Raw genomic sequence first — 66,041 nt, 5'->3', positions numbered from 1 at the left:
ACGGAAAACATGCGTATAAACGGGCGGCTAACGGCAGATGTCCGCTCTCTTCTTTGCCGGACGCTCCCGAGCTCCCCGGGTCGGATGTTGGTGGAGCCGGCACAGAGGCAGGAGTGCGCTGTCCTGAGGAGAGCGTCGTTTGCCCGCTCACCTGTTTACTAAGGCTGTTAAATAGTAAGACGTGGGATCTGAGACTCTACAGGTAGTGATTTTTGAGGGGAATCGTAGGGTGGGTGCTGAAACTTTGGCGGGGATGGTGAGGTGTGTACTGGCCCTGTGCCTCCGCATCTTCACCGGGGCTTCCTGGCACAGCCGCCCCTCCAGGGAGTTCAGGCCGGTGTAAAGGCTCTGGAAATGGGAAAAGGGGACCTGTCTAGGGGAGAGAAGTGCCCTGGAGACGGACGTCTGGTGTGAGTAATCTGGCTTCCTCTATGTGCTAATATCTTGTGCCTGTAATTGCCCCTGCTCCACTTTACGGTAAAATTGACTTCTGAAAGTTTGTATTTCTTATCGAGGAGTTCATAATCCTAGTTCTGATTTCAGTTTACTGGGTTGATGATCTCAGATGCTCTTATAGCTCTGCCGTGGACTGCTGACTGTTGGTGGAGGGGATAAGTTTTGTCACTAACATTTCTACCTTTGTAACACATCCCCCCTCCCTGTTCCCCGGCTAGCTGTGGACACGGGATGCCTCTAGTATGACAGGTGAAGAGATCCTCCCTGCTTTGTAACCATGAAGGAGACTGACCGGGAGGCTGTCGCAACAGCGGTCCAGAGGGTTGCTGGAATGCTGCAGCGCCCTGACCAGCTGGACAAAGTGGAGCAGTATCGCAGAAGAGAGGCCCGGAAGAAGGCTTCTGTGGAGGCCAGATTAAAGGTACGAGGTCACAGTAGCCACCAGCGCCTGCTGCACTCCCCAGCAGGACAAGGCCTTTTATCTTGAGGTTCAGGTTCATTTAACAAAGTTACAGTTTTGCCAAATTGGACATTATGAGGATGTGGAAGAAGGCAGACATGGACATTACCTTGATTTAGCACATTTTTTCCAATAATATATTGCCAGTTAGTAGATTGACAAACTAGACGGGGATATTGAAAACACCAAAGGAACAACCCCTTTAAGCATCCCGAAGTGTCCATTTACCTTTTTAAAAAACACTAGCAGAATAACGGTTTTTCTTCTTTAGCAAATGCTCTTCCACCGAGTGTGTCCAGAGAGCATTTTGTTTGGGTTCTTTTAGCACACACTGTAGTACGCTGACTGTGTACCAGGCATTTTGTTGGACTTGTGGGCAGGAAGGAAGAGAGCGCTACACATTTATTAGTGTGTGTGAAAGTGAGGCAAGAAAGAAAGTCAGTCTTTTATGATTTGGATTGGCTTTCAACTTAATTCTCATGGAGAAATTGGATTTTATTAAAACAATGCATGCCTGGTATAGTTATAAAAATGTTAAGACCACGGCCTGCTGACTGGCAGCACAACAGTCTTGAGGATTTAAGAGAGTGCGTTTGAGGAAGATTAATTCTCGCATGGACATGGAACAGCAGACTGGTTCCAAATAGGAAAAGGAGTACATCAAGGCTGTATAGTGTTACCCTGCTTATTTAACTTATATGCAGAGTACATCATGAGAAACACTGGGCTGGATGAAGCACAAGCTGGAATCAAGATTTCCGGGAGAAATATCAATAACCTCGGATATGCAGATGACACCACCCTTATGGCAGAAAGTGAAGAACTAAAGAGCTTCTTGATGAAAATGAAAAAGGAGAGTGAAAAAGTTGGCTTAAAGCTCAACATTCAGAAAACTAAGATCATGGCGTCCAGTCCCATCACTTCATGGGAAATAGATGGGGAAACAGTGGCTGACTTTATTTTTCTGGGCTCCACAATCACTGCAAATGGTGACTGCAGCCATGAAATTAAAAGACTCTTACTCCTTGGAAGAAAAATTATGACCAACCTAGATAGCATGTTAAAAAGCAGAGATATTACTTTGTCAACAAAGGTCTCTCTAGTCAAGGCTGTGGTTTTTCCAGTAGTCATGTATGGATGTGAGAGTTGGACTGTGAAGAAAGCTGAGCACTGATGAATTGATGCTTTTGAACTGAGGTGTTGGAGAAGACTCTTGAGAGTCCCTTGGACTGCAAGGAGGTCCAACCAGTCCATTCTAAAGGAGATCAGTCCTGGGTGTTCATTGGAAGGACTGTTGTTGAAGCTGAAACTCCAATCCTTTGGCCACCTGATGCGAAGAACTGACTCATTGGAAAAGACTCTAATGCTGGGAAAGATTGAGGGCAGGAGGAGAAGGGGACGACAGAGGATAAGGTGGTTGGATGGCGTCACCGACTCGATGGACATGGGTTTGGGTGAACTCCGGGGGTTGGTGATGGTCAGGGAGGCCTGGCGTGCTGCGATTCATGGGGTCGCAGAGTCGGACACGACTGAGCGACTGAACTGAACTGAACTGAATTCTTGCACTGATACGGTAGTGAAGTTGTCTGTCCAGTTGAAAACATTGGTGCCCAGGTTATGGCAGGTTTGACGAGACAGGATGTGGGTCATTCATTTGCAACAGCAAAGCAGCCAAAGACCTGTTGGACTAACTTGAAACAGTTTCATATCAATTTAAAAAATAGTTTAGACCTGCTGCATTTTTATCCAGAATTTTAATCTCTTTTGGAAACTCATGGATTAACTAACAGTTGTGTGGTCTTTTGAAATCATTAGTTATTTTTAAGTGCTACTTAGGATTTATGGGTGAAAGGTGTTCCTGACTTCCATTGTGCTGGCCTGTCGTTCCCTTCCTATTCCCATGCACCTGCTGCTGCTCCTTCATGCTCTCTCCGTTCTGACTGACTGTGCGGCTCCCTGGGCGGCACTTCCATGGGCTCTCAGAGTGAGTCTGAACGTCAGATGGGCCAGCTCTGTGTCTGGGGCCCGCCATCCTAGGGCGGAGTCTGGTTCTGGCTGAGTGGCAGGAACGCCCTCTCCACTTAAGTTAATGACAAGTCCTGACTGTTTCTCCATTGAGATCAGGCCTGTTAGGAAGCTGAGGATGCCTGCGAGATGGTGTGCAGAGTCCTAGGAGACCATTTAAGGGGGGCCATGGGACCCAGGGCATTCCCACAGTGGAGTCTAGCATTTTCAGGCCAAGGGCTGCATGAAGAATGTTGGGAGGTTTTCTCAACAAAGCTTGAAAGCATTACTGTTCTGCTTATTGACTGTCTCTGTTACCGAAGCGCCTCTCTTCTACTCTCTGAGCCTCCAGGTCCGGCCTGGCTCTGCTCACCCCTGGTGTCTTCCCTAGGCTGCAATCCAGTCACAGTTGGACGGCGTGCGCACGGGCCTGAGCCAGCTCCATAACGCGCTAAATGACGTCAAGGACATCCAGCAGTCCCTGGCGGATGTCAGCAAGGACTGGAGGCAGAGCATCAACACCATCGAGAGCCTCAAGGATGTGAAGGACGCGGTCGTGCGACACAGCCAGCTCGCTGCCGCCGTGGAGAACCTGAAGAACATCTTCTCAGGTAGCTGCCGGCGGACGTGTGTCCTCGGCCTGCTTGTGTTGCGGGGGGTTTCAGCTTTCCGGGGGCGACATGTTTTGTGGGCCCCCTAGAGTGGGTAAGAGGTGTGGTTCGGCCTGCACGGTTAGGGTCTTGTTTGAACGTGGATGGGTGGTCTGCTGAGTAGATGAGGGCTGGTAGAGTGTGGTTCTGAGTCTGTGGGGACCGAGGGACAGATGGAGAGCTGAACACGTGTGCATGGGGAGAGATGCGCGCTCTCCCTCTGCCGCCGTGTGGCACGCAGGACCCTGCCAGGCGCGGGAGAGATCCCTGAGCAGCAGCTCCCAGACAGGAGGCCTGTGCACAAGCCGGAGGCTGAGGGTGGGCACGCCCTAGACCCAGCCCCGATGGAGGTCGGGCCTGCAGGAATCCTTGGGGCCGATCAGGGTGGCAAGGACAGAAGTAACCCTTTCAGAATCCTGTCCCAGTACCTGTTGGCATGAAGAAGAGCGCTCCGTAGCCCGGTTGGGCCCCGTGTCAGCCGTCACCAGGGCAGGGGCTCTGTTGTGTCCAGCCAGCTTCCTCGTGCTCTGCCCCCGGGAGCTCGTCCCTCCCCGAGTCCCTCCGTCCGAGTCCCCTCCCCCCGCATCTTTGTCACAGCTATCAGCATCCCAGCCAGAAGCCTCAGGGTGGTCTGGCCCCTTCCCGTCCCTCCTGTGGTGTCTGGTCTCCGAGTGTTCATGCTGCTTGGCGCCTGCGTGTAACCTGGTGTGGTTCTTCCCCTCCGCCCACCGCTGTGAACCACGGCACGAGTGGCCCTGTTCCTCTGGGTGCGTATGTCTGGTGGCAGTGTTGTTGAGTACTCAGCCGTCCCTCTGTGCGTTCTCGTCACCCTGGGCCTGACAACTGGGGCCCTGCTCTGCCCCCGTGAGTGGCCCAGCACCGCCTGCTGTGCTGGCCTCTGGCAGCAGTCCCTCCTGGTGACCTTTGGCAGCCTGGAATCTGACCAGGATCTCCTTCATGACGTTTAGAGCCTTCTTAGTTGATTTCCATCTTATAATTTCTTGTTGACTGTCATTTTCTTCTGGTTTTGTAAAATGAACACCAGAAGACTAAAAAGTTAGCTTTTCATCCACATGGCATTTGGATCCACATAACCCAAGTGATCAAAAAACTACCAGTTCATCCATAGAGGTTGAAAATAATGTTCTTTTGATGAAAAGCGAGGCTGTGATGTAGACGTCGTTTTTGTTAGGAGCGTGTTTTTACCGAGAAAATGTTGTGCTTGTTTGTCTCCCTTCAGATTTTGATCATTGCCTGTAATTCTGTAGTATTATGAACAAAGCCTGTTTGTTCTTCTTTTCCACTCTTAAAAACTATAAAATATGCACAGTATAAAGTCTATCGTCTTGATCACGTTTAAGTGAACAGTTGTAGATGAGGTACTTTCATATCATTGTGAAGGCATCATCACAGTCCATCTCAGGGACTGTCTTCACCTTGAAAACTGGAACTCTGCACAGAGTTGTGTGTGAATTATGTCTCAGTAAAACTGAAAGAAGAACTTGAAAGTCTGCAGCTGTTAATGATACTCCCCATGGCCCCTCCTCCAAGCCGCTTACTGGTTATTTAGACTTTCTGTTTCTTGCTGGTTTAGGTTTTGTGTTTCTTGGGACGTGCACTTCATCTGGTTACCCCGCTGGGTTGCGTTTGCTCACAGTGCTCTCTCTAACTCTTTTCCTGCAGAGTTGGCAGTAGTGTCCTCGCTTTAACTGTTTAGTACCTGAGTCTTCTTTTTCCCTTAGTTCATCTGGGTAGGGTTTGTCAGTTGTTAATCTTTTCAAAGAACTACCTTTGGTTTTCTTGATTTTTCTGTTTTGTGTTTCAATTTTCTGTTTATCTCTGCTCTAGTCTTATTTCATTTATTTTGATAGCTTTAGGTTTAGCTTTCTTTCCTTTCGGTTCACTTCAGTCGCGTCTGACTCTTTGAGACCCCATGAATTGCAGCACTCCAGGCCTCCCTGTCCATCACCAATTCCCGGAGTTTACTCAAACTCATGTCCATCCGGTCAATGATGCCATCCAACCATCTCATCCTCTGTCATTCTCATCTCCTCCTGCCTTCACTCTTTTCCAGCATCAAGGTCTTTTCCAGTGAGTTAGTTCTTTGCATCAGGTGGCCAAAGTATTGGAGTTTCAGCTTTAGCATCAGTCCTTCCAATGAATACTCAGGACTGATTTCCTTTTGGTTTGACTGCTTTGATCTCCTTGCATTCTAAGGGATTCTTGAGAGTCTTCTCCAAAACCACAGTTCAAAAGCATCAATTCATTGATGCCCAGGAAAAAAAGCTTTGTTTATGGTCCAACTGTCACATCCATACATGACCACTGGAAAAACCATAGCCTTGACTAGACGGACCTTTGTTGGCAAAGTAACATCTCTGCTTTTTAATATGTTGTCTAGGTTGGTCATAGCTTTTCTTCCAAGGAGCAAGTGTCTTTTAATTTCATGGCTACAGTCACCATCTGCAGTGATTTTGGAGCCCAAGAAAATAAAGTCTGTCACTATTTTCATTGTTTCCCCATTTGCCATGAAGTTGATGGGACCAGATGCCAAGATCTCTGTTTTTTGAATGTTGAGTTTTAAGCCAACTTTTTCTACTCTCCTCTTTAACTTTCATCAAGAGGGTCTTTAGTTCTTTTTTGCTTTCTGCCATAAGTGTGGTGTCATCTGCGCATCTGAGGTTATTGATATTTCTCTCGGCAATCTTGATTCCAGCTTGCGCTTCATCCAGTCTGACATTTTGCATGATGTACTCTGCATATAAGTTAAATAAGCAGGGTGACAATATACAGCCTTGACATACTCCTTTCCCAATTTGGAACCAGTCTGTTGTTCCACGTCCAGTTCTAACTGTTGCTTCCTGACCTGCATACAGATTTCTCAGGAGGCAGGTCAGGTGATCTGGTATTCCTGTCTCTTTCAGAATTTTCTACCGTTTGTTGTGATCCACACAGTCAAAGGCTTTGGCGTAGTCAATAAAGCAGAAGTAGATGTTTTTCTGGAACTATCTTGAATTTTCAGTGATCCAACAGATGTTGGCAATTTGATCTCTGGTTCCTCTGCCTTTTCTAAATCCAGCTTGAACATCTGGAAGTTCTTGGTTTACTTACTACTGAAGCCTAGCTTGAAGGATTTTGAGCATTATTTTACTAGCATGTGAAATGAGTGCAATTATTTGGTATTTTGAACATTCTTTGGCATTGCCCTTTAGAATTGGAATGAAAACTGACCTTTTCCAGTCCTGTGGCCACTGCTGAGTTTTCCAAATTTGTTGGCATATGGAGGGCAGCACTTTAACAGCATCATCTTTTAGGATTTGCAGTAGCTCAGCTGGAATTCCATCACCTCCACTAGCATTGTTTGTAGCGATGCTTCCTAAGGCCCATTTGACTTCGCATTCCAGGATGTCTGGGCTCTAGGTGAGTGACCACACCATCATTGTTATCAGGTCATTAAGATCTTTTTTGTACAGTTCTTTGTATTCTTGCCACATCTTAATCCTGTTTGCTTCTGTAGGTGCTTACTGTTTCTCTCCTTTATAGTGCCCATCTTTGCATGAAGTGTTCCCTTGGTATCTCGTTTTCTTGAAGAGATCACTAAATCCCATTCTGTTGTTTTCTTCTATTTTTTTTTTGCATTGTTCACTTAAGGCTTTCTTCTGTCTCCTGGTTCTTCTTTGGAACTCTGCATTCCATTGGGTGTATCTTTCCTTTTCTCCTTTGCCTTTTACTTCTCTTAGTATCTCAGCTATTTGTAAGGCCTCCTCAGACAGCCACTTTGCCTTGTTGCATTTCTTTTTTTTGTCTCGTTGGATTGATTTATTCGTGTGTATTTTGTTCTTTGGATAAAATGAAAAATGGGATTGTTTCCTTAATAATTCAAGAGATTTCTGTTTATTTCTTTTGTATACTGCAACTTTACCAAATTCATTGATTAGTTCTAACTGATGGCATCTTTAGGATTTAGGATACTGTGAATATAGTAGTATTATGTCATCTGCAGACAGTGATGGTTTTACATCTTATTTTCCAATTTGGATTCTTTTTATTTCTTTTTCTTCTCTGGTTGCCCTGGCTAGGACTTCAAAAATTGTGTTGAATAATAGTGGTGAGAGTGGGCACCCTTGTCTTGTTCCTAGAGGAGATGCTTCCAGTTTTTCCACCTTTGAGAACGATGGTTGCTGTGGGCTTGTTGGATGTGCGTTTACTGTGTTGAGGTAGGTTCCCTCTTTGCCCGCCTTCTGGAGAGTTTTTATCTTAAATGGGTTTTGAATTTTGTCAGAACCTTCTTCTGCATCTATTGAGAGGATCATACGAATTTTGTTCTTTAATTTGTTAATATGGCACATGACATTAATTGATTTGCATATATTGAAGAATCTTTGCATCCCGGAGATAACTCCAACTTGGTCATGGTGTATGATGCTTCTAGTGCATTGTGGGATTCTGATAGCTAGTATTTTGTTGAGGATTTTTGCATCTATGTTTATCAGTGATATTGGTCTGTAATTTTTTTTGTTAAACTTTGGTTTTGGTATCAGGGTGATGATGGCTTCATAGAATGAATTTGAAAGTGTTCCTCCCTCTGCAATTTTTTGGAAGGGTTTGAGAAGGATGAGTGTTAGCTCTTCTCTAAATGTTTGGTAGAATTTGCCTGAGAGGCTATCTGGTTCTGGAGTTCTGTTTGTTGAAAGATTTTTACTTATAGTTTCAATTTCATCGCTTGTGACAGGTCTGTTTATATTATCTACTTCTTCTTGGCTCAGTCTTAGAAGGTTACACTTTCTAAGAGTTTGTTCATTTCTAGATTGTGCGTTTTATTGACATATAGTTGGTGAGAGTAGTCTCTCATGATCTTTGTATTTCTGCAGCGTCAGTTGTATTAATAATTTCTCCATTTTCATTTCTAATTCTTTTATTTGAATCCTTTCCCTTTTTTCCTTGATGAGCCTGGCTAAAGGTTTATCAATTTTGTCTTCTCAAAGAACTAGCTTTTAGTTTCATTGCGTTTTGCTATTATTTTCTTCATTTACTATTTTGATTTTTATAATTTCTTTTCTCTGGTAACTTTGGGTTTTGTTTATTCTTTCTCCAGTTGCTTTAGGTGTGAGGTTAGGTTGTTTGTTTAAGCCTTCTCTTGATTCTCGAGGTGGGGTTGAATCACTGCAGGCTTCCCTCTTAGAACTGCTTTTGCTGCGTCCCTCTGGTTTGGGCTGTTGAGTCTTTATCATTATTTGTTTCTGTGTACTTTTCAGTTTCCTCAGTGATTCTTAGTTATTTAGAAACATGGTGTTTAGCCACCACGTGTTTATGTTTTTTGCGTTTTTTTCTGTAATTTATTTCTAATCCTTAACCTTCTGGTCAGGAAAGATACTTGGTACTATTTCGTTTTCTCAGGTTTACCAGGGCTTGACTCGCGTAGGTGGCACGGGTGGTGAAGAGCCCGCCTACCAGTGCAGAAGACTTCAGAGGCGTGGGTTGGACCCTGGGTCGGGAAGATGCCCTGGAGGAGGGCATGGCAACCCACTCCAGTGTTCTTGCCTGGAGAATACCATGGACGGAGGACCCTGGTGGGCTACGGGCCATAGGGTCACAGAGAGTGGGCGTGAATGCAGGGGCTTCGCCAGCACACGTGACCTATCTCAGAGAGCGTTCTGTGTGCTGTGAGAGGAGAGTGTGTTCTGCTCTCAGATGGAATGTCCTGTAAATGTGAGATGTTTTAAGGTAATAAAAGAATAAAATGTGACACAGAGACATGAAGTGAGCAAGTGATGTTGGGAAAGTGGTGCCAATATGCTTGCCTGATGCAGGGTCACTGCAGACCTTCAGCTGGTGGGCGCTCGCGGCCCCTGGGAGGCAGGTGTGCCCGCCCTTGCCGCCGCCTCGGCTCCCACATGTGCCCTCGGTCAGCCCAGTGGAGAAACACAAGCCCTTGAGGCTCTGTCCTCTCTTCTCTAGTTTTTTTTCCTTTTTAGCCTCATGATTGATAATTTTCTTTGTCCTGTCTTCAAGTTTGCTGATTCATTCTTCTGCTCACTCAAATCTGTTTTGAGAATCTGAAGTAAATTTTCCATTCAGTTACACTTTTGTCCATGTTTGCCTGTGGTTCTTTGAGCATGTTGAAGCGCTCATCTTAGAGTCCTTGTCTTGTCCACTGTCTAGTCCTTCTCAGGGATGGTTTCTGTTTTTTTTTTTCTTTGAATCTCTCTTCTCTCCTCCCATCCTTGTTTGCCTTGTGCTGCTGTTGAGTAGTGGACATTTGAATCTAATTAACACGTAGCTCTGGAGTCAGATGTTCCTCTTTGCCAGGGTATGCTGATTTTATTATCATTTTTGCTGTTTCCACGTCTTAGGCTGCGTCTCTTTTGAGGACCAGGCTGGCATGTAAACTTAAAGTCTTCTCAGGTCTTTCTGAGCCTGTGCCTCTCCTGGTCATTTGCAGTCAGTTTCTACGTGTGTACTGTGCTGAGAGCTGAAATACCGTTCATGCCTTTCCCTGGAAGGTGTGAGCCTTCAGTGGCCTCCACAGCCCCGCAGTGTGTGGCCCCTCACCCAAGTCCTGTGCATGTGCTGGTTGTCCAGTGGGGGCGGGTTCCTGGCTGCCCTTGCCTGCCGCCATCCTGGCACCCCAAGCTGCTCCACCTTGGTGTTTCACGGTGCCGTCTTTGCCTTCCCCCCAGTGCCCGAGATTGTGAGGGAGACGCAGGACCTCATAGAGCACGGGGAGCTGCTGCAGGCCCACCGGAAGCTGATGGACCTGGAGTGCTCCCGGGACGGGCTGATGTACGAGCAGTACCGCATGGACAGCGGGAACACGCGTGACATGACGCTCATCCACAGCTACTTCGGGAGCACGCAGGGGCTGTCCGACGAGTTGGCCAAGCAGCTGTGGATGGTGCTGCAGAGGTCACTGGTCACCGTGCGCCGCGACCCCACCTTGCTCGTCTCCGTCGTCAGGATCATCGAAAGGGAAGAGAAGATTGACCGGCGCATACTTGACCGGAAAAAGCAAACTGGTTTCGTGCCTCCCGGGAGACCCAAGAACTGGAAGGAGAAGATGTTCACCATCCTGGACAGAACAGTGACCACCAGGATCGAGGGCACGCAGGCAGACACCAGGGAGTCGGACAGGATGTGGCTCGTGCGCCACCTGGAGATCATACGGAAGTACGTGCTGGATGACCTCATCGTGGCCAAGAACCTGCTGGCGCAGTGCTTCCCTCCGCACTACGAGATCTTCCGGAGCCTGCTGCGCACCTACCACCAGGCCCTGAGCGCGCGCATGCAGGACCTCGCAGCGGAGGACCTGGAAGCAAACGAGATCGTCAGCCTGCTGACCTGGGTTTTGAACACTTACACCAGGTAATGCCCCCTTCACACCTGACATCTCCTGTTCCGTAGGCTGCTGGCAGTCTGCACAGCTGCTAGGTCCTCGACCCAGGGCGGGCACCTGGCACCCGCAGGCATTGCCTCTGGTGGACGCGTCTCCTTCCTGGGCTGCCTGTGACCCGGGATTGGGTCGTGCAAAGGCTCCTGTGCTTGAGGGGCTCCTGCGCCTGGACAGTGGGGAACAGCTCAACATTGTTTGTGTCCCACAGTGACCCCAGGAGCAGGAGGTGTTGGCCGTCTAACCCAGAGGCTCCATGACCTGCACAGTCGCATGGCTGCTGAAGGGGCCCCAATTGCTCTCGCGGGCTTCCGACAACCCGAGTCTGGTTTCTTCTCCCCTGCGTTCGCAGAGAATCAGCCACCCTTTTGATCTTCAGCCTTGAGGTTTTGTCACTCTGTGAAGGGGCCGTGAGCCACTGTGTGCCAGCATCATTTTGAGATTGGACTTGAAGAACAAGGCGGTGGTAGGGTGTTCTCAAAGTCTTTAAGGTTAGCTAGTGAGAGGGACAGAGAAGGCCATGGCACCCCACTCCAGTACTCTTGCCTGGAAAATCCCATGGATGCAGGAGCCTGGTGGGCCACGGTCCGTGGGGTTGCTAAGAGTCGGACACGATTGAACGCCTTCACTTTCACTTTTCACTTTCATGCATTGGAGGAGGAAACGGCAACCCACTCCAGTGTTCTTGCCTGGAGAATCCCAGGGACGGGGGAGCCTGGTGGGCTGCCGTCTATGGGGTCGCACAGAGTCGGACACGACTGAAGTGACTTAGCAGCAGCAGCAGCAGCAGCAGCAGCAGCAGTGAGAGGGAAGCACAGTTTATCCTAGCCTGTCTTGTTGCTAATGTGTAGAAATTGAACCTCTTGTTTTAGTAGTAAGGTTTGAGGATTTTTTTAAGTATTTTTTTAATTGATAAATTTTAATTTTATTAAAGTTTAGTGACTTTTAAATTACATTTTAATTGCTTTTGTTTATTTGCTTATTTGACTGTGCTGGGTCTTTGTTGTGTATGCGCTTTCTGCAGGTGCAGCGGGTGGGGCTCCTCTTGAGTCTGGTGCGCAGGCTTCTCACCGTGGGGGCTCCTGCTCTTGTGGAGCACGCAGTCTAGGGGTGCGGGCTTCAGCAGCTGTGGCGTGCAGACTTAGTTGTTCCACGGCATGTGGCATCTTCCCAGATCAGGGGTTGAACCAGTGTCCCCTACATTGCGAGGGAGATTCTTAACCACCATGGAAGCCTGGTTTGGGGATTTCTTTGGTTTGTGTTTTGTTTGTTGTTTGGTAACCACTTAGAGTAAAGAACGTGTACGTGTGTACGTTTCAGTACAGGAAAACGTGAAGAGAAAGAAAACGTCTGTTGGTTGTGGCCGACGTACTTGCAGCGGCTGGGCGGGGCTGGGGCCTCCGAGCTTCCTGTGTGCCGGCCGCCTACCACAGCCATCCCCAGTGCACAGGCCCCGTGGGTCACCCCCGCGGAAGGCCTCTCACCGTCCCCTTCACCCTGAGGCCTGGGGGAACTGTGCCCAGGGTCAGTCGGCCGGCCGGTGGGGAGCCGGACTTGAGTCTGGGGTCTGGGCCCCCGCCGTGCTCGAGCCCCCAGACTGTGGAGCGTGCACTTGCGTGGCTGCGTGGTTTAGGCTTCATCTGTCTCTCGCGCACCACGTGGTCAGCACTGTCTTGTCAGTGGCGGTTTCTTGACAGCCTCCTGGCTCATCATGTTCTGCTGTGTTGGACTTTCTCAAGGGAAACATTGGGCTGTTTCCACACTAGAAACATGTTCGTGCAGGATTAAGGTTCTTGGGGCAGAAATAGTCTAGACTGTAAATGGTCTTTGGGTGTTTGCAGAGTGTCATGATGCACTTTTTCACGTAGGAAGACCTGGGGTTCCTTACAGGTGTTGGATGCTGTTAATACCTAGGGTTGTCACTCTGGACCCGTGTTTAAGGAGTCATCGGAGCAGTCAGCCCAGGCCTTCTGGGAACCCAGCCTCGTACCTCGCTTTCATGTTTTTTTGTGAAAGCTCTTTCCCAGACTCAGTCCGCCGCTCCGCATTCTGGCCTCCTGGGCCCCGCGGGCCGGGTGCACACGTCAGGTGGTGCCCACTCTGGGCCCCGTCCTCTCGCAGGAGCGTCAGGGCTAGTACCCGCGCCTCGCGTCTAGACCCAGGGCTTGTTCCCCGGCTCCTGGGGCCTCCTGCCTGCTTGGCCCTCCGCGTCCCCAGGGTGCCATGAGGGGCAGATGGACCTCCCCTCCAGCCTCTGGGCAGATGGGGCGGCAGGAGGGGGCTGCCTCACTCCAGTCCTGTAGCTGAGCGAGCCCCGGCCCAGGAGCAGCCCTGCCGAGGGGTTCACGCCTCCCTGGTGATCAGTCTGTCTCATCCTCCTGCCTCCCTGGTACTCAGTCAGTCTGTCTGTCTGGTCGTTCCGCCTCCCTGGTAGTCAGTCTGCAGTCTGTCTATCTGGTCCTCCCGCCTTCCTGGTGGTCAGTTCGTCTGTCTGTCTCTCCCGCCTTTCTGGTAGTCAGTCTGTCTGTCTCTCTGTCTCTCCCGCCTCCCTGGTAGTCCATCTGTATGTCTGTCTCTCCTGCCTTCGTGGTAGTCAGTCTGTCTATCTCATCCTCCTGCCTCCCTGGTGGTCAGTCTGTCTGTCTGTCTCTCCTGCCTCCCTGGTAGTCCGTCTGTCTGTCTGTCTCTCCTGCCTCCCTGGTGGTCAGTCTGTCTGTTTGCCCCCCTTTGCTGCAGCGTGGAAATGATGGGGAACGCAGAGCTGGCCCCCGAGGTGGATGTGGCCCTCCTGGAGCCTTTGCTCTCTGCAGACGTGGTCTCTGCGCTGCTGGACACCTACATGTCCACTCTGACCGTGAGTCATGGTTGGTCCCACACGGAGCCGGGGTGGAGGGAAGGCGGCCCCTTCTGGACTGGTCGGAACCTGCTCCACTGGAGGATGGACCTGCCTGTTCCCTGGGCTGAGACCAGCCGCCTGGATGTGCAGGGGGCCTGCCCGCCTCCAGCACTGAGCCGGGAGCTGGAGGGGCAGGCAGGCGGGCGGGTCGCGGCGCCTCCCAAGCCCTCGGGGCCCAGGGAGAGGGGCCGCGGGCAGGCTGACTCCATGGCTGGCTCTGTCCTCCCTGCGGCTCAGTCCAACATCATCGCCTGGTTGCGGAAGGCCCTGGAGACGGACAAGAAGGACTGGATGAAGGAGACGGAGCCCGAGGCCGACCAGGACGGCTACTATCAGACGACGTTGCCCGCCATCGTGTTCCAGGTGCGTGGCCGCAGGGCCTCTCACACGCACATACACACCCTCCACCTCCACCCACCATGGGGCTTCTAGGGGCCTCACACACACACACACACACACACACCCCTCCAACCCCCCGTGGGGCCTCTAGGGGCCTCTCACACACACACACACACACACACAGCACACACACACACACAAACAGCCCCCACCCTTCGTGGGGCCTTGAGGGGCTTCACACATACATAGTTGCACGCTGACCTCAGGGAGAGCCTTTTTCTCTCCAGAGCTGGAGAGCCAGGGGTCAGGCTTGCCAAGTAGTTTTGCCCATGGTCGCAAAACCTTACATCTTCTGTGTTCCTAGGGGTTTTTTATTTCAAACCAGAATCTATTGGGTTGGCCAAAAAGTGCTTCAACTTTTAAATAAAAGACACATTTTTCATTTTCACCAAGAACTTTATTAATCAACAAATTCACTGTTCTACTGCCTTCTGCCGTGTATCCAGGCAACTTCATAATCCCATCTTCCCAAAAGTTTTTGTCTTTTTGAGCAAAGAGCTGTTCCAGTTCCTTTTATAGTCTTCCAGAGAACTGAAATTGTTTCCACTAAAAGAATTTTATACATACTGAGATAAATGGCAGTCTGAAGGTGCGTTGTCTGGTGAACACAGCAGATGAATCAGAACTTCCCATCTAGGCTGTAACGCTTTTTCCTGGTCATCAGAGAAACATGCGGGTTTATGTTGTGCTGATGGAAGATTATGCATTTTCTGTTGACTAATTCCAGACGCTTTTCATCGAGTGCTGCTTTCAGTTGGTCTAATTGGGAGCAGTACTTGCTGGAATTGTTTGGTTTCCAGAAGGAGCTCATAATAGAAGACTCCCTTTCAGTCCCACCATATACACAACATTGCCTTCTTTGGATGAAGACTGGCCTTTGGTATGGTTGGTGGTGGTTCATTTCGCTTGCCACAGGATCTCATCTGTTGCATATTATTGTATAGGATCCACTTTTCACCATCTGTCACAATTTGTTTTAACAGTGAAACATTTTTGTTAATTAGTATGTGGATATATAGTTATGAAGGTTTTTTTTTCATTTAAATTACATGGCACCCAAACATCAAAGAGATGAGCATAACCAGTCTGGTGCAAATGATTTTCAGCACTTGATTTGGATATTTTGAGTATGTTGGTTGTCTCCCATGTGGTAGAACATTGACTGTTCACAATTAATGTCTCGATACGATTGCTGTTAACTTCAGCTGGTCTGGCCCACTGTGGAGCGAGACATCTCCAGCACGAAGCTTTGCAAACCGCTTCCCGTTTGGTCAGTCACAGCACCTTTGCCATACATCTGCGTTAATCTTTCTGCCTTTCAGTTGCGTTTTTACTTCTTTTGAAGTAGTAAAACATAATATGCCAAAAAATTACTTTTTTCTTCCATTTTCAATGTTAAAATGGCTTCACAAAAATTCGCCAATTTTTGAAAAACGCATGCTGATATGAAGCTGTCTGGATACAGTCTAACAGAATTGTTTGAATGAAACTAAAGACAACTAAGTGCTACTAGAACTGTCTTACGGAAAAAACAATGAATGTTGTGGCCAACCCAGTAATTACTTTATGTGTCTGGCGCTTACTTCCTGAGGTAGCTGGCCAAGGCTCGTCTTCATAAACACTGCCTAGGCGAGTCTAATGCGATGTACTTTGGGGGAGTCCTGTGGGTTTTCAGGGTAATCATGCGCTCTTATGGGCAGTCTGGTTTTTGACGCCTGCTGTGTCCTCGAGTGTGCTTGCCTGCCTCCTCCTGGCCTGTCCAGTCTCCTTTCAGAAGTTGCTGGCCATGTTCACACACTCTCCTGCTGAAACACGGAGCTGGTCCCGGGCGTGTTGGGCCCACCCTCTCCTTATTTGGAGACTGATGTCCTGTGATGACGGGGGCAGGCTCTGCCTTCTGGTCCTTCCCCACCTGTCCTCATCTGGCACCCCCGCTCCAGGGTGTATTCTCCCAGCTTCAGGGTGTATTCTCCCAGTTCTTCTAAGGAACCCGCATGCCGGGACCGGTCCCCATGTGACTACCCCAGCCCCCATCTCCCGTGAGAACGTGTGTTTCCCCTGGGGGAGGCCAGCCTGTCTGTAGGTGATGAGGAAATGGTTCACTGGGGTTTTTTTTTTTTCAGCCTGCTGAGAAAGTTTTGTGTGTTTGTTGAATTAACTTTGTTATTTTTCAAGTGGCTTCATTTTTTTCTCTGAATTTCAATTGTCCTAACTACCAATTAACTTCTGGGGGACTGATATGGGAAACTTGTATCTTCGTGACTTTATATCAAAGTTCATAAGTTCTTCGATTTTTAGATGTTCGAGCAGAACCTTCAAGTTGCTGCTCAGATAAGTGAAGATTTGAAAACAAAGGTACTAGTTTTGTGTCTTCAGCAAATGAATTCTTTCTTAAGTAGGTATGTATTCTTACCAGTGTGCTAATTATAAAGTGTATTTTCTTTTTTTTAATGAAAAGCTAAACTGTGTTGATCTTAGTCTGGCTAGTATTAAAAAGAATTTAAGGCTGGACTCATCATAGTCAGCTGCTTCTGCTGTTTAGAACTCACACCCTGTCTTACTATCTGCCTTTTGTGCGGGTGCACCCCTGGGGTCCCAGGTGCGAGGGGGGCCTGAGTGGGGGGAGGGGGGCTGGAGCTCCTGCCAGGGTGGAGTGGGGGCCTCCTCCAGACTGCCTTCCTGGTGTCCGATTTCCTGGGGGGCTGGGGAGGCCACCTTCCCTCAGAAGGAAGGAAGGTACTCAAAGACCAGTACCTCACCTCTGAACTGTTCGTGACGGAGGCTTTCAGACACAGACAGAAGCAGAGCGACACGAGAGCCTCTTTGCCCATCGTCCAGCGGCAGAGCTCCATTTAAAGCCACCCTCTCCCCCGGTTGTGCTGAAGTACGGTTGACTCGGAGCAAGATCCGGGCCCTGGAGGGCAGCTGCAGCTGCAGGTCCACAGAGCACCTCCCAAGCGGCTGTCCTGCCTGTTGTCCCGAGTCCGCAGCTTCAGCCAGCCTCGGCTCCCATTGGGCAGCGGGCATGGTGACTGAAAAAATGCACGTGGCCATGAACCTGTGAGGTTCAAACCCACATTGTTCAGGGGTCAGCCGTGCTTGACTGTGGACGCCAGACCCTGTAGCATGGCTCACATGCTTGCCTGCCCTGACCTCAGTGCCGTTGACGTGCACACGACAGCCACGAGTGGCTGCTGGCCCCCGCGGCACCGCGCTGCGTTCCGGGTCCCCACTGGTGTTGGACGTCCCTGCTCACACAGTTGTATATCCAGGCCGGGTCCGTGGACGGCCTGCCCCCAGGCCCCTGGCCCTCCTGTCCAGCGCCCAGGGCTCTCCCACCGGGCCTCAGCCTGCCGTCTGCCCTGGACCAGACACTGACTAAAGGCTGAGGCCCTTCTGTGTCTCCTCACTGCTGGGCTGGAACGCAGCAGGCGTTCTCCACACTCCTGCCCCGGTGGCTCAGGTGCCGACGGCCCAGCCCTGCACAGAGTCCCCGTCGGCCTCCACCCGTGAGAGTCGTGCCTTGAGCAGGGCGTCTTGTTGGGATTCTTCTGTGAAGCTGACATTCTCCTCGTCAGCCTCAGCTGTATGGTTAACTGAGCCATGCTTTGGGCAGAACAGTGGAGTTAATGCTTAATTACTCCCCTTTAGTCACCAGTTCTGAGTTTGCTCCTTCCTAAAGATCCTCTGAAAACATACACAGATACGCAGGTGTGCTGTGTTCTTCTGCTACTGTGTCTGTCTGAGAATCTCCAGAAAACGTTCAGAAGTGAAGTGTGCGGCCATTTCAGTTTCTGCTCCTGACATCTTAAAGTCTTATGTATTTTTACTTTGACTTCTTCGGGGAAAGTTTCAGAAAAGGATGTTTTATCTAACATTTGATCATATTCCCAACACTACTGTATGAGTTTCTACACGAGTTACATGTCAGATAAAATAATACTTTCCCAGTTACAAATGTTTCAGAATATTTGTATAATCAGAATATGGAGTCATATTTCAAGGCCCGATATGAAATTTATAATACTGTTTTAATTGATGAGCTGCTCTTGGCATAGGTCACCCCCCCGCCTCGCAATCTTTCAGTCTGAGTCCCCGCTGAGGTGCCAGTGGTGGGCCCGTCTGTTGGGCATGGTGCCGGCCGGGCCGTGCTGACCACCCGGTTCCGCAGGTACAAGGAGGAGGCGCAGCTGTACAGGGACGAGCATCTCCGGGACCGGCAGCACCCGCACTGCTACGTGCAGTACATGGTCGCTGTAGTCAACAACTGCCAGACCTTCAAGTGAGCCGCGGGGCAGGCCGGCGGGCGGGCAGGCGGGCGGTAGTGGGCAGGCGGGCGCCTCACGGCACCCTGTCTGTCTGCTGCAGAGAGTCCATAGTCAGTTTAAAAAGGAAGTATCTGAAGCACGAGGCGGAAGAAGGCGTGTCTCTGAGCCAGCCGAGCATGGATGGGGTTTTGGATGCCATTGCTAAAGAGGGCTGCGGCAGCCTGCTGGAGGAAGTCTTCCTGGACCTGGAGGTGGGCGCCCTCTCCCCCACCCTGCGCTGGGCCCTCCCGACATGGTTTCGCATAGACACGCTTCCAGGAAGTGTCCCGTCAGTTTTGGGGTGGGAGCTGGTGGTGTTCACTGGCAAGTTCTGGACTGAGTCGAGCACAGCACACAGTCAGGAGTGAGGCCCAGGCAGGTCACCTCAGAGGCATGGAGTGTGACGAGCACGTGAGTTTCCTTGAAACAGGGAAATGGCTCACGTTATTCAGGGATGGCAGGAACGAGGATATGCTGAAAAGCAGAGGCATGATGTTTTGGGTCCTGCAGGGAGGAGCTCCTGGGGTTATGGGCGGGATATTTCATGTCTGTCTCAAAAATGGTTAGAAAACAAACGAACTGTTTAAAAAGACAGTAGAGAAACAGACAAAGGACATGAGTAATATTTCACAGGAAAGGGAGTAATCTTATGTCCTGAGTAGGAGACAGAATGCCCAGTCTTACCAATCTTCTAAGAAAAGTAGATTAAAGCGGTGTTTGTGTTGCTTACGGGATGGCATGGATTAAGAACATTTCTACCACACAGTGATAGGGCTTGAGGAAAAAAAGAGACTCTTGTATTCTTTGCAGCACTGTGAATTGGTGCGGTTTGGGGGCCAGTTGGTATGTGTTGGAGGCAGCAGTCATGAGGGTTGTAGTTTGCTACCTTTTGAGCAGTTCTGGTTTTGGGAATTTCACCTGCAGAAACGTACAGATTCACTGCAGCCTTCTTTGTAATTGAAAAATGAGACATTTTAAATGTTCATCAGAATTGAGTGCATAAGTTACAGAGCATGCATACGATAAATAGATGTAGTCAGTTCAGGTGAAACATTCATGCACAGATACCTCCATCAGGTGTAGTGTCAGTCTCGTGTGGGTAGTGTGTGTGTGCAGTTTCTGCACGAGTGTGGCGGTCATGATCACAGCCTCAGGCAGGCGTGCAAAGGTGGACCCCTGGCTCCCCCCTCCCCGCTCCCCATGACGGGCCGGCACGAGGATGTTTTCTGTGGTTTCTGCTTCCAGCAACATCTCAATGAACTGATGACAAAGAAGTGGCTGTTAGGGTCAAACGCTGTAGACATCATCTGTGTCACTGTGGAAGACTATTTCAATGATTTTGCCAAAATTAAGAAGCCATATAGAAAGGTAAGAGCATGGGGCCCCATGTGGTCTCAGACCCCAGGCATCTCCTGTAGAATCTGGTGTCATTAGTTCTCAGGGTGAGAATTCAGGGGTGGTTTTGTGCCCCAAGCAGGTTGGAGACACTGGTGTCTGAAGGTGGAGGGCGTGAAGGCGATGGGGCGTCCACCATGCTGCCCGCGGCCACACCGCACAGCTGCAGGCCTAGAGCCCCGTGGTGGCGGGGCCGAGCGAGGGCGGGGCACCGGCCACGGCTCTGACGAGAGGCCGGGGAGTGGCAGTGCCCGCTGCATGTCTGTGCTCTGGGCCAGGCGGGCAGCACTCAGCACAGGGCTCACCGGTCCCTCCGGGACCCATGAGATGCCCCCATCCCCATTCAGGTGTCAGGCAGCCGCTGGGGAAGCTCAGGGATAATCGTCAGGGCGTGGGGTGGTTTTTGCCATTGTTGCTTTAAAATCAGGGTTTCTGTTTCTGCTTTACGGAAGCATGAGTGCTTCGATACAGGGAACTCAGGCCCAGACACTCAGAGGTGGGTCTCCAGGTCCCCTCAGGGCTCCTTGGAAACGCTTGTTGCATTTGTGAGCAGCGTCACCCTGCAGATTCCTGTCTGGTCCTCGTGTCTTTGTGTCTTCTTGTCTTGCTGCCCTGGCTGGGACCCCTAGGAAGGGGCATCTTTGCTCCTTGAAAGTTTAAATTCTAACTCTGCCATCAGAGTAATGCAGGGAGAACCTGGTGTTTTGGGTTTTTATTTTTTTGTTTGTTTAGGCTGCCCTGGGCCTTCACCGCGGCTCGAGGGCTCTCGAGTGTGCGGACTCGGTAGTCGCCTGTGTTTAGCTGCAGCATGTGGGATCTTAGTTCCCCTACCAGGAATCTAACCCAGGGCCCTGTGCTGGGTGCGAGGAGTCGTAACCACCGGACCTCGAGGGGAGTCCCTAATGGTCCAGTGTCGGGAGCTTCTGGTGGTTAGAGGTGGGACCATTTCTTTCAGTTTTGAATTTCTTGTTGCTTGTAGAGTTTTTGGTTCAACCTTTTGTTTTTTTGAACCTTCCGTGCTTTGATCTGACGGTGATGTATAACGTGCTCAGCCTGGGCTTGTGGCTCACCCTCTTCTGTGGGATTGTCTGCTCTGCTGAGAGCCTGGCCTCACCCGGGTCCCTGAGTGGCTGGGCGCCGTCTCACTTTGTCTTGTTTGGGGCCCTTGGGGTCCCCCTCGGTTCAGTGCGGGGAAGGAGCTTCATGGCTTCCCTGCTAGAAGGGGCTTCTCGTGTCTCGGGGCCCTGATGATGAGTGTCGTGTCAGCACTTTTGTGCTCACATGTTCACAGGTGACTGCCTGGGGTCTGTCTGTCACTGAGGGTGGGCTCTGGAGAGAACCACGGCCTTCTCCAAAATGGTCCGGAGACGTGCTGTCTGCAGAGACCAGTGTTGAGGAGCCCTCTGAGCACGGGTGTGATGTGGGAGGGGCCGAGCAGGGGCCTGGCCGGATCCCAGTCCTCCCATCAGCTCCACACTCCCCGTGAGCTGAGACGCTCAGAGGTGTGTGCAAGCCCGGCAGGGCGAGGAGACCAGCCCCAGTGCCCCCCGGGTGGCCCGCGAGCCCCTGAAGGGGTGTCAGTCAGGCAGGCCCAGCTGCCGCCCACCACCTTGCCCCCACAGGAAGCACTCAGCAGCGGGTTTGTGCCCAGAACATGTCGGGCGAGGCTGCAGGCAGGCGCCCCTGCGGGCTCTTTATTCTAGGACAGGCCTGAACCACAGGGCGCCGGGCGGCGCCAGCTTCTGGCTGCGGCCACCTGGCTGCTGCGCCTGCCCTTTTCCCAGACGCGAAACATGGTGAACTTGCTGCCCTGCTAAATTAGAGTTTGTAGGAAAGCCTCAGAAGAGCTCAGTTTGTAGACACTGAAATCGTGTCACTGAGACGGGAAGGCTGACCGCGCCCCGTCCGCAGCGGATGATCGCCGAGGCGCACCGGCGTGCGGTGCAGGAGTACCTGCGGGCCGTCATGCAGAAGCGCATCTCCTTCCGCAGCGCTGAGGAGCGCAAGGACGGCGCGGAGCGCATGGTGCGGGAGGCCGAGCAGCTGCGCTTCCTCTTCCGCAAGCTGGCTTCCGTGAGTGCGCTGCCTCTTCCTGCTGGGACCTGCCTAGCCTGGGGGCGGGGGCTGGGCACTTAGTGTCCCCATCCGTCAGAGGGCTCGGGCTGCCCCCCTACCCCTTCTTGAGCCCTCTCTGGGGAGCAAGTCCTGAGGGGTTGCTGTGAAAGAGGTGGGCGCGGGGGTGCGCCCCGGGTACATGTGCAGCTCAGCGCCCTGCTATCCCGCAGGGCTTTGGAGAGGAGATGGACAGCTACTGTGACACCATCGTCGCTGTCGCAGAGGTCATTAAGCTCACGGACCCTTCTCTGCTCTACCTGGAGGTCTCGACTCTGGTCAGCAAGTACCCAGACATCAGGTACCAGCAGAGTCTCCCCTGAAGTCGCTGGGGAGGGGGAGGGTCCCAGGTGTTAGGTGGGAGCCCCCGCGGTGGGGGGAGTGTGGCAGCTCTGGGCTTCTGTGAGGACCCTGAGGCCTGCAGATGGCGACGTGGGCAGAGCATGCTTCAGAGTCCATTGTGAGGCTCTCGAGTCACGGTGCTGGGCGTCCCTGGACATGGTGTACCAGGGAGAAGGTAGCCAAACAAACAGGTTTCTGAATTCTCATCCTGTGCTGTCTCTGGGCCCTCCTCCGGGCTAGTGGGGGAGGGAGGGAGGGGCTCCCCTGCAGCTGCACCCCGATGCCCCCTCGCCCCCAGGGACGACCACATCGGGGCACTGCTGGCCATGCGGGGGGACGCCAGCCGGGACATGAAGCAGACCATCATCGAGACACTGGAGCAGGGCCCGGCCCAGGCCAGCCCCGACTATGTGCCCATTTTCAAGGATATCGTGGTTCCCAGCCTCAACGTGGCCAAGCTCCTCAAGTAACTGGTGTGACCCCAGCCTCAGACGGCCTCGAGTCAGAAAGCACTCCCCTCCCCACCCCCCGCCCTGTGTGCACACTTCCAAACTGTTGCTCCATAAAAACGCTGAACTGCTGTCAGGGACTGACAGCTTCCTGCCACCACCTCACCAGTCATGACCTTGCAGACCTGCCCAGAAGCCGCTTTCAGGTTTCAGATGCCTGAGCTCAAGGTCAGGCCTCCCCGGGAGCAGACCTGCCAGCAGGCGATGCGGTGGGTGTGGTGGGTGAACCCACAGGCAGGTGGATGATGCCAGGAGCGCCTGCAAGTTACTCTTTACACCACGCGAATTACAGACCTGCACCTGAGGAGCAGGGAGCCCTGGGCGAAGTCTCGACCCGGCGCCGCCCGGCTGGACGCGGCTCCTGGCGGCCGCACTCCGAGGTGGCTGCAGGGTGGCTCCGGCGTTCGCCCCTTCTCCTCCTAGCGGACAGTGTGTGGGTGCTGGGCTGCTCTGAGGGCCCCGTCCTTCCTCACACATCTAGAACCAGAGTGCATGCCGTGTTGTTTCCTCACGAGAGGCAGAAAATTCACGTGGAGGGCTCTCTTGGAGGAGTTACATACAACCTTGGAGACGTGAGAGGCGGTTCTCACAGCCAGTCCTGGCACAGGAGAGGCGTGGCTGTCTCCCAGGCTTCCTGCCGGCTGCTGTCTGCTAGCACGTCAGTCCAGACCAGCTCCTGCTTGACCAGCCTGAGAGTCTAGGATTCAGTCGTGCATGGTTTGTGAATTAGTGAAGTTGAGTGTTACCAGTTATTAGTTATTGCGCCTCGTGATAATGAAAATACATTTGTTTTTCCACTTAATGAGAGAATTTTCACTCTGAGTTACTTCTTGAGTAAATACCCACAGCGACTGCAGATTGTGGCGGCTGACCCAAGTGACCGGCCCTGTGGTGGCCACCACACGCCTGCACCATGGTGGTCCCTGAGCTGAATGCTGGACATGACCACATTCTGAGGGCGAGGATGCGCTGGGTGGCGTAGTGGGGGCCACGGCAGAGGGCCACTCCCAGTGGCCAGGTATGGTGTCCACACTGACGCCCAGGGAAGGGGCATCTCCAGGTCGCTCAGTGCAAGGCCCACAGGCACCTGTGCTGAAGGCCAGCGTCTGCCCCTTGCTCAGGCCCCACGTGTCCATTGGAGGAAGTGGGTTCAATGGTGGGCAGCCTGGTCTGATGCTGGGAGCTGATTTCACAGACACATCGAGTCTTGGCATTGTTTGTAGAAACACTGCTGTTCAGTGGAAGCACACCTTTCAAGTCAGAAACTTTCTGACACGGGTTTGTTTAGCGGGTTTCCAAAACGCCAGGAGAAGGGACTCTTGACCCCACGTGCTCGTCACACTGCCTGCGTGCTGCCCCTGCACCTGCCTCATGCAATCCATGCTCCCCTAGTGAGGACACGGAGGCAGGGCCTGGAAGTGAGGGTGGGTTTCTTCCTCTACTGAGGACCTCAGTCAGGGCTGGTGGGCAGCACGGGTATCCAGCTGCCCTGAGGCCCTCCTGCGTGGGAAGAGGCCGTGGGTCCCTAAGCAGACATGACTGTCCTGACAAGGTGATGCCCGGTGAAGACAGAGTCGTGGTGAGGCTTCTGCCAGCCCAGGACCATCAGAGGCTGCAGAGGCCGGAGGACTTGCCTACAGGGCTCAGGGGGCACAGCCCTGGCCCCGCCCCCCCCCCCCCGCCCTGATTGCCAACTCCAGCAATAAGTGTTATGTTTTAGGGCGGGGGGCAGCTGCAGGAAAAAGCCTCCTCCTTGCTGGAGACTATGCTTTCCATCAACATGGAAAGGGCTGTAATTACTGAGTCCTCTTAGAACGTCTATGGCCTAGATTTTGACTTGCTAGTTTTTTTTTTTTTAATTTCTTTTTTATTGAAGGATAATTGCTTTACAGAATTTTGCTGTTTTCTGTCAAATCTCAACATGAATCAGCCTTAGGTACATGTATATCCCCTCCCTTTTGAAACTCCCTCCCATCTCCTTCCCCAACCCACCCCTCTAGGTTGATACAGAGCCCCTGTTTGAGTTCCCCGAGCCATGCAGCAAATTGCTAGCTTCTTTATACAGTAAAATTTCAGTGGACTTCCCTGGTGGTCCAGTGGTTAGGAATCCACCTTCCAATGCAGGGGATGTGGGTTCAGTCCCTGGTCAGGGAAGTAAGCAATAGAGCAGCTAAGCCCTCACAGCAGCGAAAGATCCTGTGTGCCACAACTGGGACTCAATGCAGGTGAAAATAAACAATTACAATAAAGTTAGAAAATTCAACTATTAAAAGGTGTGTCTCTGACAGGGAGGCCTGGAGGGTGACCCACTAGAGAGGACTGCCAGCCCCGGGCGGCTCTACCTGGGGGCTGGGATACACTGGGACATTTAACGCCAGGTCTACCCACAGTGGCCACAAGACTGGAAAAGGTCAGTTTTCACTCCAGTCCCAAAGAGGCAATGCCAAAGAATTCTCAAACTACCATACAGTTGCACTCATCTCACACACTAGTAAAGTAATGCTCAAATTTCAACAGTACATGAACCATGAACTCCCAGATGTTCAAGCTGGATTTAGACAAGGCAGAGGAACCAGAGATCAGATTTGCACTATCTGCTGAATCATCGAAAAACCAAGAGAGTTCCAAAAAAACATCTGCTTTATTGATTGTGCCAAAGCCTTTGACTGTGTGGATCACAACAAACTGGAAATTCTTCAAGAGATGGGAATAACAGACCACCTTACTTGTCTCCTGAGAAATCCATATGTAGGTCAAGAAACAACAAAAGATCTTCACGACCCAGATAATCACGATGGTGTGATCACTCACCTAGAGCCAGACATCCTGGAATGTGAAGTCAAGTGGGCCTTAGAGAGCATCATTACGAACAAAGCTAGTAGAGGTGATGGAATTACAGTTGAGCTACTTCAAATCCTGAAAGATTCTGTGAAAGTGCTGCGCTCAATATGCCAATAAATTTGGAAAACTCAGCAGTGGCCACAGGACTGGAAAAGGTCAGTCTTCATTCCAATCCCAAAGAAAGGCAATGGCAAAGAATGCTCAAACTACCACACAATTGCACTCATCTCACACGCTAGTAATGCTCAAAATTCTCCAAGCCAGGCTTCAGCAGTACGTGAACCGTGAACTTCCAGATGTTCAAGCTGGTTTTAGAAAAGGCAGAGGAACTAGAGATCAAATTGCCAACATCTGCTGGATTATGGAAAAAGCTAGAGAGTTCCAGAAAAACATCTACTACTGCTTTATTGATTATGCCCAAGCCTTTGACTGTGTGGATCACAATAAACTGGAAAATTCTGAAAGAGATGGGAATACCAGACCACCTGACCTGCCTCTTGGGAAACCTATATGCAGGTCAGGAAGCAACAGTTAGAACTGGACATGGAACAGCAGACAGGTTCCAAATAGGAAAAGGAGTACGTCAAGGCTGTATATTGTCACCCTGCTTATTTAACTCACACGCAGAGTACATCATGAGAAACGCTGGGCTGGAAGAAGCACAAGCTGGAATCAAGATTGCCGGGAGAAATATCAATAACCTCAGATATGCAGATGGCACCACCCTTATGGCAGAAAGTGAAGAACTAAAAAGCCTCTTGAAAGTGAAAGTGGAGAGAGAAAAAGTTGGCTTAAAGCTCAACATTCAGAAAACGAAGATCATGGCATCTGGTCCCATCACTTCATGGGAAATAGATGGGGAAACTGTCAGACTTTGTTTTTTTTGGGCTCCAAAATCACTGCAGATGGTGACTGCAGCCATGAAATTAAAAGACGCCTACTCCTTGGAAGGAAAGTTATGACCAACCTAGATAGCATATTCAAAAGCAGAGACATTACTTTGCCAACAAAGGTCCATCTAGTCAAGGCTATGGTTTTTCCAGTGGTCGTGTATGGATGAGAGAGAGTTAGACTGTGAAGAAAGCTGAGTGCCAAAGAATTAATTCTTTCGAACTGTGGTGTTAGAGAAGACTCTTGAGAGTCCCTTGGATTCCAAGGATATCCAACCAGTCCATTCTAAAGGAAATCATTCCTGAATATTCATTGGAAGGACTGATGCTGAAGCTGAAACTCCAATACTTCTCCAATAATTTGGCTACCTGATGCAAAGAGCTGACTCATTTGAAAAGACCCTGATGCTGGGAAAGAGGCACATCCACATGACTACCGCCCACACACACCCATCCAGACTCAGGCTCTGCCTGCAGGCTTTGCACCAGACCTGAGCCTCACACATACACACACACACACACACACACACACACACACACACACACATATCTGGTGCTCAGCCTGTGTTCTCAGCCTCTGCACTAACCCTAAGCCTCACGCACACGCACACAGATGCCTCCACATGACCCTCACTCATACACACAGCCTGTGCTCTCAGCCTCTGCACTAACCCTGAGCCTTACGCGCACACACACAGATGCATCCACATGACCCTCACTCACACACACACACACACACACACACGAGGCGCATGCATGTTAATTTTAGTGCCAGAATACTATGCCTGCAGGAGAGGCGGCCCCTCAAGACCTTCTTGATACGATCTCACTTGTAAACAAAGTTTTCACCCAAAGTATCTTGTAATATTTTTAATAGACTTGATCAGGCTGCTGCAGGATCTGGGTGGGCTCTGCCCAGACACTTTTGACAGCACACGGGCAGTGCTTTAAGGCACGTGGTCGTGATGAGGGTCACACAGCTTGACAGGGTTAAATTCACAAAACCAGCATTCACAATTTTCACCACTCATGATGTAAAATACATTCCCATTCCAGCTTCAATGAAATTTCTCCATTAAATCTCCTCTGACAATAGAAATCAATAGTTCATTGAGCACTGCACTAAAATTATTTTCAAGAAAATGTAGAAGTGAGAGAATGACTCCTAAATTTGTGTACTTTGTATCACAAAGTCGGCCAAAGTTCAGTATTAAATAAATAATCTTCCTAATAAAAAATTTTACAACAGTTTTCCTAAGGAAATACATTCATAAGACTGTTTACATTCTGTTTTACAATGACAAGAACAGCTCAGATTCTCATTTATGAAATGTGTCCACAGTACTACGGTTTATAACGCTGTGTCACAGACCAAACACAGTCTCTCGGGCTGGATGTGTCGCTGGAACCTCGGACACTGCTCAGCCTGTGCATGTTGACAACAGGCAGTGCCTGCTGCCCACGGCACAGCTGGCCCAGGGGAGGTCGGCCAGGCAGAAGTTTAGTGTCTACAGTGTCAAGTGGTTGTCTCAGCCTCTGGCCCTGCAGTGAGGAACCAGATCTGGGTCCAGCGGTCCAAGAGAGTTGTTAAGGCAGCTGGAGATGCTGGACGGCTGGGCTGTGGCGCCTGGACCAGCCCGCCTGCTCCGGACGAACCACCCTTGCAGAAGTGGATGGAGAATGTGCCTTCCGCCAGGTTTGTGGGACAGATGAAGGCTGGCTCTTGTACTCAAGAGAGTGGGTCAAAGTGGCTGTGAATGTGAGAACAAGCATTGCAAACCACGTCACTCCTGTCCCGGTGACAGCTGAGCAAGCAACTTGGGTGGTGAGCAGACCTGCACATCAGCCTACAGACCGTCTCTGGGTTACATGGGCCACAGCCACCCTCCCTGCTGCTCCCGGTTTCCCTCAACAGCTCAGTGTAGACTTTACACCAGGGCCACTGGGGCCCTGCGAACTGCCATGGTCGGAGTGGCGGGGGGGGGGGTGGGGCGCTGCAAGGACCCACAGAGGACGTGGTCACAGCACAGTGAACAATTCCCTGAGCAGGGCTGAGCTGCTGCACAGAAGCTTCCGGGAGCCCCAACCCTCTGCTCCTTGACTGCCTCCAAACCCTCCTGAGAAGCGGGTGAGGACCAAGGCCTCTGTTCAAGGCCACGCACCTGAGCCCCTGAGGGTGGGGTGGGTGTGGTGCAGGGGGTCCAATCCCCCTCATTCCCTCTCTGTGGTGAGCAGACTCAGGGCCTCCAAGGGCCAGCTGTGACTCTAAAGAGGACTGCTTGCTGACAGGCCCACATGTCTGCTGGGGCTGTGTGGGCCTGCCCACTGGGTCACTGCAACCCCTAACCCAGCCTGGGTCATCGTCCAGCATCAGGTGAGGCAGCTCAGGCCACAGACCAGGGGCTTGGGGAAGTTTGGGGCCTGGTGCCCAGAGGCCCCCATTCTGAGGCTGGGTCTGTGCTGGGTGAGCAAGCATCACGCTCTGGGAATCTCAACATGAAAAGGACGAGCAAACAAAAGATGCTTCTGCAGCCGTGCCTACGGTCCCTAAGGTGACAGGTAGTTCAAAGACCTGGTCAGTAGTCACATCCCACCCTGGGGTCAGGGCTCCCCCCACCCTGGGGCTGACAGTCCAGGGGGGCTTTGGGAGAGGCCAGCCTGGGTGGGTATCACGGTGGGCAAGTCTCATCTGGGTCGTTTCCCCAGCAGAGCTGATGAGAATGGACACAGGTGGCAGGAACTGAAGCAGAAACTGTCCCTGAGTCAGGGGTGACCATGGAAACAGCAATACACAAACACCGGCTCAGCTCAAATCCAGGACAGGTGGACAGAGGGCCCACAAGGGAGCCTCCCAGACGGTGGGGAAGGCTCACGCCCACTTCCCACCCGCAGCAGGCCTCTCCACAGGAACCCCAGGGAATGCCTCGGCTCAGATCTTGCAGCTCATTTGGTCCCGAGTTCAGCTCCTGTACATCCCAGCACCTAACCGGATCAGTGATTGTCCATGGCTACTCCAGGTCACCAGAAGACCCCTTGGGAGTGAGGCTACGGAGGGCACAACCCCAAGAAAATATGGCCATGCGAGCAGACCCCCAGATGGGCAGCTGTGGCAGGAGTGGAGACCATGCGTGGGGGCAGGCAGTGACGGTGGCTCGGCTGGGAGGAGCAGGTGGAAACCCCTAAGAGGCGAGGTCGTGAGGGTCAAGGTCATCCCCTGGGGCGAGGTAATGGGTGCAGATCCTAGGAGGGTGGCCGTGATTGGGGCAGAGCCCCCCGGGGAGCGCGGCCGTGGCGGAGTGGAGCCCCCCGGGGGCGCGGCCGTGGCGGAGTGGGGGCCCCCGGGGGCGCGGCCGTGGCGGAGTGGAGCCCTCCGAAGGCGCGGCCGTGGCGGAGTGGAGCCCTCCGAAGGCGCGGCCGTGGCGGAGTGGAGGCCCCTAGGGGCGCGGCCGTGGGGGTCACCCCCGGGGGCGACGTCAAGCCTGCAGACCTCGGAGGGGGAGGCGGGCCAGCAGTCATAGCGGCGTCTCCTCCTGCTCCAGCGCGTGCGGCGGCGCGTGGCATGACGGCGGCAGCGACGCCAGCTTGAGCAGCGCGGGGCGGCGGCGCGCGCGGGGCCGCTGGAACGAGCGCCGGCTGTGTACGCGGCGTGCCGCCGCCGACCGCGCGTGTGCGCCCAGCAGCCCGCGGCGCTCCGGCCCCGCCCCCTGCGCGGGCCCCGCCGCGGGATCGGGCTCGGGCGGTGCCGCGGGCGCTGAGCTTCGCGGCGTGGGCGGGGCCTGAACGGGGCTGGGCGGGGCTGGGCTGGACGGGGCCGGGCTGGAGGCGCGCGCGCGAGAGGGCTTCTCGACGGCGGGCGGGGACGAGCGTCCGGTCAGCGGCGCGTCGGAGCCGGTGTCACCTGCGGGAGGAGCCGGCGTGAGCGCAGGGCGGCGCGACGCCCCCCGCCTAGTCAGGAAACGGGGGTCACGCCCCAGGCCCAAGTCGGGTGCGAGGCCCGGAGGCGAAGCTGCGGGAAGAAGACGGGCGCCTGCCTGAGGCGGCGAGCCGGGCCTCGGGGACCCCTCCCTGCTCCGCCTGCTGCACTGCCCTCCGAGTGAGGGTGTCTGCCGAGCCCGCTTCCTCCGGGCTTTCCGGGGCCGCGGGCCTTGAGGGAGAAAAGCTCGTGCCCTTCGGTGCCAGGGTCCCCGAGCCAGCGCTCTCCTAACCGACAGCCCGGAACAGGCGACCCTCACACAGCGGAACAGGCGGGACCCTCACACAGCGGCACCCCCCTCACACAGTGGGACCCTCACTCAGCGCGCCCTCCTCACACCCTCACATCCTCACAGTGCGGGACCTCACACCCACCCCTCACACCCCTCACATAGTGGGACCCACACCCTCACACAGCGGGACCACCCTCACATCCTCACATAGTGCGGACCTCACACCCTCACACAGCGGGACCCTCACACAGCGGGACCCTCACATCCTCACATAGCGGACCTCACACCCCCTCACACAGCACCCTCACACCCTCACATAGTGCGGACCTCACACCCTCACACAGCGGGACCTTCACACAGCGGCACCCTCACACCCTCACATAGTGCGGACCTCACACCCTCACACAGCGGGACCCTCACTCAGCGGGACCCTCACACCCTCACATAGTGCGGACCTCACACCCTCACACAGCGGGACCTTCACACAGCGGCACCCTCACACCCTCACATAGTGCGGACCTCACACCCTCACACAGCGGGACCCTCACAGCGGGACCCTCACATCCTCACACCTCACACACCCTCACAGTGCCTTCACACCTCACACCCTCACATAGTGCGGACCTCACACCCTCACACAGCGGGACCCTCACACCCTCACTCAGCGGGGACGCCCCGCCCCCCGCTCGCGGGAGAAGCAGGAAGTCAGATGCGCCTGAAGAAAGAAGCGCGGCTGGAAGAGAGGCTGAGGCTGGTGAGAGCAGAGTGAAGCGGAGGCGGCGGTTGAGAGAGCGACGCGCGGGGCTGAGGCGGCGCTGAGAGGAGCGGGGGACAGAGCGGGGGCCGGCGGGCCAGTTACATGTGTGTGGACTCGGGCGGGGCGGCGTGCGGCTGCTCCTCGGGGCCGTCGGCCAGCAGGAACGAGTCCACGGACTTGCCGCTGAGGCGGAAGGGCGCCAGGCGGTGGAAGTTGCCGGGGGAGTGGGGGATCTGCAGGCGGGCCCTCTGGGAGGGCACCACTGCCTCCCCGGGACACAGCCAGGGCGGCACCCCAGAGAGGATGCCCGGGCTCTCCTCCGGGGAAAACGCAGGGTTGTCAATTCCTAGGAGAGAGGGCGGCGGTCGTCAGCTTCCCTCGCTCACCGGAAGGGCAGAGAGGGAGGCAGCGGCCCTGGGTCAGACAGCAGCTCGTCCTCGGCCACACGGAAGGTCACCTGGAAGGTCTCGGGCCTCTGGGGTTCAGGCCCTGCGCCGGCTCTCGCTCTCCTCTCTCAGAGCGGAGGCCTCTGCCTGTGCCCGCACACCGCCTGGGCCTCCCGCCAGGGATCACCTGTGGGTAGCGGAGGGCCGTGCCCCCTCACCTGAGGGGGAGTCTGTCGCTGTGTCCTGCGCGATGTTTGCCAGGAACTCGATCCCGCCACTCATCTCATCATCATAGTTGGGGGCTTCCTCAGTGTCTGAGAGTTCCAAATCTGGTGACAGGGAAGGGACAGCGTAAGGGCACAGGCTGGAAGCGCAGATGACCTCGTCCGAGCCCTTGACCAGCTGCCCCGGACCCGTTCACTGCCACCCGCCCCCACCTCTGGGCAGCTCAGTGGACCGTGGTGCCCACCTGGCCACACCACGATGGAGCTGGGCAGAGAGGACCACGCTCGGTCTTCTCGAGGAGGGGCAGGAGCAACTGGAGAAGGGGGCGGGCCACAGAGGAAGGGGATGGGAAGCCCAGGTCGCGGCCCTGCCCCCAGAGTGGCTGCAGCCTGTGGGGACAGCCCTGGTGCTGAGGGGGCGGGCTTCCTGGAAGTACAGCTGTCGGCACCCGGCTGCCCTCAGGTGCCCCTCAGCTCCTGCTGACCAGCGTCCAGCCATGGCCCAGCCTACCTTTCTCCTTAATGGTGAAGTCCTGCAGGGAGCTCACTATCGGCAGTTTCCCATTGGGAATGCTGCTGTTTCTCTGAGGAGCAGAAGGAAACCGCTCACAGCTCTGGGTCCTGTCTGATCTGCCTGTCCACCCCAGGGAGGCCTCTGCCCTGCCGCCAGGGTGCCCCCTCGGTAGTGCCTGCCCAAGTGTGCCCTCTCACCCGCTTCTGGGCACGCTCCCTCTTGAGCAGCTTAGCGGCCTTCTTGTGGGGGTTGATCCCCAGCTTGGCCGACTTGAAGGACTCCAGGCGCTTCCGCATGGTCCTGTGGAAGATCTCGGTGTCCTGCTTCTCGTCCTCATCTGCGGTCAGCCCGTGCCGGCTGTAGAGATGTTTGTACTGTGCAGGGGGGGTGGGGGAGGCAGGGTGGTTAGGGTGAGCTGGTCGTGTCCGCAGGGCCTGGGCTGCCCCCGGATGCAGGCCTGAACCCCTAGTCTCCCAGGAGCAACCTGCACTAAGTAGGGACGTGCTTTGCCCTGGGGCAGGACGGGTGGGGTGCCGGCTCTGGCGAGGGCACACCCACCTCCTGCCGGGGCTTGTACAGGTACTGCTGCAGCGTGTGGTGGGTGATCATGTCCTCCGCGTCCCGGATGCTCTGCCGCCGCTGCTCCAGGGACTGCATGTCCAGGCGCACAGCGCTGACGTTCTCCCTCCTGTGGGGGCCTTGGTGAGCAAGTGGGCACAACCACCTGCCCTCCCGCCTGCACCTCTGGGGCCTGGGGTCATCCCGGTGAGACCTTCTCCGCCTCCGGTTTAAGACTGACCCCACAGCGTGCCTGCCCCTCCAAAGCACCAGCAGTGATGCCCAGAACTGCCCTGCACTGGCAGGACAGAGGCTGGAGGCCTGGAATCTGGGACCAGCACCCCTGTCTTTGGTGGTGGGGGAGGGGGCGCTCCTTAAGTAGGCTGCTGGACCCTGGCTTACTGCCTCACTCCAGCCAGCCAACTGACACGACAGGTGACAGACGCCACCGGCTCTGGCCCTGTTTCCCACGTGGGCAGCCCTAAGAGGCCCACTGGCCATGCCTGTGGCTTGGTCGGGGAGCCTGGAAAGAGCTTGGCCCACAGCGGCTCTGGGGACCTACAGGAGGTAGGAGACAGAGGCCTCCACAGTGGAGGGGCGTGGGGTGCTGAAGTCCACGTTGACCATGTTGTCTGTGCTGGGGGAACGGATGAAAGCCAGGGACCCACGGCGCTCTCCCTGCAAGAGGAGGTGGCCTTGTCAGTCACTGGCCTGGCCCCAGGGAGCCCCACCCTGGGGTGCTGTTCACTGACCCCGAGGCACCTGGGAGAGCCAAGACCCCAGAAACCACGGTGGAGGCCTCGCTGGAGCTGGGAGGCTCACAGAGGCTTGTGCAAAGGACTTGGTGCTTTGGGAAGCGTGGGGAATCCCCACAGGATGGGAGAAGAGGCCCTGTCCCCATGGAGGCTCCAAACCAGCTGCCCTAGTTTTCCCCAGAAGAAAAACCCCAGCCTCCAGAGACAGACGAAAACCAGGCAGAGCAGAGTCCACAGGCGTGGAGGTCACACTGCCGAGTGAGGTGCCCTAGGAGAGCAGCTGGCCCTCCAGGGAGACGGTGGAGCTGGGGAGGGCAGCCAGGTGAGGGCCAACCTGCTATGGCAAAGCTGGTGCTGTGGGGATTGCTCACGGGCACAACCACGGTGCAGAGGAGCCCACAGGCTGCATCATAGGCACCAAGGTGGCAGGCGGCAGGGGGGGAAGGGAGGCTGGTGCCCTGCTGGGAGCCTGTCACCAGTGGGGACTGGGAGCCATAGAGGGTCCCCAGGAGAGGATGCAGCCAGCAGGGGTCACCACCCACCTTCCCAGCCCCAGGGAGGCAGCGAGGCCTCAAAGGCTTGTGGTCAGAGGGGCTGGGATTCCTGCTCTGAACTTCCTCAGCTGGTCGGAGGTGCAGAAGACAGGCCTTCCACCCATGGCCTTGCCCCGGCTGGAGCCTGGAGCTTGTGCTCACTGGGGTCTGTGACCTCCGACCCAGCACCGCAGAGCGGGAGCTGTGGTGAACCCCACTTTCAGGGTGCCTGAGGGCCCTTGAGCTCAGGTGAACTGCAGCTGGGGCAACAAGAAGACCGTGTGTCGCCCACCAGCTGCCCCCACCCCTGCCCGGGCCTCAGGGTGCAGACCCCAGCACTGTCCACACACGGGTCTGTCTCGCCTCTTCCCGCCCTCCCCCCACACTCCTACAAAAGAGCAGACGAGACGGCCAATACCTCGGCCACGTAGCTGATGGCATCCTTCAAGTTGAGCTCGTGGAAAACGTTCAGAATCCGATCTCGAGACTTCTGAGCCGACCTTCTCATGAGGATTTTGCTGAGGAATTTCCTATCAAAATTGGACCACCTGCGAGGACGAGTGGGTCAAACCAATAGTGGTCAGCACTTGGACGGGTCCGGGTGAAGCCCTGGGATGGAACCCTAGCAACATCCAGACTCGTGGTGGACACAGCATTGTAGCTGCTGGGTGGGATACTCAGTTTCTATTTACTGTGACAGCCACACAGGCAAGCTTTGAAGTGAAAGAGATGACCCTCCATGTGCCGCTGAACGCTGCCTCACGGCCCTGTGGCCGCTCTACCTTCCTGTCCGACGGCAGGGTCATGGTGTGTGCATGAAAGTGGGATTAACCTTCTTCTGTAATGCGGTCATGCAGATTTCCTCTGACTGCATAACCCTGTAGGAAGATGGGAGGAGGGGGGGATTTAAAGGGGGGAATGGGGTCCCAGGAGGAGAAGTAGGATTCTAGGAGGAGAAGGGGTTTAAGGGGCTCCAGGGGCAGGAAGGCGGAAGGGGAGTCCCAGGAGGAGAAGCAGAAGTATTTAGGAGAAGGGGCTTGGGGGGACTCCGGGGGCAGGAGGGGAGAAGCGGGGACCTGAACAAGGTGGTGAGTGGCTCTGGGTCCTCCGAGGGCAGTATTCTGAGGTCACTGGGGCTCAGTGGGGTTAGGGTCATGGTGATGCCAGAGATTCGCTCTATAGCCTGTGGGTCCTACAGTCGCTGGTTAAAGAAGAAGGGGACTAACAACTGAGATGAACGTGCCTCTGAATTTTCCTGTTTCAGTTTGTCAGGGGCCACTGCAGCCACTCACTTATCTCTCAGATAATTGTGTCCAATTTGCCCTGATATGTCCTCGATGGCCGAGAGGATGTGGTCGAAAGCCTTTGGAAGGAGAGGCAAGTGGGTCAGCGTCACCTGGACAGCCCCTTCCTTCTCCTCCCTCCTGCCTCGGCCCTTCTCCCTACCCGGCCGTGCAGCTTCTCGTTGAGCTTGGGGTCTCGCTGTTCACTTCTCTTCACCTTCAGCCACTGCACCAGGGGCTTGATGGTCAGGCCCTGGAAGATAGGCACCCTGACCCTGAGGCTGGGCCAGGCCTCACCCCAGACCCACACCCCACTGTGGCCCACTGATCCTGAGCCCACCTACCCCAAAGGGGCAGAAGGGGCCACCCCTTGGCCAGGACCCAGGTGATCTGGGCCCACCTCCTGGCAGAGGAGGCCCTGCCACCTGCGGGTCACTGGACGTCCTTGGACGCCCCTGGCCAGCTCCTTAGAGTAGCCAAGAGCCAGGCAAAGCGGGGCCCTTTCCTTCCTGGTCAATGAAACATTAACTGGGGCTCTGTTAACCAGCAACGGCCAAGGAAGGAGGTTTTGAGGCCAAATCGTGCTGTACCTCCTGTGGGGCCACATGAAAACCTACAAAACTGCACCTAGTTACTAAAATTATCAACCCAGTTAGGCCTGGCACCTGGGAGGGTGAGGCCTCTCCACCACCTGTACCTGGAAGATGACGGTGAAGAAGATGACAATGATGGTGGTGCTGACAAACAGGTTCTTCTCCTTGACCTTGTTCTCGTCCAGGAGGACCACCAGGGCATAGGCCACAGCTCCTCGGAGGCCGCCATAGGACATGACCACCTGGTCTATGATCTCCAGCTGCACCATCCGGTACCGATTCAGAATCCAGGTCTGCAGGATGACCCCTGTGGGTGCAGCGTGCACTCAGCACTTGGGGGAGATGCAGCACCTCTGTCCCCGCCATCACCCCCTGCAGCCGCAGTGGGGGAGGAGTCACACTGGGAAGCTGCCTCCTCCCACGAGCGAGCAAGCAAGAGAGCTGGACCAGCAGGCACCACCGTAGCCCCGCCCACAGGTCCCTTGTCCTCTTTGGAGCTCTCTGGGCCCCCACCTGCCTCTGCACCCCAAGCTGTGCTCCAGCTGCTCTGGAAATTCCTAGGTCTCAGTGTGACCATGTATGTGACTGCCCAGCAGCTCCAGGACAAGAGGCCACCCAACCACAGGGCCTCTGTTTCCCTGAGCCCTCAGTCCAGCGACTGCAGCCAGAGTAGGTGGGGGTCACCCAACTGCCTTCTCCCCTCCCCAGCCCTGGGTCAGCACTACACACCAGGGACCAGGGACCAGGGCTGGGTGGGGCCGCAGGGGCTCCTGCCTCTCATGTGCCATGGTGACTGACACTGTCCCCAAGTGACCACATCCAGAATAAGTCAGTGGGAAGCCACGTGGGTTCCCCTGGCTTCTGGAATCTTCCACTTGTACCTCAAGATGGTCTTATTTCAGTGATGAGGCTATAAGACTGAGAAGGCCTGTCCATTCACTGAGGGTGACCAATGTCCTGGCCAGCCTTAGGTTCCCCAAGGTCTCCTGAACCTGTCATTCACTGTGCTATAGGGCTGGAGGCTGGGGGCCAATGTGTGTCCCTGGTTCTGCAGACTCCCCGTGGCCAATCCCTGCTGTTGGCTGACTATGTCCCTTCACCCCTCTGTCACCCTCCATCGTCCCCCCATCCCATCACCCTCCATCATCCCCTCATCCCCATCACCCTCCATCATCCTCATCATCCCCCTCATTGTCCCCACTATGCTCATCACCCTCCTTTCGTCCCCTCATCCGCCCATCATCATCATCCCCCCATCATTCCCCATTGTCCTTCCGTCACCCCATGCTCTGCACACCCTCACCTATGGCCCTGTACACGGAGATGAAGAGCAGTGTCAGGAGCACGAAGGCTGTGTTCCACTTCCAGATAAGAGGGTCCACAGCCGAGATGCCCAGGAACATGAAGATGATGGTCTCGGCCCCACTGGCCAGCATCTTCATGGTGTAGCGCACGGTGGTGGCTGACTGCTCTGAGATGTTGGCCTTCACGTACTTCTGACAGCAGATGCCACAGAAGGTGATGCTGCACATAGGACAGCCTGCCATGAGCGCTCAGGCCAGGGCTAAGCTCCCACCAGACCCCGTGGGGCTCAAGCCCGTCTCCCGGAAGGCAGCACCCTGGGGCCCCTGCATCCGGGGCAAGCATCCCCTGCTACTCATCAGCACTCCTCTTTGTGAGCACAGGGCTCCTCCTAGGGCCTTGGTGCCCTGGACTGGCTACCCTGACACTGTTTGTGGGCCTCTGGGGGCCTGGGTCCCACACTGGAGGGAAGGGGGGCAGCTCTGAGGGTTAGAGCCCTGGGAAGGGCTGTGTGGGGGCAGAGCAGGCGCTGCAGCCCCTGGACCGCTCTATGAAGACGCCAACTCCTTAATTAAAAGACTAAATAGATCAAATTCTTCTCCCCCATAGGGAGTTCCCGCCCGCCCGGGGAAGTGGCCAGGCCTCCCCTGGGCAGGTCCGCCGGGCACGCAGCGGCTGGTGGGTGGCGGGCCAGTGAGGGGGCACTCACGCCAGGATGGCCGACAGGGACAGCATCTCAGACGTGAGGTAGGACAGGTAGGAGAGGACAAACACAAAGCCAGGCTCGATGATGCGCACGTGCTTGGTGAAGCGTGTCACCAGGGAGAGCAGGAAGGCGAACACGATGCCCACCAGCGTGCCCCCCAGGCTCACCACGAAGAAGGACACTGCAAGGACAAGGAGTGCCGCTGGCCTCTGAGCGGCCCTCTGTGGCTGCGGCGTGGGCGAGCTGGCCTGACTGACTGACCGTTCCCCATTGAGGTCCCGGGTGACCCCAGAGGCACCAGCAGCTCAGCAAACAAGAGGCTGATTCTTTCAGCGGACAGAGGCTCTGGCTCCACGGGGAGGGGAGAGCACTGCACCAAACGAGGCCCAGCTGCCCCACCGACGGGGGCAGTGCTGAGACCAGGAGCATTGGTGGGGGGTTGACAGCAAGGACCAGGCCCTGGGCTCCCAGGAATGCCATCTGTAACTGTCCCTGCCCAGAGGGATTCCCAGGACCCCGGAAACAGGATCCACGTCCTCCCGTGGGTCTGTGGGGGCAATGATCCTCGCCGCCCAGGGTGGCTGGGGCCTAGGAAACCAGATTAGTGGAACCTGCCGGGGAGGGAGGGGGCCTGTCACCGAGACTTTGAAATGGAAGCATGTTTCCCTGCACAGGCTGTGGGTTCCAGCCTGGCACAGATGCTGCCCCATGGGGTCCATGTTCCGGAGAAGACACTGGCCCTGGCTCCCCGCTGGAACACAACCCGCCAGCCACACACCTATTCCTTTCACGCAATCCACGCCGGTCACCTTGTCACCACCCAGCGTCACAAAAGATTCAAACACGTTGTACAGGACCTGCGGGGACAGAGACAGACAGGACCCCGTCAGCCTGCGGTCAGCACTGACTCCTCCCCGTCTTGGGCCCCAGGCCTAGTGAGACTTGGGCCGAGTGAGGAGACCATGGCAGCAATCTGAAGGGAAACTGAAAACCGCTGGGGGAAACTCATCTGGGGCAGTAGTGTGGGGTCTGGGGCGGGAGGACAGTCTGGGAGGAACAAGAACTCTCAGAGAAAACCTGGCCTTTCCCGCCCTCAGTGAAGCAGGGCGGCCACAAAGCCAGCCTGCTGTGATGATCTTTAGTTTGCTTCCCAAGACACACCCAGAGTTTCATTTGCAGTGACTTTGCCGTTATGTGGCCCCCGTCAGTGGGGAGGCACCCCTGGCATCTTTGCCTATTGACATTCAAACCTCATCCTGCTATGACGTGGCGATAAATGCCAAACACCTCATCCAAGGCTGCGGGGCTGTGTGTGTGGGAGGTGCCCGCTGTGCTCTGAGCAAAGCTCCTGAAGGATGCACTGGCTCCATGTCCAGGGGAGGGGCCTGGGGGCGACCCAGGTCGGGGGGCTGTGGGGCCCTTGGGAAGAAATGTTTCTGTGTCTCCAGGTCTGTGCTCTCCAGGGGGGAGAAGGCCCTCACGGGACAGATCGCAAAGCTGTGTTTATGGAAGGAAATCTGGTGGTGCTGCATGGGGACTGTGTGGGAGGGATGCCACAGCTGTGAAGATTGGGGGAGCAGAGCACAGCGCCCTGCTTCTCCCGCTTCCTCCTTCGTAAGGAAGACGAGCCTCATAGGAGCCAGGGAGGAGCTTCCTGGCTTGAGCAGAAGTTCACGCGTTTATGGGACGTGGAGGCTGAAGGGCTTTTAGAGCAAAGAGGAGACTGGACGCCCACTAAGTCTGCGAACCGGCAGGGCTGAGGAGACCCCAGGCAGGTGCTCAGCCACACCGCTGACCGGCCCTCTGTGCTGCCCCTGGGACCGCACTGCTCCAAAGCCCATGGCCAGCGTGGGGAGGATGGCCTCTGATATCCGGACAGGCTGCCCTTTTCTCTGGGCTACCCAGAGCCGACATGGACCGCCAACCTTCAGGCCGCGGGCACACTGGGCCTGGCTGAGTTCCCCTCCTTGATCTCCATGACACCGTGATCACCCACAACTCCACAGTCAAGGGCAGACACCCGGTCTGCAGCTGAAGCTGGGATGCCAGCAGTGAGACCCTGAAGCAGGACCGGGAGGTGCATCCTGCTGGGCACTCACCACGGTGACAGCGTCGTTGAGCAGGGACTCCCCAAAGACGATGATGAACAGCACCTCGTTGACGTGCACCTCCTCAAACACGGCCAGCACAGCCACCGGGTCCACAGCGGCGATCAGGCTGCCGAACAGGAGGAAGTCCAATAGCCCGATGTTCAGGTCTCCTGCAAGACGAGTGGACCGTCAGGGGGAGCCCTCCTCCCTGGAGGGCCAGTCCTCCCTGCACCGGCCCTGCCAGGAAGGTCCCAGGGACGGGACTGTGGGCTCAACGGCTGCTGGACTGCGTGTTCCAGGACCCTCCCCCACTTCAGCCTTGCCCACCCGTGGGGCCTCTTGGTGGCCCGGGGTTTCTGGGTGCTGGGCTGCTGTGCCCAGATGCCCCTAGGACGTCTGCTGCCTGGCCCACCTGTGGCCACCCAGGCTGACCCTTCCTTGGTGGTGTGCCCCAGCCTTGGGGCAGACCTCAGAGCCGGGAGCGGGCTGACAGCAGAGACCAATCCCTGTCCACCGGCTGCAGGGCCGGGCTCCGGGTGTCCCCTGGGTGCTGCCCTGCTCCATGACGTTGGCTGACACCCAGCCGTGACCACTCCATCCCAAGGACGGAGCACAGGCCTCAGACGGCTGTGGCCCCTCAGGGAGCCAAACCCCAGAACGTTCCCTTGGGCCTGGGGGCCAGAAGTGGCCTTAGGTTGTCCCAACTACCTGAGGGCTCCACCAGGGATGGCAGTCTAATGTCACCTGCGTGGCCCCTGTGGCCCGGGCGTTGGGGAGAACTGGCCAGGTGTGTTTGGCATTACGCCAGCCTTGCAGGGCTTCCATGGCTGGGCTTGGGGGTGGTGCTGGATGGCTGTGGGGACTTGAGGAAGCCCGCACTGTCCAGAGGTGAGGACAAAGTCCTAGGTGACTCCTGCAGATGGGGTGCCTTAGCCCTCAATGTGTTTCTCAATGTGTCTTCTTTGTCACTGTGATTTCAAGGGAGGTCGTGAGCCCCACTGGGAGTGCTGGGAGTGCATGCTCTTCTGTCAGAGGGCCTGTCCCTTGTCTGGTTCAGCTGGTGGAAGTGTTTGAGGCCAAAGCTGAGCCAAGACTGCTGCCCAGGGAGGTGCCAGCACCCCCACCTCCCTTGTCACCCCCAACACCAGGAGCTCAGCCCGTGGAGCCCAGAGGCACATGGGAACCAGGCTGAGTTCAGGGCCGTGCCATTCGGCACGTATCCTCGGCCTTAGTGAGCAGGGCCCCACCTGCTCATTTCCCGGGTGGATAATGACCGACTCCCAGGTGGGTGGGGTGCACCTCAGAGGTACGCCAGGGCTGAGGTTAGTAACCAACTGGCAGGAAACACAGGCAGGGGAAGAGCCGCAGACACAGATCCCACATGATGGAGGAGAGGCTTGCCCGCCTTCTCCCCGCCGGATTGAGTAGAAACGATACCCAACCTTCTGCGCAGGGGCAGGTTTACCTGGGCTCCATGGGCGTGGGGCTCAGGTGTTGCCCTCTGCCAGAGGTCGCCTCCTCCTTCCCTGGGGTCTGAGGCTGGACCCGACCTCCCTGTCAAGGGGGAGGGACAGCAGCCGGCTCGTTCCCAACACCCCACCCACCAGCCAACCTGGTCGGACCAGACTTCATTCCCAAGCAGGACACATGCCTCGGCCTGAGGATGGGCGTGGACTGGCTGTTGATGAATTAAAACCCAGGAGGGTTAAGTGGCCACTGGTGACATCTCTGAATGACCCCTACACTCACTCTCCTTTTAAGTCTGTGTTCTTTGTCTTGTGCTTTATTAGACGCAGCTTCTGGGAGCCTACCCCGAGGACCCCCAGGACCCTCCAAGAGCACCCCACCCCTGGGCGGGTGGTGGTACCCACTCACCCATCAGGCCACTGAGGAAGACACCGTAGAGGGACAGCCCAGTGGTGGCCGCGTTCCACACGGTGCCGATGACCGCGTACAGCAAGATGGTGCCCAGGTTGCCAAAGAAGAGCCGGTTGGGCATGAAGTAGCCAGCGTCCAGCACGATGGGTGGCAACAGGTAGAAGAAGAACACCGTTGGCGTGAGTGAGAAGGAGGCGATGTGGTCGGCTGCCAGGACAATGCCGCCCAGCAGCAGGCCCAGCACGATGAGCAGGGCACTCTCAGGGACCACACTGGTGACCTTGTGGGACAGGTGGAAGCCTGTGGGGGGAGCGAAAGTCAGGGGGCCAGCCTGGCTCCACGGAGAGGACTTGAGCTCAGGAAACAAGGCCCCAACCTGGGGCTGTGGCCACCTCCCTCCCGCCCGCGCTCATGCAGCTGAGAGGCCCTGCTGGTCCACCCAGCCCTGGGACACTGTCCTCAGAGGTCTCCTGCCTCCTGCTCAGAAAATGGCCCCCTTTCACAGGGAGTCCCCCTGGTAGAGTCAGGCTGGAGGGGCTGCGTGGCTGCTTTGACAGAGGCCAGGTGAGCAGAGCCCCCACGCCCCAGGCCCCACGGACCCCCTCTGACCTCACCCCCCATGCTGTATCTGGTGCCCTGGACCCCCACCCTGCCTGAAGCCCCACCGTATCTGCATGGGAGTACCCCCATGCAGGATGTCCCCCTGCCCTCCAGGAAGACAGCCTATAAGGCCAGGCACTCCAGGGCACCCCAGCTGCAGTCACCCCCACCACAACAGTCATGTGCTTGGGGACAGCAGGACTCAAAGGTCTGCCCACGAACAGTCAGACCCCTCGGCCCCCTTGCCCATCAGCCCTGCCAGGACCTCAAGGAAGGTCCCACTATTGGGGCCACTTCTCCTTTGTTTTAAGACTCCAAGGAAAAAGTGGTAAGAATCTTGTGTTAAGTCTGATTTCAAAATAATTGGAATATTGACAGAAGAGATGGGTGTTTGAGATAGTTCTCTTTTTCACTCATGCTCAGATCAAAACTCCTTCAAAATTCGACTTTAATTGAAAAAAGAAGGGAAAACCACTAGACCATTCAGGTATGACCTAAATCAAATCCCTTACGATTATACAGTGGAAGTGAGAAGTAGATTCAAGGGATTGGATCTGATAGACAGAGTGCCTAAAGAACTATGGATGGAGGTTTGTAACATTATACAGGAGACAGTGATCAAAACCATCCCCAAGAAAAAGAAATGCAAAAAGGCAAAATGGTTATGTGAGGAGGCCTTACAAATATCTCAGAAAAGAAGAGAAGTGAAAGGCAAGGAGAAAAGGAAAGATATACTTATCTGAACGCAGGGTTCCAAAGAATAGCAAGGAAAGATAAGAAAGCCTTCCTCAGTGATCAGTGCAAAGAAATAGAGGAAAACAATAGAATGCGAAAGACTAGAGATCTCTTCAAGAAAATTAGAGATACCAAGGGAACATTTCATGCAAAGATGGGCACAATAAAGGACAGAAATGGTATGGACCAAACAGATGCAAAAGATATTAAGAAGAGATGGCAAGATTACACAGAAGAACTGTACAAAAAATATCTTAATGACCTAGATAACCACAATACTGTGATCACTCACCTAGAGCCAGACATCCTGGAATGTGAAGTCAAGTGGGCCTTAGGAACCATCACTATAAACAAAGCTAGTGAAGGAATTCCAGCTGAGCTATTTCAAATCCTAAAAGATGATGCTGTGAAAGTGCTGCACTCAATATGCCAGCAAATTTGGGAAACTCAGCAGTGGCCACAGCATTGGAAAACGTCAGTTTTCATCCCAGTCCCAAAGAAAGGCAATGCCAAAGACTGTTCCAGCTACCACACAATTGCACTCATTTCACATGCTGGCAAAGTAACACTCAAAATTCTCCAAGCTAGGCTTCAACAGTATATGAACAGAAAACTTCCAGATATACAAGCTGAATTTAGAAAACAGAAGAACCAGAGATCAAATTGTCAACATCCATCATAGAAAAAGCAAGAAAATTCCAGAAACCATCTACTTCTGCTTCATTGATTATATCAGAGCCTTTGATTGTGTGGATCACAACAAACTATTGTGGATCCCAACAAAAAAATTCTTAAAGAGATGGGAATACCAGACCACCTTACCTACCTCTGGCAAAACCTGTATATACATCAAGAAGCAACAGTTAGAACTGGCCACATGGAACAACAGACTGATTCAAAATTGGGAAAGGAGTACATGGAGGCTGTATATTGTCACCCTGCTGATGTAAAGTATATGCAGAATACATCATTCAAAATGCTGGGCTGGATGAATCACAAGCTGGAATCAAGATTTCCAGGAGAAATCAATCACCTCAGAAATGCAGATGACACCACCCTCGTGGAAGAAAACGAAGAACTAAAGAGCCTCTTGATGAGGGTGAAAGAGGACAGTGAAAAAGCCGGCTTAAAACTCAATATTTGAAAAACTAAATCATGGCATCTGGTCCCATCACTTCATGGCAAATAGATGGGGAAACAGTGGAAACAGGGACAGACTTTATTTTCTTGGGCTCCAAAATTACTGAGGTTGGTGACTGCAGCCATGAAATTAAAGGATGCTTGCTCCTTGGAAGGAAAGCTCTGACAAACCTAGGCAGTGTATGAAAAAGCAAAGAGATTACTTTGCCTACAATGGTCCATATAGTCAAAGCTATGGTTTTTCCAGTAGTCATGTATGGATGTGAGAGTTGGACCATAAAGAAGGCTGAGTGCCGAAGAATTAATGCTTTAGAACTTTGGTGTTGGAGAAGACTCTTGAGAGTCCCTTGGATAGCAAGGAAATTAAACCAGTCAATCCTAAAGGAAATCAAGCCTGGATATTCATTGGAAGGACTGATGCTGAAGCTAAAACTCCAATACTTTGGCCACCTTATGAGAAGAGCTGACTCATTGGAAAAGACCGTGATGCTGGAAAAGATTGAAGGCAGGAGGAGAAGAGGACGACAGAGGCTGAGATGGTTGTTTGGCATCACTGACCAGTGGACATGAGCTTGAGTAAACTCCAGGAGGTGGTGATGGACAGGGAAGCCTGGTGTGCTACAGTCCATGAGGTGGCAAAGAGTCGGACATGACTGTGTGACTGGAAAACAAAGTTCTGTTTATTAAGAAGTCTTCTTTTGTATTCTAAGGATTGTCTCCTGAGATGCGAGGACCCAGGAGCAGCGGGGTCAGGGAGGAGGCAGAGCACAGGGTGTGGTCCACGAGGTCCAGCCAGCAAACAGCCTGGCCGACGGCCCTAGCCCCCTGGGACCTAGGTTCCGATCCCGGAGCCCCACACCCTGTCCTTGGCCTGACTCCTCACTGGCGACCTGTGACATTTGGGGGCTAGATGCTGGATCTCAGAAGGTCTATCTCTCTTCCCCAGGACAGTCCTCTCTGGGTCTGGTTGAGGCGCAGTGGGGCAGGAGTGGGCCCTGCTCTGTAGCTCAGGGAGCCTCAGGTCTCAGCCAGTGGGGCAGAATGGGCCCTGAGGCCCTGAGGACCCGCTGGGTGTCCCCCAGGAGCCCGCAGGCCTCCTGGGCTCGGGCACCGCGGCAGCAGCAGGTCATCTGTATGTCAGGACGAGGTCCCACTTCTTTCTCTGATAGTTTTCATGGGAGTCCTGTGAGGGCGGCCACCCAGGAAGACAGGGTGGGGTCCTGCCTTCACAGACGATCTCAGAGGCTAGGAGGCTGGCGCCTCATTGTTTCCACGGGACACAGTTCCCAGCCCACAGGGGGGCTGCCAGCTGCATGACCCAAGGTGCCCACGCAGGAGACTGCCTGTGAGCTCGGGCTGGGGGGCCAGAGTAGGGGCCACGCTTCCTGGAAACCCTCTGGCCCCGCCCTGCCCATCAGCAGGAGGCCTGAGCTTGGTCTCCCTGAGGTCTGCAGGCTTTCGACCCCCCCAGAGGGCCCTCCGAGCCCAGGATGGGAGGGTCCCTGACGGGGAGACAGGCAGAAGCCCAGGAGCCCAGGCCTCGCCGCACCTGCTCCCTGCACACGCGTGTCCAGCTGGCTGCCCACCAGGGACGGAGGGATGCGTCTCTTCCTTCACGGCCTGCTCCCATGCCTCAGCCTGGCCCAGAGCCCTCCCTGCGGGCCCCGGGCCCCACCTGGACGCCAGGCTCAGTGGGCCTGGACCCAGGAGTCTCTGCTGCTCCCTTGGAGTGATGCCGTCACAGAAAGGCCTGGGCTCTCGCCTGGCCTCCCAGGGGTTCACTGAGTCCGCGGATGATGGCGTGTCCTCTCCTTTCCCTCTTGCCACTTGGCATCTGGGAGCTGAGTTACAAAGTCCGCCCAGAGCCAGAACCATGGTGCAGCCTGAGTCCCCTGCTTGCTGGGCTGCTGTGAGGCCACGCTTCTCCCGGGCTGCGCGTGGCCTCCGCTCCTGCACCTCAAAAGCCCCAATGAGCCCCGAGTAAGCTGCATGGAGGGCCGCCCTGCCAGTCCCAGCTGCTGTTCCCAGAAACCTGTGCCTCCTGCCCCGGCCAGGCTCCATGGGGCCACATCTGGTGACCACTGGTTGGGGGCCCCTCTGAAGAGGCCAGCACTGCAGGGTCGTCAGGTCCAGGGCCAGGTGTGGCCAGTGCCAGCCGACCCCAGCACACCCCCTGCCAAGACAGCAGGCTGGTTTCAACTCAGGCTCAGAGTTTGCTCTTCAGCCAAACATCTCCCCAAAGTAGACGTTCACGGCGGGTCTCAGATCACAGTTGTCTTTGGCAGCTGTGGGGCCAGCGGGGCAGGAAGGTTCCAAGGAGCCAGGTGACCCTTAATGACGACAACAACAAAACTCTGCCCTTTGGGACTCGGAGTCCTAATCCTCTGCCACATTCCTGTATGGTTACTAGAAAACCTTAATAATTTGGACAAAGGGTGGATAAGACATAGGCTAACCTCTGACCAGATGCTCCTGCTTGGACGGAAACCCTGAAAACCCACAGAAAAAGTGATCTGAACTTTTCACCCATTGAGAAAAAATACATGCACACACATACACTGCTGCTGCTAAGTCGCTTCAGTCGTGTCCAATGCTGTGCAACCCCATAGACGGCAGCCCACCAGGCTCCCCCATCCCTGGGATTCTCCAGGCAAGAACACTGGAGTGGGTTGCCATTTCCTTCTCCAATGCAAGAAAATGAAAAGCGAAAGGGAAGTCATTCAGTCATGTCAGACTCTTAGCGACCCCATGGACTGTAGCCCACCAGGTTCCTCCATCTATGGGATTTTCCAGGCAAGAGCACTGGAGTGGGGTGCCATTGCCTTCTCTGACACATATACGCACACATACACAAACCCACACACATACACACACATAGACATGCACACACACACTACACACATGCACGTATACACACCACAGACACATACGTACATATACACACGCGCACACGCACACACACACAATGTGGACAGATGGGCATGCCATTCCAATTTCTGTGCCCATCGACACTGGATACGCGCCTCTGAGCAGGGCAGGGCCTGCTAAGCGCTCATCTGTGTCCTGAACAGACACCCGCCTCACAGTGGGAGGCACACCTGTCCCTCATCCCAGGCAGGTGGGAAAGGGCATCTCCCGGAGATTTAATCTGACTGTCTCATTGTGAGTGAGGCTGAGTGTCTGATCTCATTTGGGAGACATTTCTTCCTATTCTGTGACCCGTGTATCGTGGCCTTTGCTACTGTTACTGAGTTATCAGCCTTTTCTTATCAACAGGTGGCTCTTCACGCACGTGCACGGGTGCATTTTCACTTTCAAAGGTCAGTACAGTTTAGTTCAGTCAGTCGTGTCCAACTCTTTGCGACCCCATGGACTGCAGCACGCCAGGCCTCCCTGTCCATTGCCAACTCCTGGAGCTTTCTCAGACTCATGTCCATTGAGTGAGTGGTGATGCCATGCAACCACCTCGTCCTCTGTCGTCCCCTTCTCACCTTCAGTCCTTCCCAGCATCAGGGTCTTTTCCAGTGTATGTAGTTTATTTCTAGGATCTCACTGCATTCGCTCTTCTCCAGTCTTTACTTTCGTCACTGTGACACTGTCTCAGTGTGAGCTTCTGCCCTACTGTGTCTGTGATGTCAAAACCCACGGGACCTTTCCCGTTTCTCGCTGATGTTTTTCTCCAGGAGAGCCCTCCATCCCCTGCTCCCGCTCCCACCCCATCACGTGGCTCTGTCCACCCCACTGCCCCCAACAGCAGGAGGCCGCCCTGAGGCAGGCTTGCCGCCATGTGGTCCACAGCCCATGCCTGGAGCTAGCGATCGGGGCAGACAGGGCTGTCCCTCCCTGTGGTCTGAGGGCTCCAGTGTATGGTTGGCCCCTGGTTCCCAGTTGGTCTTTCTGGTCTTGGGGAGGGGGAAGCAACAGTCCGTGGGGTGGGTGTGGGGCTCCTGTTCTCTGTCCTTGCCTGTAGCTCTGGGTCTCTGCATGATGGGAATTCCTTGCGAGCAATCCTCCAACCCGGCAGTCAGGCTGCGGGTGGCGCTCCCCTTCTCCCGTGACCACCAGACGGCAGTCTGCATGGTAATGAGCTAATTAAGCTGAAGACTTGATTGATTTTAAATGGCAATTTGTGAGTGGCTCAGCCATTAAGCCCATAATGGGTGTTTTAGAAGCTAGTGGGCCAAGCTCCAAGCGCCCTGGGCCAGCACACCTGCTGTGGCCAGCCCAGAGATGCTGTCCACCCACCAGGAGGGTGGCCGCTCCCTGTGGGGTCGTGTTCCCGTGGGCCAGACCCTCCCTTCAGCCTTGGCCTGAGTGTGGTTAGGACAGACACTCCTGCCACAGCTTCTGTGAGATGACTGGGATGACCGGCGGCCAGAGCACCTGCTGGGCCCTCTCCTTCCCGCCTCTGAGGCCCCAGGTGGCTGGGTCTCCTGGGGAAGCCGGGAGGATGGTGGGGGAGTCGCGGGATTGCCACTTGCTCCTCCCCACCGCCTCCCAGCACCCTGGTTTGCACTGGGGGGACCTGAGGGGGGCCTGGTGTCCAAGGGCCCAATCACCCTCCTAACCTTCATCTCCTTTACTCTGAAGACAGAAGGGCCCACAAAGCAAGTCAGAGCAGTGAACGTGGCACCTCGAGCCACACCACCGCGCAGTCTCCGCGTCCAGCACCCCAGAGCCTGGGCGGAGGACATGGAGCTGGGCCATGGACACAGAGGGCCCTTGTCCCAGGGGAGTGCCCTGGGAAGCGAGTGTTGGGGGCAGCCTTTCCCATCAGAGCCGAGTTTGCCAGGAAGCCCACTGGCTGGGAGGACAGAGACCACCCAAGGTTTCCAGGACTCAAGCACCTCGCGTGTCAAGGGCCAACATGGGGCCCGAGTGTGCGTCCACTGTGGGGCCAGGGCCAGGTCGAGACCCACAGGCCACTTCATGGGCAGGAGCTATGGGGGTGGCCAGGACCACGCAGAGCGCTGGTGCCCGAGGGAGACAGGACGGCTCTCTGTGCAGGACAGACCGGGGGCCTCGTGGAGGCTGCTCCCCAGGAACTCTGTGAGGCTGGCCTGGGGCAGCCTGGCCTTCCACAGGGACCTCCCAGCCCACAGGTCACTGACGGTGGAGGCCTGGCAAGTTACAGCTAATTGAGCTCAGCCACGCGATGGTCACAGCACGGGACACGTGCCTCGACCTGTAATTACAACCCTCGGACTGATGTTAAAGGTCAGAGGCACCCGCGCCAGCCAGCCATTCTGGAGGGGCCCCCGAGTAGGGCGGGCGCTGGGAAGTTACTGCCAACCATCTTCACACCCCCTTGGATCGTGGCCTGGGACCTCAGGCCTGGGTTCAGGCTGTCCGAGGCCACCGCCCCCAGGATCTCTCAGCAGATTCAGCTGAGTCCACGCAATGCAGAGGCACGGTAAATCCCTTGGTTTTACTTTAACGTGTACATCCAGACCTGCTTCAGAGCAGCCAAACAGTGCAACGCTTCCAGAGAGAAGGGGGGGAGGCCTGGGGCTCTGCCTGCTCCAGGGGACAAGCGGGTCCACGTGGGACCTCAGGCAAAAACACACAGACATACACATAGGACACAGACACATGGGGACACACAGACACATTCAGGGAAACCCAGACATAGGGACATCCAGACGCACAGAGACACCCAGACATAGGGACACCCAGATAAACACCCAGGGACACACACACTCAGGGATATCCAGACATGCACACAGAGACACTCAGACACAAGGACACCCAGACATATACACAGGGACACCCCCCCCACACACACATGCAGTGACCCAAACCCACACAGGCCCCAGTTCTGACTCTCCAGTCCTCTCTACAGCCATGCTGTGGTCTCCCTGAGGCCCCTTTCTGGACAGACACTGGCCCAAGGACCCTCATTCTGTCTTCAGAGGCATCCACCCAGATGCCGTCCCCTACAGAGCAGGCAGCAACCACATGGCAGTGTGACTGATGATGTCACATATAATTATACACACTCAGAATCAGTTCAGTCACTCAGTCATGTCCGACTCTTTGTGACCCCATGGACTGCTGCACTCCAGGCCTCCCTGTCCATCACTAACTCCCCGAGTTTGCTCAAACTCATGTCCATTGAGCCAGTGATGCCATCCAACCATCCCATCCTCTGTCGTCCCCTTCTCCTCCTGCCCTCAATCTTTCCCAGCATCAGGGTCTTTTTCAATGAGTCAGTCAGTTCTTCGCATCAGGTGGCCAAAGTATTGGAGTTTCAGCTTCAACACCAGTCCTTCCAATGAATTCAGGACTGATTTCCTTTAGGATTGACTGATTGGATCTCCTTGCAGTGCAAGGGACTCTCAGGAGTCTTCTCCAGCACCATATTAAAAGTAATAACAGTGTTTTCAAATGAAGCCACGCGTGAGCAGCCTTGTCTCTGCCCACAGGTGGGTCTGCAGCCACCAGCCCCTCTCCACAAGCTGCACCTTCTCCCCAAGAGCCCTCTCACCCGTCTTCCGCGTCAGTCTACTCTACAAGCTCCACATACAGAGGCGCACACTTAAGCTCTGCTTTCATATGATTTCATGACTGGCTCTAACTTAGAGTTTGTGACAGTTACACCTCACGGCACCAATGGAGCCGCTCCCATTGTCCCAGCAAAGGAACCACTGTCAAGAGTTGTCTAGCCATCTGTGCCCTGGTTAATGACTATGAGGTCTGGAATAAACACCCACAACACTGAAGAGAGCCCAAAGACAGAAACCAGAGGGACCTACGCTTTGAGGAAGAGACCAGCACGAATCAATTTCCATGTTTCCTTATGGCTGTTTTCCAAAGGGCAGGTCTTACTGGGGGTCATGCAGAGTAGCCGACACTCAAACAGAAGCCTATAGCCTGACTGGATTGAAAAATCAGAGCTCAGGGTGATCACAGTAACTGAAAAGGGAGGAGGCAGATCCCAGAAAGGAAAGAGCTTGACAGGCCAAACCCCAAATTCTGTATGAACTCTTGAAATATCTGGCTGACCCTTGAATCACACACAAAAGGCAGGTCCTGAGATGCCTGCAGAAGCTAAAAATCCAGAGATTTCAGCTATTGTCACCACAGGGAGACACACTTGGAGTTTCAGCCCAGTCTTGGCAAAATAACAGTGACCAACAGCAACCACAAAAATCAGTGCTCTCCAGAAGAGCTAACAGGATAGAGTCTCTACAGTGCCTCAGTTACGTGTCCTGGAAACCATGCAAAAGCACTAGACATATGAGGAAATGGAAACAGGACCCACAAACCAGTGGAGACCTCAAGGTGACCCAGACATTGCTAAATCCTTGTAGCAGACAAGGATTTAAAAAACTATTGCAACCATGCTCAAGGATGTAAAGGAAAATATATTTGTAATGAATTAACAAAGAGTCAATCTCAGCAGTGGAATAGAATAGGATTTGGTTTTTTTCTTTTCTTTTTTCCTAAAAGAGCCAGATAGTAAATTGTTTAGGTTTGTGGGCTATACATTCTGATTTTCAATTACTCAATTTGTCACTGTAGCACAAAAACAGCCATGACATGCATGAACAGACAGACACCATTGTGCTCCTATTGACACAAACAGTCAGCCAGCCCATGGGTGTAATCTGCTGGCCCTTGAAATAGAATATATCTAAAAGAACCAAATTGCAACTCTAGATCTGAAGAATTCAATATCTGATACAAAAAAAGTCAACAGGTAAGCTTAAAAGCAAATAGAGACAACAGTAGAAATTTCCCAAAGTACAAAGAAAAAGATAAAAAGTGGACAGAGCCTCAGTGGTGTGTGTGATGCTAACAGAAGATACAGCATGTGTAAAGTTGGGCCCCTAGAAAGAGGAGAGGGAAAATGGGGTAGAAAAATCTGAAGAAATGACAAGCAAAAGTGTCCCTGATTTGATGAAAAATATAAACTCAGAGACTTCAGAAATACTTAAGATTAGATGATTTCTACTGATCTGTCTTCCAGTGAAGCTGGAGCAGGTGTGAGGAAAAACTAGGGTGCAGGGCAGGTAAGCTTGAGGGGCCAGGGCCTCAGAAGAGGGGGTTGAGTAGCTGCTCCAGCTGGGCCCCGAGCCGGGAGCCATGGCAGAGGCCCAGGTGCAGACGGGTCATGCAGACAGTCACAGGGCGTGCTTGCTGGAGTAGCTGATGATCAGGTCACTGAGACCTCACTCCACAAAAGGATTCACTGAACACGAGCTATGACAGGCACACACCAGCAAAAACAGCCAAGGCAGGAAGAAGTAAGGTTTCCATCAGGGTCACACAGACCCCAGCACCACACGAACCCTCTCTGCACGAGATGTAAAAAGGGCCCAGAATGGCATGTACTCAGTGACTCTGCTATTATAGAATGAGGAAGCTAGAGGCTGGTGGCCCTGGAGGCCAAACAAACCAGAAAAGGCATTTTTTACAGTTCTACGATTCAAGAACAGAAAGTTAATTACATCACAGGGAGCCATCGTGGGAGGAGACAAGCCAACCTCAGTGGGGCTGGTGGTTGGCTTGGAGACTGAGGGTAACAATCAGATTTGCCTTGAAGTCCACTGGAGCCAGGACACAGGACACTTCACTTTGCTGGGGGAGGAGCGGGAGGAGGGGGTGGTGCTGGGCTTGGAGAATCTGCAAACATTTCCTGTAGGGGAGCAGGACTACATCTCATTGCCCTTTACCATCTGAGCCACCAGGGAAGCCCTCCATCGACCTTTATACTTTCATGTGAAAAATTTCAGCAAGGTGTTTTCTCCAAGGACATGTTTTCTGCAGATAAAGTGTGTGGTCAATGTTCCAAGGTGTCATAAACCATGCCTGCCGTTCACGTGGCGGCTCTGTCGCTGCAGCCACCACTATCAAGGTGCTCCCAGCATGGCCCCCAAAGCCAGGACTTTGTCATGGGCCACTGCCCGGAGCCAGAGCAGCAGGAAGCCGTGGGACTATCGATTTCTGATATGGACACCGCGCTGCAGAGGGCAAAGGGTTCCCAAGGCAGGGAGGCCATCAGAGGACCCCACATGGGCACCAGGTCATGAGAGAAGCTGGAATGAGAAGCTGGTTCTCATCCCCGGAGGAGAACAGTACTGCCAACACCCTCACTGGGACCACTCTGCACCCCCAGCACGCAGGAGGCTGAGGACCAAGTGCAGCAGCTGCCCCAGGACCCTTCCCTGGATGCTGCCCCTCCCACCAACGCTTCCCCCCGCTGGTCCCCAGGACCCCCCATGGCCCCTCACCCACCACTGCTGGCCCCCAGGGGCCCCCATGGCCCCCCTGCTGGGGCTGCTCAATGGAGCCCCACCTGTCTGAGGGATCAAGAGTCAGGGTTTCTGCACATTCGAGTGCTTTCTGTTCTGAGGTCACTAGCACGTTACTGTTTTATCCCTTGTAGACTAGGTTTCCTCATCATATGAGGATAAGGCTAGACCCTTCTGGGCGGCCATAATGATGAAAGTCAGATTCCTGCAAGGAAGGTGGATTAAACGCTTCTTTCCCAAGCCAGGAAAAAATAAAAGGGCGATGGTGTCATTTATTTTCTTTATACTTAGATTTTTGGTGGGGCCAGCAGGAAGGAGGGACCTGAAAATGCTGGCATCCCAGCCCTTGACCCACGCAGCCCACAGGCTCCCACTGGGCCCCGTGAGGTCTGGCCGCCCGCGGGCAAGAACAGCCCACTGGCCGCCGCTGGGGGTGGGGATGGGAGGTCTGGGGCCCGAAAGCCAGTGGCCGGATGACGTGAGGAAACCTGCGGGAAAAAGAGCTTCAACCTCGACCAAAAAGTGCGTTCAGCGATTACAAACCTTTTGTTAAATATGAGAAAATACTGGAGCAGAAACTGAAGACTCAACGGAGGAGCTGGAGGATGAAGCTAGAGGTTTCTCAGGAGACAGAGGACGAAGACAGAGGAACCAGCGCAGCGGAGGAAATTCAAGAGGAGAAGGCGCACACGTTCTCTCAGAGGAGCTGGCGGGGAGGTTGCCGCGGGCTCCGGGTGACCTGCCCACAGGGGTCCCGCACCGCGAGGCAGACACGTGCCCCTGAAGCGCACCATTGCCGGGGGGCGGGGGTCCCCAGCGTGAACCCCGTGGGTCACAGGCTGCTGGGGGCAGTCAGTGTCACCTCCACTGCACAGCCAGGCCCTGAGCAGTGGGAGAGTCGCGTCTGTGGAGAATGAGTCCACACAAAGGGGTCTCCCCAAGGCCGAAGGCATGGAGTGCCAGGTGAGGTGCCAGTGGAGGGCAGAGGCTGAGAGCAGGTGCTGGCCTTGCAGAAGGCTCGAAACAGCGAGCAGGGGGCTGGAGGCCAGCAGCCTGGGTCGGGGAGAGGGGGGCATAAATAGGACATTCAGTGTCAATTCGGAGGAAACTGCACCGCTGACCCCGGACGGCACCGGCTTCAGGAAAAGGGACGGGCCCACAGGGGCCAGAACAGCGCGCGTGCTGCCCCCATGGCCACCTTCTGTGTCCCCAAGCGCGCGGGCTGAAGTCTGTGCCGCAAGCCTCCTCTGGAGGGGGTGGGGGGGTTCGGCTCCGCTCGGCAGGACCGGGGCGAGAGGGTTTCCAGGGGAGACGGTCCCCTGAGGCCCAGACCAGAGTCCACGCCTGCCGCCCGACCCTGGACTTCCCTGCCCGGACAAGACGCCGTGAGGCTGTGGCCCCCGCCCCGCACACACCTCAAGGGCCGCGACGGGAGGGGGGCCGGAGCGCGGACCAGGGCGTGGCCGTGGGCCGAGGACCTTGCTCCCGGACGGTGCGTCTCGTTTAACTTTAACTGCCCTCGGTAAGGCTGGGGCCGTGCGGATGTGGCTGACAACAGCCAACCCTGGCCCCGCGGCTCCCGGAGGCGGGCGGGGGCGGTGATGCAGGGGTCCCACGCGCCCCGGGCAGCCCGCCCTCGGACGCGGGCACCGCGGCGGTGGGCGCAGGGCCAAGCTCCTCCAGGGACAGAGCGCGGGGCTGGCCCCCCGCCGGGCCCTCGCCGGCCCCCTCCCTCGGGCCCGCCTCCCTCCGCGCGGAGATGTGGGTTAGGCTCCGACGCGTCATATCCGCCTCCAGAGAAGTTCCGCGCGTTGGCACCCAAAGGGGCCCCGGGGAAAACGGGGTCCCCATGGAAAGCCTCGGGGTGCCTCTCACAGCCAGTCCCCTGGGTGCCCTCTGGGGCGCTGCAGAGACCAGGGCAGGGGTCCCCACCCCCCGCACCAGCTGGACGCCGCGGTGGGGCGGGGCGGGGGAGATGTTGGGAAGAGGGTCCCAGAGCTCCGGGGCAGGAGCCCAGGACTTGAACCCTCTCCCCTGGTCTGTTGAGAAAGCTGGGCCTTGTCCTTGGGCGGCCGCCATGCACGCCCACCCTGCACCTTCCCGTGCGCCCTGCGCGAGCACCCCGGGGAAGGCAGAGGGGGTGCTGGGCCGGGAGGGCCTCTGGACCCCCCTGCGCAGGCCGGACTCGGAGCTGAGAGCGCCCGACCTGCAAAGCGTTCTTGGTTCTGTCGAGTTAATGAGTAAAAGCTCTCCACAAGGGGTGCCACATTCTCCATCCCAGGGCCTGCCCGGAAAAACCAGCCTCCTTTCCAGCTTGTCCTCTGAAGGTAGGGTGTTGGGGGCTGGGGGACCGCTGGACGTGGGGGCGTGTCCACAGGCCCCACCTCACAGGCTCACCCCTGAGGCCTGCTCACTAACTCTACTTTTAAATGGCAGTCAGCTGACCCCTCCCCCAGATCCTAGCAACAGGGTACCGGAGACCCCAGCACGGAGAGGGTCACTAGTAGTTGGGGTTTGAGGTGCCCCCGCGTGGGGCTGACGCGGGTCCACAGAGGTCACTCCTCACCTGGCTGGCTCCATGCAACACCCTCTCCAGCCACAGACTCAGTGGGTGAAAGCCAGCGCCCTGATGGGGCCGCTAAACCATCCCCACCCCCACCAGGGGGGCTGGAGCTGCAGGGACAGGTGTGGAGGCAGGAGTGCCCGGCCCCCCCTTACACGCACTGGAGGGCCCTGGCCCTGTCCTGGCCGCCACCGTGAGGTCCTGCCTCCCACCACTGACCTCAGACTTAGTGTCTGGAGTCATTGTGTCTGTTTTGGCATTTTCATTTTCATTCAGCCATCATTTGTTGAACTCTTATTAAGCTGGGCGCTGTGCAGGGTGACTACGAGTTCACGGAATGTCCACCAGGCACCTTCTAAGCACCTGTTAAGATGCTGGACCTGGCCGTGTCCCCACCGAGGAGGCTGAAGTTGACAGTGGACGGTGCAGATGGGACCAGCTGCCCTGTAGCCCGAGGCAGGTGCATCACGGCCTCAGACTGCCTTCGGCTTCTGGAAAGCCGGTGAGACCCCTGGTTCTCAGGCCAGTCCCAACACCCCACATCAGAGCTTCTGGGGTAAAAGGGGACAGCAGCTTGCCTGCAGCAAGGCCTCTTCCTGTCACAAGGCCTCTTACACGCAGTGACAGCCCAGGCAGGAGCCAGGCGTGGGGAGCCCTGCGGAGCCTCAAGTCCTGTGAGGCTGAAGGCAGCCTCCAGGAACTCAGCCCAGCCGTGCCTGCTCAAGGCAGTGCCCACTGCCCACCCCGAAGCCCTGTGAGCCTGGAGCCCCACGAGCCCGGGCCTGGCCCCAGCCTCACCCCAGAAGCTCTGATGTGAACTGTTGGAACTGGCCTGAGAACCAGGGGTCTCACCAGCTTCCCAGAAGCCGAAGGCAGTCTGAGGCCATGACACATCTGCCCGGGGCTGCTGGGTGGCCGGTCCCGAATGAACCGTCAAGGAAGGAGCAGGAGGACGGCTTTGCCACCTCGGGGTGTGGAGGGGGCGGCAGGCACACTTGATGTTCCTGGGCTCACCCCGCTTGGCCCCCGAGTCCCTGCAGGTGTGGCCAGGGTAGGACATGGGCTCCCGGGAGCCTCCATCCGAACTGGCTCTGCAAAGCAGCTGGAGGCAGATGGACCCCCACCCCGCCCGCAGGCAGAGCGACAGCAGGCCTGACTCTGTGCAGGGCCCTGCAGCGCCCCCGGGCACAAGGCCTTATGTCCCCCACTCTCTGGCTACAGGAAGCAGCCTTCATTCCGCCTCCATGACCTTCCCTGAGTTCTAAGGGGCAGATTCAAGCAGTTGTTCATTAGGGAAGGGAGGGGATAGAGACCAGGGAGGGACAATCAAGAGCAGCCTTGGGGCAAGGTCCTGTTTTCCCATCAAGGGACACACACCGGCGTCTCTGAGCCATTCTGCAGATACGGAAACCCCTCCAGGTGGGAGCATTAATGATTAACTATATGCTGCCCGCAAGCATGCAGACCCCAGACCAGTCGGACCTGAAGGCTGACGATGTGAACTCCTACTTAGCTCACCACCCACCCATCAGAAGAATGTCCATGAGCTGATCACGCCCTCTGAACAATTACTGTGAAACGTGTCACTGTCCTCCCCAGTGGGGACACATGGCTTTGGGAGCAGGAGCCCATGGTAGACCCCTTTGCCTGGCAAAGCGATAAAGCTCTCCTTTTCTACTTCACCCCAGACTCTGAGATTCGATTGAGCTCTGGTGCCGGGAAAAGCTAAGTCTTCGACATCAGCTCTGGGGTCCTGCCCTTGGAGGGGGTGTCCGGTGACTACTCCGGCTGGAAAGGCCTCTGTGAGCCCAGTACACAACTCTCGGGAGCCAAGCATCCTTCCCCTGCCTTCCCCCCACAACAGGCTCCTTGCAGCAGCCCTCCCTGAGGGCCAGCTTCTCCTGCTGCAGGGAGGTGCTTCATGTCCAGGCCAGTGCTCCTGACTGTGTTGGGGTATGTGCGTGCGTGCTAAGTTGCTTCAGTTGTGTCCGACTCTTTTCAGCCCCATGGACTGTAGCCCGCCAGGCTCCCCTGTCCGTGGGATTCTCCAGGCAAGAATACTGGAGTGGGTAGCTATTCCCTCCTCCAGGGGACCTTCCCCACCCAGGGACTGAACCCGTGTCTCCTGTGACTCCTGCACGGCAGGTGGATTCTTTTCCGCTGAGCCACCGGGGCCTGGGGCCGAAAGCAACGCAAGCACGCACCAGAGCCCGAGCCAGTCTCACACCTCTCGCGGACACTGGCAGGGAGAGCTGGGACCCAGAGGCACATGAGGGGACCTCAGGTCCCCAGGTCCACGGCCACACGGAAGCTAGATCTGAGCTGGTGCCACAGGTGAAACTCTCAACCCACGGGCATGAGTGCATGGCCCCGGGGTGGCCCTGTCCAGCCGGGCCCACGTCGAGCAGGAGCGGGGGCTGAGCTGCACCACGCCCCCTCCGTGCTAGGGCCACGTTCTAGCAGAGTGGCTGTGGAGGCTGAGGCCCCGTGTCCACTCCGGCCCGATGTCCAGGCTCGCTAAATCTGAGAAGGAGCAGAGCCCTGTGAGCTGGTGGCCCCTCACCCTTCTCCTTGTCCAGAAAGCTGCTGGAGACAGACGTTTCCAGCTTCCATGTCCTGCCTCTCTTTCCCGGCTGAGAGCTCACAACTGGCTGGACTTCGGCAGGGTATCTCTGCAGGTGGCGAGCTCCCTGGAGCTTCCCGACTTATCCAGGAGGAAAGGGAGCCTGCCCCGCCCTCCTCCGCGAGCCCACACCCAGCCTCCCCTGCCCGGGCCACGTCTGCGCCTGAAGCACAGAGTCTGACTGGGGCCTGGCCCACCGGGCTCAAGGCCGCCCCGAGGCCATGCCCCCAGCCTGTCCCCTTCCCCACTGACGCCCCGCAGGCTCCCCGGGTCCTGCCGGCCATCCCTCTCAGCAACGCTCTGCTCCCTGGTTGGCGTCTTCGCCCGAACCACCTTCCCCAGCCCCTCTCGCTTTGCCAGCCCCACCCTTTGCGGCCCGTCTTGACTGTCCCCCAGACAGGAAGCCTGCACCCTGGCCACCACCTGAGCCCTCAGCCTGGACTCTGAACCCCGTGTCCAGCGAGCCCCAGGGCCTCTCCATTCTTTCCCGAACGGGCACATAAACGCTTGGCCTGCAGGTGTGGACTTGAGACATAGCAGCTCCAAGGACAGACCCCACGACCTGGAGGCACCACCCGGGGCCTCAGCCCTGGCTCCACAGGCTGGTCAGACTGGCAGAGGTGAGATGGACCTCACCCCGCCCCAGGGCACGAGGGGCCTGGAGGCCAGAACGCGCCCCTGACAGCCACCTCAGGGCCTTCGCAAGACCCTGGAGCCACCTGAGGGCCACCTGGACCCTGGGCCACCTCAGGGCCACCTGGACCCTGGGGCCACCTCAGGCCCAGCTGGACCCTGGGGCCACCTCAGGGCCTTTGCAAGACCCTGGGGCCACCTCAGGGCCACCTGGACCCTGGGGCCACCCCAGGGCCACCTGGACCCTGGGCCACCTCAGGCCCAGCTGGACCCTGGAGGCGCCCACCAGCCACGGGCTCTCTCCTGCCCAGGCCCCTGCCCGCCCTCCCTGCCCTCGCTGGCACATGGTGCCAGGTCCCGCGGCTGTCGCCTGCCCCTAGGGACTGACGCACCCTGAGGGAGGTCTGCTCTGTTTTATCGGAAGCCGTGGCACCACCAGGCACGTGGCAGCATTAGTGTTGGCAAAGTGACTGTTAAACGAGCGCTAGGAGCTACAGCTGCAGAGAATCCAGCGCGTCGGCCTCAGCAATAAACAAACGCTCAGGCCCAGAGGTCATCACTGCGCGTGCACCCGGCCAGGATTCGCACGGGGGCGCGTGAGCTGGCCGTGCAGACGCTCTGGCCCGCGCGTCTGAGCCTGTGGGTCTGCTCTGTCCAGTCTTGTGCCAGAAGGCAGGACTGGGTGTGAATGCACAGAATTTCAGCTCGTGGGAGAGCTGCTATGGGCCAGGCCTCAGGGGTGAGCTGCCCCCGCCGCAGAACCCCAGAGCCCCGCCACGCCCACGGGGCTCTGAGTAGGTCCAGCCTCGCGAGCCCGCCAGGTGGTCGCCGGATGCACGCCTCACGGGAGGCTGTGTGATAATTCGGTTAAGAATTTGACTGAGGAGCTTCAGGAGCCTCTTGCTGGGCCAGCTCCTGGAGGGTTTGCTGTGTCTGTCCCTTCACTGTCCAGTGCTATCCGGCCAAGCACACGTGTCCGCGGAGACCTGCAGGAGCAGGGCCGGGCGGGCTGGCCTCCAGGCCTGGGGCTCTGTGCCGCCTCTACGGGGCTGCCCTGCCTCAGACAGAAGGCCTGGGTGCTGAGGGGTGACCTGAGGGCCCATCTGATGGGTTCTGCAGGCAGGACTGGTGGGGAGAGTGACCTTCGCAGGCCCCTGGGTTCCCCTGGCACCCCTCTGACCCCCCGCCCTGAACAGATAGAGGGAGACAGACTTCCCAGCATGAGAGGGGGTGGAGCAGGGACAGGAGACCATGGGCAGGGTCGGCGAGGGGGGTTTGGATGGAGCAGGCGCAGGTGTGTAGCCACCCTGGCGAAGCGGGTTTCTCTCAGGAGTGCACCCAGGCCACCCCCAAGGCTTCCTGGTGCAGGGGCGGGGCCCCCAGCTGAGCCCCCCTCAGCCCAGGGAGGACCCCACAGCCTGGGCCCCAGTGCGGGGAAGTCAGTCCCCGGGCCCAGCAGGGCGGAGACAGAGGAGCCCCTTCCCTGAGGGATGGCGGGGCGGGTGGAGGAGGGCCTGGGGGAGCTGGCCCTGGCTTGCGGGGACCCTGGCTGCTCCGTGCTCCCGCTAAGGGCGCTGGGACGCTGGGCAGACGAGGCGGGGTCCGGTCGGGCATGGGGCCGGGAGGGCCCAGCAGAGGGGTCAGCAAGCTTGGGCCCCTGTCTTATCGTCCCGTGTGGTTCTCTCGGACGCCTTTGTGGGAAGCTGCCAGACAGACGGCTCCCCAGGGCGTCCCATCTGCCGAGCAGGCAGGACCGGGGTGTCAGCACCTCCCAACCTTTGCCCCTCGTCCCCGGGACACTCCAGAGAGACACCTTAGCTCCAAATGCCGATTGTTTTACAGCCACAGTAATTCTCCTGCAGGCGGTTCCTGAGAAGGGAGACTTTACAACTGCAGCATAGGAACGCCGCTTCTGTGGCAACTCCAGGGAGCGGCCCTGATCCCAGGCCTTGGCCAAAGGGCCTTGATCCATCTGTCCTGCCAGGCTGGGGTCCACACCAGGGAGCACCCACCAAGCTGTCCTGCGGCTCACCCAGCCTTTCCCGGTCACCCCTCCTCCAGACCCTCTCACAGACCCCCTCAGGGGTTCGAGGAAAATTCAGTGGGAGCCGCAGGAGGAGGGTGCTCCCCAGGAAAGAGGAACAGGGGCTGGACACAGCAGTGGGGTGCTGATAGGACCGGGGCCCTCGGCTGTGAGAGCAGAGCCCTCACTACCGCACCACCGGGGAATTCCCACAGGCGCCTGGTTTCGACTCCAGGAGGTCAGCACTGTCCGCCACTCCCCAAAGCCCAGGAGCACGCCTCGGGGCCCGCGCTGGTGCCCAGGGCCCACACCAGCGCCCGGGGGCCACACCAGCGCCCGGGGGCCACACTGGCACCCAGAGGCCCACACTGGCACCCAGGGGCCCAATTGGTGCCCGGGGCCCACACCAGCACCCAGGGGCCACACCGGCGCCCGGAGACTGCACTTGAGAGAAACCATGGACATGGCATCCAGTCAGCACAGAGGCCCTGGGTGTCCCAGTGCGGGGGTCTGTGCCCCCTCCCCTGGCAGGGCTGGGCTGGACCACAGTTGCGCTGACCCGATGAGAAGCTGCGGTGACAGTGCTTTCCAGGTGACAGGCACCGGGGCCGGGGGAACAGAGCCTGGGCGGATGAGGAGCTGTAACCCCAAGGCTGGAGTCCAGCGGGCACACGGACAAGAGAGGGGCTCGCGTCTCCAGGGGCCAGGCTGCTGCGGCCTCTGAGTCCCAGGTCTGGGCGGGGCTGGGTGTGTGTGTGAAGAGGGTCACACCCGAGGCCCCCAGCTACTCCTCAGGGTGCCCAGGGGACCCTTCTGATTAGGAAAGACTCCCCCTGAGCCCCCTGCAGAGCCCCTTCCTCCCAGGCTGGTGAAGAGGGAGGAGGTGACTGAACCCCTTGCAAACCCAGGGGCCGCGTGGGCAGGGCCAAGGCCTCCGAGGACCACCGCGGCTGGGGTCTCCGCCCCTGCCAGCCCCCCCCCAAGCCGCCTCCTCTGAAGCCAGGAGGGCCCATATGCACTCGTCTTCCCTGGAGTGTTTCTGCTGGGGTCGGGGCGGGGGGTGGCTTGGGAGACGCCCTGAGAGAGGCGGTGGGGAGGGAGGTGGTGAATCCTCGCCTGCCCCTGGGGCTCCTGGCTCAGGAGGAGAAATCACACCTCCCAGCAGCTCTGGCCAAAAGTCAGTGCTGCCCTCACCCCCCGCCCCCCGCCCTGGGAACACCGCGTCCAGGGGGGAGGGCAGGGAAGGGGGGTCCTGCTCTCTGCCCACCTCTAGGCCCTGGTTCTGGAAGCTGCCCGAATACCCCATCCCAGGCGGACTCCCACTCAGTGTGGCCCCAGCTTCAGGATCCAGCTCGGTCGATGTGGGCCCACGGAGCATCGGCCCCCAGGGGAGGCGAAGGAGACAGAACGGGAAGAGGAAGAAGGAATCCAGCCTGCTCCGAGGCCCCAGTGGGTCCTGGTCAGTGGCTGCAGACTCAAGACCCCCGGGGAGCACGTCACCCACCCAGGGCCCTGGGCTGGCCGAGAAGGAGGACTTGCCCCCTGCGGGGTCCCCGGGCACATGGGTACTTGGAGGTGGCTGGGTGCGGGTGGGGAGGCCTGGCGGGGCTGCAAGGGGGGGACCAGCTGAGGGGCCAGGAGGGGACAGAGCCGGAAGGAGGGGGCTCCGGAGGTGGGGGTCACAGGACGCCCAGGCGCGGGCCCTGGGGACCCACGGGAGTCAGTGCAGCAGGTCCCAGAGGACGGGGCGAGGCTGGGAGGGGTCTGGGCGTGGGGGGTGGGCCCGGCTTGTGTTCTACGATGAGAAAGCAGGGAGGGGGAGCCACCAAATGCAGGGCAGCATGGGGGCCCAGGGCGGAGGGCAGTCCCTCCGGTCTCTCTGGGGCCCCCCTCAGTTTCCTTGGCATGCCCACCCAAGCCTCCCCCAATGTCTGCCTCGCGCCCCCTCAAGTGGAACCAGCAGTTCCCCTCAGGTGGAGCTGTTGAAAGGGCAAGGGGTGGGGCAGGAAGACCCCCCTCAAGACTCAGGACGGAGCAGGCTGGAGCAGGCAGCAACCCCCCCCCCTTCCCCCCCTCCCCAGAGAAGGTCCCCTCAGGAGGAGTGCCCGGAAGACAGGGGGCAGGCTCTTCCTGGAGCGTAACACCAGCCCTCCACGTGCATGCCCCTCGTCTGGACCGGGGCTGGACTTGCACAGAAAGTTTTGTGCAATTTGCTCCCAGAGGAGCCTCAGGTCAGGGTGCTCCTAGAGCCCCGGGGAGGCTGGACCTGCCCAGCAAGTGACCAGTGTTGGCAGGTTCCCCGAGGCGAAGACATCCAGGGCAGACTTAGCATGTGAGACCATATCCTCTTGCTCACATTTCACTTCTGACATCAGGAACTCCCACAAAAAGCCAGCGAGTGGAGGGCACTCAGGGCCGGGTAGGCATGGCCAGGGAACTGAACAGACATCAGAGTGGTAAGGAAGAGACCAGAGAGCTTGAAGAAATAGAACGACGTGACGGACTTAAAAGGAAGCTGGTTGGCAGAGCGGACACACGCAGGCGAGGCTGAAGCAGAAGCAATCTGTAACCAGCCGCCACCAGGAACCCCCCAAGCCAGGTCCAGAGTCCTCGGACAGACTCTCCCCAGAGCCTGCCCCTCCCATCCTGCTGAGGAGGCCGTGCCCCCCAGACCCCCATTTGGAAACCACTGCTGACCCGTCCCAGTCCCGGCTGTTCTGTGAGTGTGTGGGGTGTCCTCAGACCCCCCGCCGACAGAGTTTCCCCCACTTCACTTGCTAAGACACACACGCCATCACATGTCCACCACCCCGGAAGACCCTCCCTGGTGTGGAAACTTTCGTCCTCAGCTGCTCCTGAGAAAGCTGACCTTCCTGTCACCTTGCCTGGAGTTTCCTGCAATTCCCACTTTGCCGGCTCAGTGGAGCAAGTCAAGAGAAGAGCGATCTTTCAGACCAGGATTTTTAATAGAGAAACACTGTCAATGGAAAACTCGCTCCTGTAAATAGGATTTCACTGCACTTCGTGTTGAGTGGCACCGTTTTTCTTTCTGCACTGGGGACGGAGTGCTCCGGCGCTGGAAGGCAAGGACATTCCCTCCGTCCTACACTAACCCGGACAAGCCCAACACACAGAAAAGCTGGCTGCCGGAGCCCCAGCGCGGAGTAACCATGGGCGTCTGCGGGCAGAAGCAGCCGGGACTGCGGAGACCGGGGAGCCAGGGACGGGAAGAGGCTGCGCCCGCCCGGCCAGGACCAGGTTACTGTCGGCCACGCGCAACGCGCTCCGGGTCCGGCCAGGCTCGCCGGTCTCTGAGCCTCTGCCTGCGCTACCTGAGTCCCGGGACTGGCCGCTGCGGTCCCCGACCTGACCTCCCGGAAGCCGGCTGAGACGCGCCCGTTCCACAAGGAAGACCGCGGAGCCGGCGGAGCCGGGGAGGAAGGCGGCGCGGACGGCCAGCTGTTCCCTGGGGGCGCAGGAGGGGGCCTGCCGCCGCGCCCGCGGAGCCCCGGGCAGCTTACCGATCTTGGCCAGGCTGGCCACGAGGATCCACAGCGCGATGATGTACGGGTCCTGGACGTGGTGCCATTTGAAGGTGACCACCTGGAAGCCCTGTGTCCCCCCGTGCGCGCCGCCGGGCTCCTCTTCCACGCCCCGCGCTCGCGGCAGCTCGCCCAGCGCCAGCAGCAACGCCAGCAGGACCCCCCATCCGGGACCCAGAGCCCAGCGCCCCAACATCTCTGTGGTCGCTCAGCGCCTTGTCCGGATGCTCATGACGCGGGAGCCCTGGTGCGCTCGGCGGGACGCTCGCGGGACTCGCGTTGGGCTGCGCGGAGCCGAGCGCGCTCTGGGCGCAGGCTGCTGTCCGGATCCCCGCCCGCCGGGGTGGCCTTTAATCCGGCGGCCCCCTCCCGCCCCGGGGCGGAGCCTTCCCGCCCGCCCCGCGCTCACGCGAGCGCAGACCCAGCCGCCGGCTCGCCGCCAGCCCGCCCGCCGCCGGCGCACACCCACCCGGCCCGGCCGGCCGCCGGTCCC

At 56.5% G+C, this 66,041-nt stretch overlaps 2 protein-coding genes across 5 annotated transcripts in view; one reads left to right on the top strand and one right to left on the bottom strand.

The window, feature by feature from the left end:
• Positions 1-23,719, top strand: part of EXOC3 (exocyst complex component 3) — a 24,234-nt gene extending 515 nt beyond the window's left edge. Inside the window, exons 1-13 of one of the 3 annotated variants that reach the window (XM_070357800.1) lie at positions 1-174; positions 675-877; positions 3,312-3,531; positions 10,251-10,932; positions 13,694-13,811; positions 14,091-14,216; positions 16,551-16,651; positions 18,424-18,534; positions 18,621-18,771; positions 19,805-19,927; positions 21,866-22,027; positions 22,240-22,367; positions 22,707-23,719. The exon at positions 1-174 is cut by the window's left edge and continues 415 nt beyond it. In XM_070357800.1, the coding sequence (XP_070213901.1) occupies positions 734-877; positions 3,312-3,531; positions 10,251-10,932; positions 13,694-13,811; positions 14,091-14,216; positions 16,551-16,651; positions 18,424-18,534; positions 18,621-18,771; positions 19,805-19,927; positions 21,866-22,027; positions 22,240-22,367; positions 22,707-22,878 (2,238 nt within the window). In that variant the 5' untranslated portion in view covers positions 1-174; positions 675-733 and the 3' untranslated portion in view covers positions 22,879-23,719. Of the gene's footprint in view, positions 203-674; positions 878-3,311; positions 3,532-10,250; positions 10,933-13,693; positions 13,812-14,090; positions 14,217-16,550; positions 16,652-18,423; positions 18,535-18,620; positions 18,772-19,804; positions 19,928-21,865; positions 22,028-22,239; positions 22,368-22,706 lie in introns of all 3 variants that reach the window. The other 2 variants (XM_005894645.3, XM_070357799.1) reach the window with 2 other exon arrangements.
• A 7,921-nt stretch (positions 23,720-31,640) lies between these two features.
• Positions 31,641-65,744, bottom strand: SLC9A3 (solute carrier family 9 member A3). Of its 2 annotated transcripts, none has more exons than XM_005894643.2 (16): positions 65,528-65,744; positions 42,430-42,732; positions 40,564-40,724; positions 39,243-39,321; positions 38,468-38,645; positions 37,760-37,980; positions 36,561-36,763; positions 36,027-36,116; positions 35,873-35,943; positions 34,999-35,128; positions 33,855-33,970; positions 33,293-33,422; positions 32,932-33,108; positions 32,732-32,804; positions 32,215-32,325; positions 31,641-31,956 (listed from the first exon to the last, which is right to left on the bottom strand). In XM_005894643.2, exons 1-16 carry the CDS (start codon positions 65,742-65,744, stop codon positions 31,709-31,711), a joined length of 2,508 nt encoding a protein of 835 aa, XP_005894705.2. In that variant the 3' UTR covers positions 31,641-31,708. The 2 variants fall into 2 exon arrangements, with proteins under 2 accessions (XP_005894705.2, XP_005894706.2); XM_005894644.2 differs by having other exon boundaries at positions 36,027-36,089.
• Positions 65,745-66,041: the final 297 nt, after the last annotated feature.

Source organism: Bos mutus, chromosome 20 (genome assembly GCF_027580195.1).
Source record: "Bos mutus isolate GX-2022 chromosome 20, NWIPB_WYAK_1.1, whole genome shotgun sequence".
NCBI lineage: Eukaryota > Metazoa > Chordata > Mammalia > Artiodactyla > Bovidae > Bos > Bos mutus.
The sequence above is the reverse complement of the archived record's forward strand: the minus strand, read 5'-3'. Positions and strand labels throughout refer to the sequence as shown.

Bases quoted from the DNA above. Each gene is read 5' to 3' on its own strand.
- SLC9A3 (XM_005894643.2), bottom strand. From the start codon at position 65,744: ATGTTGGGGCGCTGGGCTCTGGGTCCCGGATGGGGGGTCCTGCTGGCG. The intron at 35,944-36,026 runs GTAGGGAGAAGG...CTCCTTCCAAAG, and splicing joins ACGAGAAGCTGCACGGCCGG to GCTTTCGACCACATCCTCTC. The intron at 35,129-35,872 runs GTGAGTGGCTGC...TCGTCCTCGCAG, and splicing joins CACAATTATCTGAGAGATAA to GTGGTCCAATTTTGATAGGA.